General features: G+C 46.6%; 3 protein-coding genes across 6 annotated transcripts; 1 reads left to right on the forward strand and 2 right to left on the reverse strand.

Annotated features, from left to right (window-relative positions):
• Nucleotides 1-912: 912 nt before the first annotated feature.
• Nucleotides 913-14281, reverse strand: CHST14 (carbohydrate sulfotransferase 14). Of its 2 annotated transcripts, none has more exons than XM_078607454.1 (6): nt 13893-14281; nt 10225-10417; nt 9432-9541; nt 7172-7263; nt 3420-3576; nt 913-2968 (listed from the first exon to the last, which is right to left on the reverse strand). In XM_078607454.1, the coding sequence occupies exons 1-6, from the start codon at nt 14088-14090 to the stop codon at nt 2759-2761; spliced, it is 960 nt and encodes a 319-aa protein (XP_078463580.1). In that variant the 5' UTR covers nt 14091-14281; the 3' UTR covers nt 913-2758. The 2 variants fall into 2 exon arrangements, with proteins under 2 accessions (XP_078463580.1, XP_078463579.1); XM_078607453.1 differs by having other exon boundaries at nt 7172-7300; nt 13893-14279.
• Nucleotides 14282-26923: 12642 nt separating this feature from the next.
• LOC144728136 (uncharacterized) lies at nt 26924-35579 on the forward strand. Of its 2 annotated transcripts, XM_078607449.1 has the most exons (3): nt 26924-27074; nt 27781-27938; nt 29265-35579. In XM_078607449.1, the coding sequence occupies exons 2-3, from the start codon at nt 27923-27925 to the stop codon at nt 31139-31141; spliced, it is 1893 nt and encodes a 630-aa protein (XP_078463575.1). In that variant the 5' UTR covers nt 26924-27074; nt 27781-27922; the 3' UTR covers nt 31142-35579. The 2 variants fall into 2 exon arrangements, with proteins under 2 accessions (XP_078463575.1, XP_078463574.1); XM_078607448.1 differs by having other exon boundaries at nt 26924-27938.
• On the reverse strand, nt 34328-50032 carry KMT5A (lysine methyltransferase 5A). 2 transcript variants are annotated; one of them, XM_078607450.1, is made up of 7 exons: nt 49456-50032; nt 47607-47781; nt 45526-45808; nt 44758-44848; nt 43538-43597; nt 42623-42813; nt 34328-42143 (listed from the first exon to the last, which is right to left on the reverse strand). In XM_078607450.1, exons 1-7 carry the CDS (start codon nt 49759-49761, stop codon nt 41897-41899), a joined length of 1353 nt encoding a protein of 450 aa, XP_078463576.1. In that variant the 5' UTR covers nt 49762-50032; the 3' UTR covers nt 34328-41896. The 2 variants fall into 2 exon arrangements, with proteins under 2 accessions (XP_078463576.1, XP_078463578.1); XM_078607452.1 differs by having other exon boundaries at nt 44758-44845; nt 49456-50028.
• Nucleotides 50033-72089: the final 22057 nt, after the last annotated feature.

Below are 72089 nucleotides of genomic sequence, written 5' to 3' on the forward strand. Positions count from 1 at the left end.
AATATGCAATCGGGATAAGCCAACAATCACCACCGCAGAATGACGATACGATTATCGTGGATCGTATATATCGTATGCTCACACACAGGGCCTGCTCTATTTGGAAAAACTTCGTGTGATATTTAACATTCGCCGTTACCAAAGGGGGCTATCGAGACATCAACATGCTGGGCTTCAAACTCTTTACATATTAGCAAGAAAGACGATATTGGCGAATTGGAAAGATCATGAACCCCTTGCTTGTGGTATTTTGGCGCATAGCTCTGCCTTGCCTTAGCAGGGTTGGAACACCTGATCGATAAGCTGAAAGGGAAGGAATTGGGAGTACGAGGCGACATGGTACCCATTTTCTATTGAACCCGACGTGAGTGTTCGGAGCAATGGGGGCTGGGGAGAGATGTGGGAACTCGGATGCGGAAACATTAACGTGAGAGCTGAGTGATCGTTACTCCTAGGGGAGAAACAAGAATAGTAAATCTGGACATGGCGTTTATATTATTTTATTACGTTATTCCCCTTCCTCCCGATCTTCCCTTCCCCATTAATCTGCTGCTCCTGATCGTTGTCACTGCTGTGGTCGGGTGACGAACCCAAGTTGTTAACCGATCTTCATTTGGAGTTTTGTGCTGGTTTTCGTTATACGTGCGTGAACTGTGTTACGTTTGGTTTTTGAACTTCATTAAAAAAACATCCACTTTTAAAGTGGAAGGGACGTCAATGGTTGATATGCATACCCGCGGTATTATCGATGTTTAATACGCACACCTGTGGTATTATTGATGGTTCATACATACACCAGCAGTATTATCAATGGTTAAAATGTATACCCACAGTATTAATCAGGGTGGCCGCCGATTCTCGAACCGAAAAGCTCTGCAAAAATAAACTTACAACACTCACAATACACCACTCTTGGCAAAGCACTGCATTGTATTTATTTGCATCATGTAACAGCAACTCCCTGTTGTAAAGGCACAAACCTGGTCTAAAACAAAACCTCGTCATCAACATATTGATAAATCGCATCTCGGCCTACGGATTTGAGCAAATACATGCTTTTGGCTCTGTCAATCCACTGGTGTAAGGCGACGGAACAGCTGTCAGGGACATATGCATTGGCGTTTTTCAATAGAAACACAATCTCATTCTTAGCTGTGGTTCATATTGGATCACGTTTACATGAGTTGTTGTACTGCCCTGCTCACTTCCCCTATTGTCGTTTGACAGAGCCAATGTGTAAACGTTTTCAACCTTAGTCGGGAAGCTTAAAAAAGTGGATTATTCCCCCATTCATCTCATCATCGACGTGCAAAACAAAGTCACTCACCAAGGCACGTCAAGTCATGGCCCACAACACTGCTACGGTCACTGCACGGTCAACCTCAACGCTCAGGCAGGTTTTGTATGGACGTTCATCTCCGTGTCCATGTGTGTTTAAAATGTACTCACTAACAGCCCTTGCACCGACAGCCTGTCAAAAGCTGTACGGGTTACCTTGTCTTTAAAAGGTGCAGCCCTGCAAATTATGGCTCGAGACACTGCTTGAGGAAAGAGCCTCCACAGGAGGGAAATCTAGAGCCCTGATAGAGGTCACTTTGGCCTACTCTTCCGCGATGGCCAAATATCGTGCCCACACTTTACCCAACTGACACGAGGCCTACTGATGGTGGTGTACCCATTCGTACTGCTGGGTCAGTCAGAGGTTAAAGGATTCTAAGAAACTTGCCCAATGTGACAACTACCACGCTGCGAGAGTAGGAGGAGTGGAGTAGGAGAAGAGGGAGGAGAGAATGGACTATGAAATGGGGCGAGGAGGTAGTAGGAGGAAATGGGGGAGTAGGAGATGCAGGAACAGCATATATGTATGCTGAACTTCTTTCGGACTGTACATAGCCAACCATGCTAATCGGAGGTGCGGGGGAAGGACAACATACTAAACACAAAAAGCAGTGCTAAAAAAATGAGATTTCAATTTATATTTAAAAGTGCATAGCTGCAGTGGCTTCCTAATATCGGAAGCAAGAGCGTTCTAGACAGCCACAGAAGTGTATCTGAAAGCGTGTAATGCTGTGACCGTCTTTGTTCTATGGCTAGCCAAAAGCCGCTGCGAGGATGTGAACAACATTGGTCAGCAAGACCCCCTGAGGCAGACGGCCTGAAAATCCATGTTAATTTCCATAAAAAGATGGACTTATTTTGTAAATTCGTAACATATACTCTATGAACATTAATTTTTAAAAAGTTCAAAATAAAGCCTTAGCACCGAGTTGGCACAGCTCAGAACCTAGGTTCGAATCTGAATCCGGTTTTCAGCCGCCTGTGATTATCCAGGTTCTCTAGTGGAGTGAGTGGAAGGCCTCAGCGCGGTCTCCAATGAATACATTTTATAAAAACCCATTTTTTATAAAAACCCATCGTATTAAACTTGGTTCTGCACCTAATTTGGTGACATTCAAGTTCAGGGAATTTAAAATACCTGTAACGTTACTCTGTGGCGGGTTCGGTGAGAAAGTGCTGCCCCTTACTGTGTGCACCAGAGGTCACCTGAAGGGATATCTGATGTAGCTCTGTAATGTCCGCTTCTGCGGGCCGTTCTCTGACACGAGAGGGGCGTGATAGTTGATCTCTCAATTGGGATAAAATTCGGGGGGAAAAGACAAAAAAACAAGATTTGGAAGAAAAAAAACCACTCAGTTCCATCTCTCTACAACGTCCTCCTCTGTCTCCCGAGCGGCGGTGGCTAGTGCTAATCCATCAGTCATTTCGAAGCCAAAGAGTAGGTAGTCCAACTTGTAGCGGTCCATGAGCTCTCCCAGCATACCCTGCGGCAGTGTGGACAGGAAGTAGGCATGGAGTTGCGGCGTAACGGGGCGGTACCAACTCTGCCGCTGGGGGAAGGAAAAGCCACGGGGAGCGCCAACCATGGCCAGCACGGCACGGGCGTCTGCGTGCAGGCTGTTGTAGGAGCCTGTATGCACATACACACATGGGTACACGTGGACGTGTACACACAGGCAGAGAGGTGTACAAACACAGGGGTGCATCCTCACAATTGCACACGTATGTATACATAACCCACAAACACCTGCACACTCACACAAAAGACAAAGGATCCCACGTATAGCCTTATTAGACTGTTAGGGCAAGTGCTTTTAGCGAGTACGTATGAAGGCTGGCACGACGCACAAGGGGGTGGGGGACCAACACCACGCACGGCTGCCTTTATGTCCCCAGTGCCAATGTTTACACTGTCACACTGACACACATACTCGCGTACACGCTCTTTCACACTCACCAAAATGTTAAATTTTTGTTTTGCATTACGACGCTTTGCACATGTCAATTCATCATCTCTGCAACACCCCCCCCCCCGTGCCCCGACCACAACGCCACACTCCCACCCCCGCTTTCGATCGTACCAACACGGTCGTATCCCATGATGCATGGCTGGCAGAGCGAGGTGGCGGGTGCCCAGTGCTCGTCCACTCGCCAGGGGTCAGAGGTCTCCAAGGTGTCGACGATGAAGTTCGCAAACTCCGTGAATGTGACATCATCGGCCGGGCCACCCTGCCAGTTCTACACACAGGTCACCAGTTTAGCCTGATAAAACTGTTGGGTAAAGTGCTGTTAGCGAGCATCTATGAAGGCTGGCAAGGCAAACGAGGTGGGTGGTCACACCACGCTCAGCTGCCTTTGTTTCCCAAGTGCTGATGTTTACACACCACACCAGGTATTAATTTCAGGGCTGAACTAATCTAGGGGAGGGCCCAGGATCAGTTCAGTTATTCGTCACTGATGCTGGCTGTGAGTGGGAATCGAACTCGGATCACCAGGTTCATAGCACAGCCCAGCGCTAACCCACTGCTACCCACTCCCCATTACACATACAAAGATCCCCCATATAGCCTTAACAAACTGTTGGGAAGTGCTATTTGCAAGTATCTGTGAAGGCTGGGATGGTACACAGGGGGGTGGGTGGCCAGCACCATGCCCGACCGTATTTGTCTCCCCAGTGGCCATGTTTACACACTGCAACAGGTAATAATTTTAGGCATACTCGACCTAGGGGAGGGCCCAGGACCGGTTCAGATAATCGTCACTTGTGTCACCGGGTTCGTAGTGGAGTGGTGCTAACCACTACACCTTCTCACAAAAACAAAGATACCCCGTATAGGCTTAACAGACTGTTGGGGTAAGTGCTGTTAGCGAGCACCTATGAAGGCCGGCACGGCACACGAGGGGGTGGGTGGCCAACATCACACCCGGCCGCCTTTGTCTCCCTAGTGACGATGTTTACACATTGCACCAGGTACTCATTTGATGCTGAGTCAACCTAGGGGAGGCCCAGAACCGGTTCAGATAATCGTCACTGGTTTTGGCCTTGAGCGGGAATCGAACTCGATCCGCGAGGTTCGCAGCGCAGCACGCTAACCGCTACACTACCGCTCCCCACTTTACCAGGTACACTTTCGCACACACTACCACACACACACATGAACAATGACACAAAAAAATCTAGGAAGAAAAAACATACCATGGGTTCTATAGGTGTACTGTCAACATATATTTCAAGCCGCACAACAAGATGACGTCACACTGTGCCGAACATTTGATGAAATGAAATGACTTCACATGTAATATACGAGTGTCGCACTGGCAATATATTATCTCCCTCGCCTGGTATGCAGGAGGTTGTGGGTTCGATCCCGACCCTGATGCCTGCATGTTCTTCCCCATAGTCGCATAGATTTTTCTCCAGGTCCTCTGGTTTTTCCCTCCACATTTAGAAACATGCGTTTAACAGTATTTGGCTGCTATAAATTTCAAAGTAATAAGCCACTTGGTTGAGCTATAATTTGTGGCCGGTCGCTTCTGAATAATAGCTAATAGCTCAGTGGGCTTTACCTGGTAAGATAAAAAAAAGTAAAAACATATATAGGGGTTAGTCTCAAATAGCAGCACAACTTTATGCAAATGTTTTGAATCATCTTCAGAAGAGTTATCGTGCCCTCATCTTACGGACAGACAGGGCTAATGCAATAACGCCTCCAATCTTCACCATTAAACGTGAAAACATACCTTACTGGTTTTCCTAGAATGTACCTCATCTCATCAGAGCTAGGAAGCAAAGGAGGGCTGAGGCTGGATAGTGCTGGGATGGGTGATCACCAGGACCTTAATTTCAGCTGCGCATGTCGAGGATAGCCATCCAGAAAATATTTCGCCACCCCACACACCACGACAAGTAAACCTCCTCATTATAGCCATGGCTACTACTAGCCAGGTGGTGCTTACTCGAGTCTACCAGCGAACAAGAAAACATTTCAGTGAGATGTTAAGACCCCGGTGAACGGCATGTACAACGGGTTATTATAGGTTCCTGTGGGGCTGTGTGGTGGTCAGAAAGAGTGCAGTGCAGCAAAATCTCCATTGTTGTATTTCACATCTGTGCTCCTGCAGCTCCGCTACCCAGCTTGACCAACCTGCACTGACCAGCGTGGTGAGCTACGGACAGGACACCCCCTTATGGTGGGGAGGCCCTCATCCAGCAGTGGATTGATAAAAATGGAAGTACATGAGCACTGCACTGCATAGAATCACCATGATACGGCAATACTGCGATACATCGTACGATGTAAGGTCCATGATATCGTAGCTTCTTTAATACTACTTGAATGTTTATAAATTTGACGCCTAAATATATACGATATTGCTCACTCTAATTAAAAGTTCCATATAAATAGCTATTGTCCAATTAAATGATTGCTTTGCAAACTATGTTGTTTGCTTTACAAATAATTGTGGCAACATGTCAATTAATTACATGATGTAATCATGGTGATCGCATTACTTTTAAAACACTTAAACATGGATAAGTTGATTGCACTAATGCCAACCATGCGAGGGATGTGGTAATCATTGCTACCAGAGCACTCTGCACTGTTGGCATCGATATGTCCACGACTGTTGATCCCCACGTTATGGCCGATCCAACTTCTGAGATACAGGATGTCTGAGCAGGCACAGTCCCAGGGGTTGTCAGATCACAGCAACTCTAATTATAATCCGTGGTAAGCTATCTGGATATCGGATCCTTAAAACAATAAAATAAGGAATAATGTGGATTTACATAGCAGTTGAACTGTCACCGAGTCCAAAGACACAGTAAAGAAACAGCGGGAATATTTATTTCATAGTAGCAGTAATTTGTCTCTATGTGAGTGTATAGGTCTGTATATATGTTAACATTTAAAGTTCCCGGTTACTGATTGTGTTTGCATTGTTAAGTTTAAATGTTATCCCTTCCTTTATTTTTTCTTTTAACAGAATGTGCCGGAAGTAATGTTTTGTTGTTTACGTTTTCGACTAGTTCCTTAATCCTGTAACATGTAAAGCACGGACCAATACTCGGTGCTTGCAGCACGACCTGTGTAACTTAGACGTTGCACTGTACAGCATCTGTAATGTCACAGGACTCCCATGAAACAGAGCCTAGAAGCTCATTGGGCCCTTCCTGCTGAAATAAATAAAATCTACAATCTGAAAAAATCTAATTGGTTTCTGTGTCTATTATAGCTATGTTAGTCTATGAAATACAATACAATATATCTATATATATATAAAAAAGGGAAATTTGTGAATATGTGTGTCTGTTCGAAATGTTTAGCATACTTCCCGACATGCAACTTGAAATTTGGCATGTGGGTAGCTTCCAGACTGTACAAATGCAAAAAATATAAAAATTGACTTTTGTATTTTGGGGGGGGGGGGCGCAATAATGGATATATTTTGTACGGTGACGTCATATCTGTGATGTCACCCGCATGCGGCAGCGTTACGCAGTTGCCTGCTGACGTCACGCATCCCGCCCCACCCTCCACGTAGGCCGTGTATTGATCCAAGACAAGAATCCAAGTCTTGGGCGAAGCCGGGTAGTAAAGCTAGTTTCATATAAAGGCAGTAACTCATAGGTGTCTATCTGAATATATTGATCTCTATGGGATTTTACAGGTCTCTCTGTGGAGATCTAAACATTACAATAACATTTTATGTTGCGTCTAAATTCGACCACATCTCAAGATGCTGTGCGTAGTGGGATGGAGTTAGAGCCCTCATGCAAGCTTTCAAACTTAGATGGAAAGTATTAACAAGTGGAAATATTGATACTTACCGGGCGGTATTTGCGAAGAATCTGTGAGCCGATGCGGCGCTGATATTCCACCGTCTCTCCCAGTTTGTTGCGGTAGGCAGAGAGAAGCCTCTCTAGTGGGTCCCGCACGAACATGAACTTGAAATAGTGCTGTGTTTGACACAAAATAACTAAGATGAAGATCCCCCATATAGACTTGAACAGACTGTTAGGGAAAGTGTTGTTTGTGAGCACCTATGAAGGCCGGCACCTCACACGAGGGTGTGGGTGGCCAACACCACGCCCGGCCTACTCTCCCCAGTTGCGATGTTTACACATGGCACCAATTACTAATTTTAGGCTGAATCAACCTAGGAGGCTCAGCACCGGTTTAAATAATTGTCACAGGTGTTGGCTGTGAGCAGGAATCGAACTCGGGTCACTGGGTTCGTAGTGCTGTGCATTAATCGCAACACTACTGCTTCCCCATATGTAAATACAGATACATACACACAGATAGCTCCCAAAGAGTAAAGAGAGACATATAAACATTCCTAGAAGACCCTCTTGTTAAGAAAATATTGAGACTCAGTGAAGCTTTCCTGGAATATTAAATTACACTGATAACACAATTATTATTATCATCATTGCAATAACATAACTAGTCGTACATTGGCATAGCACAGAAATGAAACACTAAAATAACCTAACAGCGAGCGATGTTGCAAATTGCTCATCATGACCCAGGTCAAATGCATAAAATGGAGATCTTTAAAACAAACACATTTTGGCGATGACCCAACATTGCAGATTATGCGGTGATACTGCGTACAGAGTGGTGCACGAGCACAAATGACAAAAACCTCAACACATTTGTCAATTTAACACGTAGGCTTTCGCGACCAATATTGTTCATAATCAACGATTTTTGGGTTTAGATCGTGTTATTTATAAATGTGTCGTAACCCTCCACCACCCGACACGGCCAATCAGTAAAAAAAGTGTCACGTTGACAAAAGACAAATAGTTCACTGCTTTAGCCCACCGGTGTGTTGAAGCGTGAAACCAAAATTGTAAATGTTGTGGTTTCACGCTTCAACACACCGGTGGGCTAAAGCAGTGAACTATTTGTCTTTTGTCAACGTGACACTTTTTTTTACTGATTGGCCGTGTCGGGTGGTGGAGGGTTACGACACATTTATAAATAACGCGATCTAAACCCAAAAATCGTTGATTATGAACATTTGTCAATGACACTGTGGCCTTAAAAGAAAAAAATATGGAAGAGACGACGTTTTGGGCAATGACCCGAAATGTTGGATATTAATATATTTTATATTTAAAGCTACAGTGTCATTGACAAATGTGTTTAGGTTGTGTCTGTAATAGCAGAGTTTTGTGACTGCCGGCATACAGGGTAGCAAATGGCTGAATGATCGCATGGTGAAAACACCGCTGACCAGTGAACCTCAAACTTGTACACTATGAGATCTCTTTTACCAGTGGCAAAATATAGTAGTAGGTTTTTACCCTTTTAAACTGGTACAAAACTGACACCTTTATTCAAGGCATCATGTTTGCAATAACCACAACACAAGTAGTCAAAAAAGCAAACAAAAAGAAGCAACTCTGATAATGATAATAATATGCACTGTCCTTGAAGTTGATTGGTCCACACCCGAGACGGCTTTCTTTAGAGCCTAGTCCCCATTGGTGTTGGACCAGATGACACCAGAAGGCGTACAACTCAAACACAGTGCAATATCAGAGTATTGAAAGCTCAGGGTAAGCATGTACACTATGAGATCTCTTTTACCAGTGGCAAAATATAGTAGTAGGTGTTTACCCTTTTAAACTGGTACAAAACTGACACCTTTATTCAAGGCATCATGTTTGCAATAACCACAACACAAGTAGTCAAAAAAGCAGACAAAAAGAAGCAACTCTGATAATGATAATAATATGCACTGTCCTTGATGTTGATTGGTCCACACTCGAGACAGCTTTCTTTAGAGCCTAGTCCCCATTGGTGTTGGACCAGATGACACCAGAAGGTGTACAACTCAAACACAGTGCGTGTGGACCAATGAACTTCAAGGACAGTGCATATTATTATCATTATCAGAGTTGCTTCTTTTTGTTAGCTTTTTTGACTACTTGTGTTGTGGTTATTGCAAACATGATTCCTTGAATAAAGGTGTCAGTTTTGTACCAGTTTAAAAGGGTAAAAACCTACTACTAAACCTCAAACTTGTTACGGCCATTATGAACATCAACCCTCAGCCACCTGTGCCTCTCTCACCTTTAGTCGATAGTCAATCTCCTCAGCAGTAAAGTCTGACAGGAACAGGAGGTCGCGCTTGTGATCCATCTTGCCTGCTTGGTTCAGCGAATCCATCGCTCCACTTAGCACTACAAAGACAAAGATCCCCCGTGTAGCCTACACAGACTGCTGGGGCAAGTGCTGCCAGCGAGCACCTATGAAGACCGCCACGGCACAGGAGGGGATGGGGGTGTGGTCAACGCTGCGTCCGGCCACCTTTGTCTCCAGAACCAATGCTGTTTACACACCGCACCAGGTACTCAATGCTGACTTGACCCAAGGGAGGACAAGGACCAGTTCTGATGTCACAAATCTCTTATCACAGATATTATGAACTCTGTGAACGAAAGAGCGGGACGTCCATACCGATTTTCCATAGGCATATCTGCGCCAAGCCAGTGCCAGGTGCTCATGGTACTAGTTTTCCACCGGCTATTTTCAGAGCCGAGCCAGAACCAAACAGCTAGCCTCACAAGCATCTGTATCTGACTCGGGGCCAAGCAGAGCCAGGGGCCGGGCTAATAACATATTCATTTTGTGTGACATAATCATGGCTTGACTTTTTGCAGTTGAAAGACTGCGAGTCTTCCGAACTGTACCTAGCTGGTTCGGCACAACCCCAACTCAGCTCCGTTGGCCACTTTGAAAGCAGTAATAGGGAAAGACACCTAGACCCAGGGCACAAACCCGGGACCTCAGCAGTGGGAGCTTAAAGTGCCTCCCGACATGGCCATTACGAATCTACCCCCTCCACGTCCGGGGAAACACTCACCCTTGATGACACGCTTCCAGTTGGAGCAGGCAACCTTGGGCACGTAGCAGTAGAGGAAGCGGTACTCGTCGTTTACGAGCACGTGACGCAACAGTAGGGAGCGAGCGCCCGGCGGGAGGGAGGAGAGTGAGCGGGGCAGGGCGTCGCGCCTACAGCCCGCAGCTATAGACGCGTTACGGGCTCGCCATGCAACCTACACGACGAAACACACATAGCAGACAATAACGCCTCCTTCATACGTCCGTCTCTCCGCAAGTAATTTTAACGTATTCTTTACAACAGCCCATCGCCCCCATGGCCTTGTGGGAGTGAATCATTTCAGTAGCATTGATTCAGTGCAAGCAAACTCCACAGCCGTTTTCGACACACAGTATCTTAGCAGCAGTCAGGCTTTCCGATGCTGGTGAACTGTCAGATGTGTTAACACGATGACTACAGGACTAAGATCCCCCGTACAGCCTTAACAGACCATTGGGGCAAGTTCTGTTAGCAAGCACCTACAAAGCACAATTCAGAACACGAGTAGGTGGTGTGGTCAGAACCATACCCAGCTGCATTTGTCTCCTCAGTGCCAATGTCCACACACCCCATCAGGTATTAATTTTAAGGCTGAGTTGACCTAGTAGGAGGCCTACGAATACTTCAGATCTTCGTCACTTTTCGATTTAAACCTTTCGTGACTGCAGGGATTCATCTTCTAGGTTCTTTTGGTAAAGTCACGTAGAAGGGAAATAATAAAATAATAAAAATAAAACATAATAAAATAATTCTCACGACGTTTCGGCCACAACGCAAGCAGCCGTCCTCAGGTGAAGAACAGGTCTGTCGGAAAGACAGCATCTGAATGGGCACCACCAGGCTTGGCAGCGTATATTTAAGCTGGGTTGGAGGGGGAAGGGGCGCCATGACAAATGAATTTGCACATCAAGAGGAATTTAGCATATTTATGGGAAATGCAGATATGGGATTAGTCACTACTTGTGGAATGCGTAGGTGGGGGGGGGTTTCAAAGTCATATTGTGCCCGTGCATTATGCAGTATGCAGGATTAGCAGAATCAAAGGGAGGGAGTAGGGTTAGCAGTAATAGAGGGAAGAAATTTTAATAATAAAGGAGCTGCAGCAGCTAAACCACCACGTAAAAAAACTAAAATATAAACTACATCAGTATCATCAATATACTAAATATACTCTCCAATAAGCTGAGCTACTAACAGCAAGTCATACATTACAATTCTATGTCGCAAAAAATATAATATGCCTCCAGCTAAACTTTTTTCTCTTACATCATACGGGTCTACCCCTTACTATATACTGCCATAGACAAACCCAACATTAAATTATATACTGCATTACTATAAACCACCCTATACCTTAGACTATACATTGTAATATTACACTATGTATTATTCTAACCACCCTACTGTATACCACACTGCTGTATATTCACTATACAATTACGATACCTTATACATTATATTAAACTTTACACTTTTATACTATTTATTATTATACAATCTGCTATACACTATACCATTGACCGTCGCGTGAAAGGTACTAAGAGGAAGCAACGAACTATGTCAATGGGAGAGTGGTGGTAGGAGACTTGCAGCGGAGCAAAGAACCCATTCCCTGCGGGGAATAAAAGATATATAGTCAATGCCAGTGAGTGGACTGCGGTCTGAAAGTCACCGTAAACGTGAACACAATCAGTTAAGATCCGAAATGGTTCATTACGTCCTTCCAATGATTGCTGAGCCAGAATCCATCTTCTCGGTTGAAATTGTCTCTGTGTTTGTATATGTGGATCGCCTCATGAACGAATCTCTCATGGTAGCCAGATGGCTTGCAGAGAACCTCTGTCTTGGAGAAGTCAATGTCATGTGAGCCCACTGAATTGTAACAATGATCTGCCACGGCTGAGGTGTTTGTTCTACCGTGTTTCAGGTCTGCTTTATGTTCACGGATGCGGTCCGAGACATGTCGTTTGGTTTCTCCAATGTAACTGCTACCATAGAGGCAACTTAGTTTGTCTGTAAAATATGTGGTTCCAGACATACAGTAACATGAAAAGAAAAATATACGTTTTATTTTGACTTAACTTGAGTCCTGATACTGGCTTGCTTGTCAGAAGGGTATTCATAAGTATGACCGAACGTTCTCAAGTCAAATGACAAAAAATAATATGTTATGGTGTTTCGTTCGTAAATGTGAATGTTCGTAGGTAGGACGTGCGCATCTCGGGGACATCATGTATCGAGTTGTCATTTAAACGTGCCATTTAATAACTTGCTACCTCCATCATGATAGTTGTGTTCCAGGTCACCTGAACCCACCCTATATACAGCCCTTTTGTCAGCCCAATGCTAGATGAGGGCGTCGTGCACGTCATGGGGATTATTTGACCATACTTCACCATTCTGGGTGAATGTTGAAGGCGTGGAAACACGTATAATTACTGTGCTGGAGTGCACCCGTGGATTTTGCTTTGCAATGCTCTCCCTTGCTCAAAACGTGGCTTTGCATCAGCCTATAACAATCCTGTTGTGCAGGATGGTCGCCCATCCAAGCATTAAACTAAACACATTTTTTATTTGCCAGGTATTGCCCACTGAGCTATAAAGCTCTTTTTCAGAAGCGACCTGGCCATTAACGTGGACATTTATAGCAGCCAAATACTCTGAACCAGGGGTGGGAAACGTCCGGCCCGCGGGCCGTATAGGGCCCGCGAAATCATTTGGTCTGGCCCTGCCAAAGCAACCGCAGGTGGGACTCGAAATTCAATAAATCTAGGAGCAAACCTGGAAAAGCAGTTGCAAGTAGCAACATCATCAACACCAGCTAACATCACAGGCCTCACTAAAGAGAAGTTCCAGCCATCACATTAGGGGCGAGTTAATTAAATGTTTGACCAAATATAACAGGCTAATTGTTAATTTGATAATTTTGTATGGCCCACGAATGATCTTATAAATATTCAAATGGCCCTTGGCAGAAAAAAAGGTTCCCCGCCCCTGCTCTAAACGCATGTTTATAAACGTGGAGAGAAACCCTGAGAATAAAATCCACGCGACCACGGGGAGATCATGCAAACTCCAAATATACAGCAGGGATCAGTGTCAATCCCACGACCTCTCGCCACCAAGACGTTAACTACCTCTCCAGGCTCCACCCTGCTTAGCATCACCGGCCCAACTAAACCACATGTACTCCAGTCTTAATTAGAAATAACAATTATGATCCTAATTGTTGTGTCGTACTGCTAATTCGAATTTCATTTCAGAATTCGCTGACGTAAAAGAGAAACAACTTGCCCACATCAGTGAAGAGAATGGGACAAACACGCTGGCCCGCATAACATCACATGGAGCACAGGACCCTGCCTAACCCGCAAACGCCAAGCGGCCAGCAACTAACGGCACCAGTGAAGGTGGTATTAGATAATCGTAAGTGAGTTGCGAGTGAACTTCACAGGTAGTTAACGGTATAAGGAGGCGGTATGGGCGCCGTTGAACGAGTGACTGTGATGGCTTATGCCGCAGTTTCACAGCTACACAAATCAGAATGCAGCCGCAGAAGTGTGGCTTTGTGAACGAAACATGTCTGTATTCACCAAACAATCGAAAGCAATAAACGTAACATGAATATATATATTTTTTAATATCACCACCTCTGCCAACGCGTCCGCTTCAGGGCCTACGTCGCCTTCGGGCCCCCCTAGCTCGCCTGGCCGCTCTACCGGCGAGGGCGCGCCTTCCTTGGTCGCCCTCGACAGCCACTGGCGCTCCAACACCACGAGCAGGAGGGCAGAGGCGGCGACCAGCGCGAAGGTGAAGACGCTTGGAGCCAGGGCTCGCCTCCCGGCCATCTCTCGTCTCTGGCAGCAGGTAAACGCCGCTTAAAAATCTACCCCCTTGGCTCCCTTTAGGTCGGGGTCCACTGGGATCTTGGGCGTTTAACGGGAGAGTTAAAAGGGATAACAGCTTCGGAGAGCTGATAGAAGTTAACGGCTGTTTGTTAAAAAGTGATGGCGCAAAACGCATAAACAGTCGCTAGATGTCGCCAGATAGATATTCGGGTCTTAACCTCAGGCATCCAACAATCCTCTCAGTGTCGTGGATGTGTTCATCTTGTTAATTTAATAAGTGAATACTGTACCTCAAAATAATGTAGTTTTATTTGTACATTTTAAGTGATTTGTTTACTTCTAGATTTGAAGCTTTCGTGACTGCAAGGATTCATATTCTTAGGTTTTACCGAAAAAACCTAAGAATATGATTTGTATACATTTCCTATGCTTTGCACTCATATCGTATGTTTGTATTGTTTGTTGTAACGTTCTGACCCGCCTCGACTGAAACAGCTGTGAAAAAAGAGCTTTATAGCTCATCGGATTCCTCAAGTATAAATACATATTCACCTATCCCTGTGCGGTTCAAGGTGAACGGAGCACTGGTCTGCCAGTCGACATTACATCTGTAAACTACTCTTTGGTTCTTTCGGTAAAGTCACGTAGATAAAACATTTAAATACATTAAATCACGACGTTTCGGGCACAACACAAGCGTCCTTCTTCAGGTGGGGACAACTTAGCGAAAGCACACCGCTTAAGTGTGGACACACTTACAACTTCCACACTTAAGCAGTGTGCTTTCGCTAAGTTGTCCCCACCTGAAGAAGGGCGCTTGTGTTGCGCCCGAAACGTCGTGATTTAATTTATTTTAATTTTTTACGTACGTGACTTTACCGAAAGAACCAAAGAGTATGAATTTTTGCGGTCACGAAAACTTCAAATCTAGAATATGTAAACTAGAAAAGTTGTATGTATGTTGAACTTCTTTCGCATCGTACATTGCCAACAGTGATAATCGAAGGTGCAGGGGAAGGACAAAAAGTGAAACACAAAAAGCAGTTATAAATAAATTAGTTTTCAATCTAGATTTAAATTGCACCACACCATGCACTTCCGATTAGTACGGTTGGCTACGTACGGCGCAAAATAAATTCAACATACAACACATACACAACAATAGTAATGCAGGGAGGAAAACCACAAGTTTAAATACACAATTAAGGAACATTAGTATGTTAGTACTACTACAGTATTTTATTTTACCAGCTACAGCCTACTGAGCTATTAGCTTTTTTTCAGAAGCGGCTGAGTTTATTATATGTGACAATTTATAGCAGCAGCCAAATAACACGTTCCTTCGGAGTGGGCAGGTAGGAACTTAGTTGGACAGCGCATTCGTGCACGACAGACAGACAAATAATCCCTGGTGGGCAGTGAGGGACCTGTTGTTCCTACCTGTATGTATACAAGATAACTTGACTATCGCCCCCCACCCTCCCTTAGGCCCCTCCCCTGACCCCCCCTCCCTTAGGCCGCTCCCCTGAACCCCCTTCCCTTAGGCCCCTCCCCTGAACACCCCCCCCATATCCTTAGGCCCCTCCCCTGACCCCCCCCCCCCCCCCCTTAGGCCCCTCCGCTGACCCCCCCCCCCCTCAGGCCCCTCTCCTGACTCCCCCCTCCCTTAGGCCCCTCCCCTGACCCTTCCGTACCCGGCAGTAGGTCTCCACCAATCAAAGAGCTGTTTATGTTATATATTTATTTATGCACGACAGACAGACAGACAGTCAGTCAGACAGACAGACAATAAATCCCTGGTGGGCAGTGTGGAACATTGTTCCTACCTGTAATATAAACTCGTGTTTGTAAATGCAAAGGGCAAAAACCGGAAGAACCCGTAGAAAATCCACGCCGCCAACACCACCAGCACGGGGAGAGAGATCACGCGGAATCCAAATAAACTGCAGGCATCGTCAGAGTCCGGGATCGAATCCACGACCTCCTGTGTACCAAGTAAAGGAGATAACATCTCGCAACCTCTGCTACTCTTCCGCGCTGACCAGACATCTTGGAAGAGGTGGAAGGTCCCACACTTCACCTCACTACACGTGACCTGCCAATGGACTAACTGTGGTGTACCCATTTAAGCTGCTGAGTGGACAGGTATTACAGAAACTATCCTCATTGTTTCAACTGACGCGCCTGGAGATCAATTGAACCAGGGACCTCTGGATTGCAAGTCCATGTCGGTCATAGTGTCTGTTGACCATACTTCACCACGCTGGTCAGTACGGATCGATGAAGTCGCTTCAGATACCACTCGTCACTGATGTTAGCCATGGCCAGGAGTCGAACTTGGGTGACTAGGTTCAGAATGCAGCTTCCTAACTGTTACAGCCACTACTCCACCGAGGTACTGTGTTGGAATTATATGTGAAACCACAAGGTGGTGATACAGGATCGCGATGTGCGCGTGCTCACAATTACCCTAAACTCCAGATTATGAGATGCAATTATTTCCTTAGCATTAAATACAACAGTTGGAGGTGCGTCTTATAATCCTGTGTGTGTGAAAACAGATTCGTATAACTTTAATAATACCGGCCAGATGTTTAGGGTGTGTCTTACTTTCCGGGACATCTTATAGTCCGGAGCATAGGGTATTTGTAATATATTTGGTGAATCTTCTCGTGGTGACATTTGGTCGACTCTAGAAAGATGTGTTTAACTCCATAATTCAGATTGTTCAGAAATACTATAATTGGCATGAATAGATTTTAAAAAATCGTGCCTATGCGTGTATTCGGTAATAATTTCTGATCCTAAGTGTTTAATTATTCATTTTATTTACCAGCTATAGCCCACTCAGCTCTTAGCTCTATTTCAGAAGTGACGATAGCTCAACGAAGCGCCTTATCATGTGGAAATGTATAGTAACCAAATAATCTAACCACATGTATCAAAAAGCACTCTCGAAGCGCACCGATATCTATTGGGACAAAATGCATTTGCAATTTTTAAATACAAGTCTGTTTCTACGCTGAAAGTTTTGGGAAACTCCTTGATTGATGTAGTTGGGTTTCTCTAGAGCAAGTCCCTTATAGCAACACAACTTCATACTCAAGGTTCGTTCATATTGGATAATGTATACAATAGTTATCACGACCCCCCGTTACAGACAGACAGTGCGAATGCATTTGCCCTCTGATCATTGTCACTGGTTTCCCATAGGATCAGCCCCCACTTGGAAGACAACTTAATTCCTCAAGTTTAATTCAAATTGGATCTTCTTTTGGAGAGTTATCATGATCCCCACGTACGAACAGCTAGATGGACGGCATTAAAGCACAAACGCTGTCAAGATTAATTGAGAAGCGTTAAGCAATGAAAAGTGATGCAACACAGTGAAATTTCACGTTAAACCTCAGAATCTGTGCCCTTCCCCCATCTGGGGCTTTGGCCAAGGCAACATGTGGTGACCACGTGTTGCTGATGGAGAACATTGGATGTGGATTTTTTTTGACAGATAGACTGGAGAGCTGACCACGTAAAGCCTCAGCTATTTTTGTCATCACCAGCTGCAGCATCATCAGCTACAGCCATGATCTATCCACTGCTGAATGAAGGCCTCTTCAAGCTATCGCCGTCTCTCACGGTCCTGCGACACCACAATCCATCTAGCTCCTGCACACAAGCTGATTTGGACATCATTTTGGATGTCCCCTCTCCTTTGACTGACACTCTGCTGTTGGTCCCGAACACTGGTCAACATCACTTCTTTCAAGGACGTGTCCTACCCAAGCCCATTTAACAGTCAATACGTCTCTAACTTGGGTAATTTCTCTAAGTCTGCGAGTTCCTCTTTCTGTCTCTCAGTGCTATTCTAAGTGTAGTAACATATACTGTCTCTATACTTTAGCGCCGGGTACTAGAGGGACACGTGACCAGGGGCCGAGAGCCCTGCCCTCATACAGTACAGGGCGGGGCCGAGGGCGGGGCTAAGTCATGGCCAGGGGAATAAAGGGGAAGCCCTGACAGGGATCGGGGCTCGTTATGTGGGGATCAACTGAAAGCCTACACTCTTCACTCCTCATTCGTCGTATAGTCTGAACCAGGGATTCGTAGGTCAAGCAGCAGGTGTGCTGCTGACCCGTTCGTTAGTTAACTCACACGCACATAGCGATAGATAGCCACACTTAGCAAGCGGACTCAGAGTGTTCAGAGTGTTATTAATGATGGCAGTTATTCCAAAATCAACAGAGATCCCATCAACCTTCTAGCTACAAAAAACTAAAATTTAATCACCAATTTCAACTTCTCTTATCGATTCGAACAAGCAGCGTTCTCTAAAACCTCCGGCTGCTCGACAACCCAGATTTTATGGCCTTCCAAAGATCCACAAAGAAGTGACCCCACTCCGTCCTATCGTCTCCACCATTAACTCACCCACCTACAAACTGGCCCGATTTCTGTCTGAGACCCTGCTTCCTTTCACGGGCAAGACCACCTCAGCTGTACTTAACTCAGCTCACTTGGTTTCTCTAATTAAGGATATCTCACGGTCTCCAGATGATTTACTTGTCAGTTTCAGTGTAGTCTCCCTGTTCACCAAGGTACCTGTACGTGATACCATTGCAATCATTAAAGACTTGGTCCAACAAGGAATGAATCCAGATGTACCAACTTTGGTAAGATACTGCCGAACCAACACTTACTTCACCTGGAATGGTACATTCTACAAACAAAATGAGGGTACCCCAATGGGTTCTCCCTTATCGCCAGTGGTAGCGAACGTTTTCATGGAGAAATTTGAGACAGATGTCATCCAGAGATCCACCCTATGTCCTTCCTTGTGGAAGAGATGCGTAGATGACACATTCGTCATCTGGCCACATGGCCTGCCAGCACTGAACCAATTTCTCAACCACATCAATTCCATACACCCATCTATTAAATTCACCATGGAAGTGAAAAAGGATGGCAAGCTGCCATTCCTGGATGTTTTGATCGAGAAGAGACCTGATGGCTCGTTGGGACACTGTCTACAGGAAAGCCACCCACACGGATGCCTATGTAAAACCTGACTCCCACCACCATCCAGCCTAGAAGAATTCCCTAATCAAAACACTACACCATAGGGCCCATTGCATCGCCGACCAGCATCACCTAGCCAGTGAGCTGGAGTACGTACACCAAGCCCTCAGGATGAACGGATATTCTGACCATAGCATCCGCAAAGCTGTCTCCCCAGCCATGGGGAGACAACATTCTGAGGATCCAACCAATACCATCACTTTGCCATACATAGCAGGGGTTACCACAAATATTTCCAAAATCTTAAACAAACACAAGATCCAGGTCCGTTTCAACACAATACACAAAATCCGTGATTTTATACCATCTGTAAAGGATGTGATTCCTGATATGCAATACCCGGGTGTCTACAAACTTAGTTGTGGCTGCGGCAGCAGTTACATTGGGGAAACGAAACGACCGTGTTCGCGTACACAAGGCAGATCTGAAACACTGTAGGAAAAATACCTATGCCGTTGCTGATCATTGTTTTAACGCAGTGGGCTCACACGAAATTGACTTTTCCAAGATGAAGGTACTCTGCAAACCCACCGGCTATTATCAGAGATTTGTTCATGAAGCCATCCAGATATATAAACACAGACACAGCTTCAATGGGTACAAACTGAGCAATCATTGGAAGGACATTATTAACCAGGTAAAGTCTTAGCTGACTGTGATGTCTCCATCCTACCTGCCTATGTCAGCTGTTATTTCTGACTCTCTGTGTGTCTTTCTCTCGCTCATCCTGGAGAAAATGCTGCTCTTGACTCAGGATCTTCAGGTCGTCTTGCCAGCCACGGAGGATGATGACCTGACGTCTCTTCAAGTTGCGCGGTGCCTCAAAGCCCATCTTAACACCCCTCGGCGTGCTGGCATGGTCGCGAGCATGGGACCGCCCATGGAGGAGGGAGCACACACAGGAGAGCGGCTTCTACAGGCCGCTGTTTCCCATCCCAGGGCACAGCGGAAGGGGTCGGAGGAGCTCCACCTGCGCGTATGAGACCGGCCGAGGGGGGCCTTCCCTGACGGACGGCCCGATCGTGTGCTTCAAGTGCGGGCTGCCAGGACATGTGTCCATGGGGTGCCGCGCTCGACGGGGAGGAACCTCCACGCCGACGCCGTCTGCGGATCGTCACCCCTTCTCTCCGCTGGGTCCTCAGGCGAGTCGCGGTGCACCTCACACGCAGCCCTTTGTCTCACCTCAGGCATCTATTTTAGAGTCGCGGGTCACGGATTTGTGTCGGGATGCATCGCGGGCCGATCGGGGTTTTGCGGGCGAGGGTTGGCCGCAACACCCTGCGCTATTGACAGGCTTGGCACGCCGTATTGTCGCAACGGCGGCAGGTTCATCCGCGGTTGTCGGGACCGTCGAGGGAGTTGAGGTACGGGTCCTTGTCGACACCGGCGCGTCGGCGACTATCATTTCAGAATTGATTTTTGAGTGCTTGCCTCCAAAATCGTGCGCCATTTTGCCCGTTTTTACTCTCTGTTTTGCTGCGAACGGACAGTCATTAGGAATTATTGGGCAGATTTCGGCTACAATTTGCATCGATGACATTAGTTTGATGGGGCCGGTGCTCGTTTCAAAATCCCTCACCTAACCTGCCTGTTAGGAACAGATTTTTTAGGTAAAATGCCGCTCAAGATCCTTGTGGATCAGGGCTGCATTGAGTTACCATCGGGCCGCTGAATTGCATTCTCATCATCGCCGACTCTGTTCCACACAGCTAATGTTTCGGTCCTTGCGATGGCCAACCAAACGGTAAAAATTCCACCCGGTGCACAGATGCTAATTCCATTGCGTCTAAGGAAACATCTTGATCTCCAAACGGTTCCGCAGGGGTTATTGTTGGTCCCCTCCACCTGGGCAGTTCGCGCCCAAAATTTGGTCTACGCGCAGACATTGGTGGCAAGCAATCGACAACCTTTCATTCAGGTTCTGAACGTCGGTCTGGGTGCATTGGTGAGCCAGGAGGGCACTGTCTTGGCTCATGCGTCGGCCGCATTTGCGAGGGGAAAACCGGCGGGAATATGGGTGTTGAAGCGGCTGCGGGGCAGGGTGAGGACTGTGACGAGGCATGGTTGGATATGCTCTGTTCCGAGAGCAAAGATTGTCAATGGCACAGAGGCTCGATCTGTGTGCTCTCTTAATGGAATTCTCCGATGTCTTTAGCAGATCCAAATTCGATATTGGCTGCACGCCTCTATTGTACCATCACATTGATACGGGAGATTCCGCCCCCATTCGTCAAAACCCTTATTACCTAAGTCCCAAGGAGAAGGACCATGTGCGCCACGCGGTTGATGAGATGTTGGCTGCCGACATTATCTCTCCTTCCAACAGTCCATGGGGCGCCCATCATCCTTGTTTCCGTGACCGATGCATACCCACTCCCACGGATGGATGACTCGTTGGACGCTTTGTCGGGGGCGTGGTTCTTCTCCACGCTTGAATTACTGTCGGGATTTTGGCAGTTGCCTTTAGAGGACAGCTCTAGGCCAAACACTGCATTCCACATGCCTCAGGGCCTCTTTGAGTTCAACCGGCTTCCGATGGGACTTCACTCAGCCCCGGCCACGTTCCAACAGCTGATGGAGCTGGTGTTAGCAAGCCTACAATGGGACGCAAGCTTAATTTATCTTGATGACGTCATTGTGTTCGGACGTACGTTCGAGGAGCACCTGCAGAGGTTGCGGGCTGTTTTCCTCAAAATGCGGGCTACAAAATTGAAGTTTAAGCCGCAGAAGTGCCACCGGACCCTGACAAAACGCTGTGCGTGCGCACATGGCCAACCCCCAAGTCAGTGGCTGAAGTACTTCGTTTTGTCGGGTTTGCCTCTTATTATCGACGTTTCGTCCCCGGGTTCGCCACGATCGCTAAACTGCTCCAAGTCCTCACGGCCAAGGGTCAGAAATTTCAATGGGGGGAGGAGGAGAAGGCTGCGTTTGCCACGCTAAGGGACGGCCTGGTCAACGCGCCTCCCCTTTGGTACCCAGATTTTTCTTTGCCTTTCATCCTTGATACAGACTCTAGCAACACGAGTATTGACACCATTTTGTCCCAGGTTGAGGACGGAGTAGAGCGGTTGGCTGTGTACAGGTGCTGTCTCTGGCAGAACGCTATTGCGTTACACGTCGTGAGTTGCTGTTTATTTCGTCCAGCAGTACCGGACGTACCTCTAAGGATGCAAGTTCAAGCTGCGCTCGGATCACGTGGCCCTGCAGTATGTGCTGCGTGTTGAGCAGCCATCCGGCCTGCTTCAGGACTATGCGTTTGTAGTTTCTTATAGAGAGGGTGTCCGCCACACCAACGCTGACGAATTGTCACGTTTACCACCCGGTGACAAGTGCGCGTGCATTTCGGGCGCGGGACGGTGTAGGCCCGTATGGTTGTCGTTGCAGCCGATGTCGCACACACAGACGCAACGGACATGCGTGACGACACGCTCGGTCTCACCAACACTGAGTGGGGGTGACTACAGGCGGAGGACACCTGCTTGCTCACCATTAGGCGCCGTGTTTGTGACTCCGTGGAGGGCGAGAGCCGACAAGTGTTATCCACAATGATCCTGTGAAGGGGCCTCCTGATGCGATGGGACGCTCAATTACAAAAGGACAATGTGGTCGTTTTCACCATCCTGCGGAGCAAGTTTATTTGGGCAACGCACGAACGCATTATGCATTTGGGGGTCAAAAAGACCCTGTCCACCCTTCACCTTAACTTTTTCTGGTCTGGCATGGCTGCTGCCGTTCAGAATGTGCTGCGAATGAGCTGGCTGCGGTTGATATGCTCGGTCCCTTCCCCACCACCCCACGGGGAAACAAGTATTTGCTGGTGGGTGTGGAGTACCTTTCTCGGTGGCTGATGGCCTGGTCGGTGCCGGACCAGTCGGCTGCGACAATCATGGACGCTTTTCTCCATGGGTACATTTTGGATAAGGGAGCCCCGGAATGCCTGCTCACGGATCAGGGCAGAAATTTTTCATCTAAGCCGCGCAAGGAGGTGTGTGACTTGTTGGGCACCAAAAAGATCCACACCTCGCCCTATCACCCGCAGACCGACGGCATGGTGGAGCGCCTACATAGGACCCTGACATCCATGCTATGTCAGCAGGTCAATGAGGAACAAACCGACTGGGACCTGCATGTCCCGGGTGTTCTTGCCGCTTATAGATTGCCCCCTCATGCGTCCACCGGCTACTCACCGTTTTTTCTCATGTACGGGAGGGAGCAAGATCCGCCTATTGATGTCCAGATGAATCCGGATCTGGCTCATAAGAAAATGCCCGACCCTGTACGTTTTAGGGAGGCCTCCCAAGGTAATTCGGCTTTAAAACAGGCTGTTAACGAGCGGCGGGTGGGGACCTGGGTAACGGGGACCAAATGGGTAGTAGGGGAAAGGGCATGGCTTCACTGCCCCCAGGTCCCCGTGGGGACACCCCCTAAGCCAGGCATGTCCAAAGTCCGGCCCGCGGGCCAAACACGGCCCGCGGTCAGATTTCATACGGCCCGCAGCTTCGGTCTTATAATGTGTTATTTATGGCTCGCTAGCTCTGTCAGAATAAATAAATCATACAATTTTAAAGATGTAATTCCTCCTTTCACCACACGGTGGCAGCACCATTCTAATGCTATCTGGCTCTGCTTCCGTGCCGCGAACCCTTCTCGAATAATTTCTGCCATGGCGACTGCAAAAAAAAAGAGAAAAGTTGACAGTGAGGGCCGCCGCTTTCAGGAGCGGTGGGAATTACAATACTTCTTCACTGAAAATCGAGGCAATTGTGTTTGTCTAATTTGTAAAGAGACGGTTGCCTTGTTTAAGTATTTCAACGTAGAGACACTACGAGACTAAACATGCTACAACATACGACAAGCTAACAGGGAGTAACCGCGCTGAAAAAGTGAAGCAACTCCAAGCTGCTCTGGCATTGCAACAGCGATTCTTCACGCGGGCCTGTGAGTCAAAGGAAAACATCACCAAAGCCAGCTACGAAGTGGCCATGTTAATAGCTAAACATGGCAAACATTTTACTGAAGGTGCGTTTATCAAAGACTGTGTCATGAAAATGGTGGAGAACATTTGCCCCGAGAAGAAGCAAGAATTTATTAATGTTTGCCTGGCACGCCACACTGTGGCACGGAGAGTTGAGGACATATCGTCAGATATTCAGACAACTGGGGGACAGGGGAGTGGCTTTTGATTATTTCTCATTAGCCTGCGATGAAAGCACCGATGCATCTGACACTGCACAACTACTTATTTTTTAAAGATGAGTTGATGACAACATGAACGTGACAGAGGAGCTGCTTGACCTCAAAAGCCTTAAAGGGCAAACCAGAGGAACAGATGTATTCGTTTCTGTTTGTGAAGCTGTTGATGATATGAAACTACCATGGAGTAAAGTTTCTGGGATCATTACCGATGGTGCGCCTGCCATGGCTGGTGAGTGAAGTGGATTGTCCACACTGATCTGTAATAAAGTCAACGAAGAAGCAGGTAACGCTATTAAACTTCACTGTATCATTCACCAGCAGGCTCTCTGCGCCAAACATCTCAAATTTGACAATGTTATGAAACCAGTGGCAAAGGCAATCAATTCTATTCGCTCTAAAGCTCTATACCACCGACAGTTTCAGCAGTTCTTGCGTGACATCCAGGCTGAATACGGTGACGTAATATATCACGATGTGAGGTGGCTAAGTCGGGGGTCCGCACTGCAGCAATTTTTCTCTCTCAAAGAGGAAATTGGACATTTTTTGGGTGAGAAGGGACAACCAATGGAAGAACTGTCCGATCCTGTATGGCTGGCAAATCTGGCTTTTTTGGTTGACATAACGAAGCATCTGAATTCGCTGAATGTTAATCTTCAAGGAAAAAATGCAGTGGTGAGCCAGCTATACACTCACATCAAGGCCTTTGGAACCAAACTGCAACTTTTCCAAAGACACTTGTCCCAAACAGAGCCCTGCACCGCGCACTTCCCAGCTTTGAAAGAGGTCATTGACAGTTTCCCACAGGACAACATCGGTGTGCAAATGAAGAGTTATGCAACAGCTATCGCATCTCTTTCTGTGGAATTTAACAAACGCTTTCGGGACTTTGCAGTTATTGAAAAGGACATGTTGCTTTTCTCTTCTCCCTTCTCCGTGGACCCTGATGATGCTCCTCCACAGCTGCAGCTGGAGCTCATTGAGCTGCAGTGTGACGATGAGTGCCGCGGAAAACACCAGCAGTGTTCTCTTGTTGACTTTTACCGGCAGCTGGACAAAAGCAGGTTTCCAGAAATGCGGTCATTCGCTAAGAAAATGCTGAGCTTTTTCGGCTCCACATATTTGTGTGAGCAAACATTCTCAGTCATGAACTTAAACAAGAACCGATTGAGATCAAGGATGAGTGACTCCCACTTGCGTGACATTTTACGCATCTCAACCACTGCCCTCAAGCCAGACCTGGTCTCTTTACTGAAATCTATATCTCTGTATCACCCTTCTCATTAGTGTCAGAAAGTTATCTGTTCCTTGATCAATCTGAAATTGAGTGTTTTGAACGGTAACATATGTCACTATTAACAGTGAAAAGCCTAAAGCACACTAATACACTTGGACTTATGGCACTTGTTTTATTAAACTCTTGAATAAGATTTGGTTATAACTGTTGATGTTATGTACCTGTAAATGTGACACAAACTATTGCTTTCTGAAAGATCTTGTAAAAGGGCAAAATTCACTTGTTTTAAAGTTTAATGATAACAGACCACTTTGCATTACTTATAACTCCTGTTTAAAATGTTCATGAGGCAAAGCTATTTAACTCATGGAAATTTAAGGTATTCTATACAGTTTGTTCAATGTTATCTGACTGAATGAAAGGCAGAATTGTGTTTTTAGAGTTGTTCACGTCTGCCTAAGTGGCTTATATTTGGTTACATTGTCATTTGAAAAATAAAGGTAATTGTGACAGTGAAAATTGTTTCATAACAGTGTGTATTTTCATGTAACTTGGTTAAAAAAATGTCAGAAGGAACTATTGGCCCCCGGGCATCTTCACTTTATCAAATTTGGCCCACTTTGCAAAAAGTTTGGACACCCCTGCCCTAAGCTATATAAACCCTGGCGGGGTCCCGTGGAAATTGTTGAGGTAAAGACCCCACAAAGTGTTCGCATCCAATTTAGTCGCAGGCGCTGGTTCGTGCACTCGTCACGTCTTAAAACTTTTTGTCTTTCGGTAATGTCATGTAACGTGATTTTACCGAAAGACCCAAAGAATAAGTGTTCATAGTTGTTTATTTAACGTGTTGTCTCCAACTTATAGTGTGCGCCTCCGTGTATGTCACACTACACAAGCATGCATCTCTCAATAATAGTAATAACTCACAGCCCATTTCCAATCGACTGTTGGATGAAGGCTTCCCCATGCCATGTTGGAAATTGGGGATGGGGTGTTTGTTTGACCATACTTCACCACGCTGGTAAAGGGTGAAGGACTGGTTCAGATATAGTTCGCTCCCCAATAATGACTTAGATCGTGACCGGGAATCGAACTCATCTAGCCTGGTCCATAGGGAAGTGCGTAAACCACTGCGCCACCGCTACCCCCACTCTCTAGTTATGTTTTTAAAATATTTTTTTCATCTATTGGGTAATTTGGGAAGTTCTGCTTTTTGCGGTTTTGGAGCCATGCAGATGTGATGTGCACACGTGTTGTGTGGGCTCAGATAAAATATTTATTTACCAGCAAAAAAGTTAAATTTTGAACATGTCTTTGACTTTGTGCGCGCCATCTGGGGAACGGTGGCGCAGTGGTTAGCACACTGGACAACAAACCCCGTGACCTGAGTTCGATTCCCACTCAACGGCTGTCAGTGAAGAATGTCTTAACTTGTGCTGGCCACACCATCCCCTCGCATGCCGTGCCGGCCCTCATAGGTGCTCACTTATATGACTTGCCTCAACAGCTTGTGTAAGGCTATACGGGGGATCTGTGTATATGGTAAACGTTTCTCCTACCGTATTTGGTACCAAACAATTGCTACCTTATTCGGTACCAATTTCCACTCTGGCCCATGGACTAAGAGAATACATAAATTGCGACACGAGTAAGTCGACTGGCAGCAGGTGGTGGGGTAAAAGTGTGTGGGTATTTACTACTTCTTTAGGACCAGCGTGGAAGAGTAGGCCAAATGCCCTTCAGAGGGGTCCTCTATAATTCTCGCTAGTGGAGGCCTTTCTGCCAACAGTGGCGTGAGCCAGATATTGCAGAGTTGCCTGTTTTTTGTTTATCTGTGTCGCAAGAACAGTGATTATTTTTCTTTATTAATATTTAACCACAGTCTGGCTGCCATACATTTGTTTTATTTTATTATTATTCTGTATTGTTGAGAACATTACGACGCACACATTGCCTAACAACCGTGCAGTCCAGTTTGTTCACAATGGCTTACTCCTCTATTCCGATACTACCTTCTGTGTCCACCATCAACAAAATTATCTTCATCATCTTCATCGCATTCCACGCATCCGTTTTATCTCATCCTCCCCGCTCACTCACCTCTTCCTCCTTCTCTCCCAACTCTTCCTCTCCCTTCTCATCTTCCTCCGTTTTCCCGACGCCACGTGACTTGGCTCACTTCAGGCGATCCAAACGCCAGGTGTGGCCGTTTAAATTCGACGTTCTCGGGCTGGCGAGGACGGTCGTTGGCTACGCCATCAAGTTCGCGTACGAAGACCCGCGGGCCGACCGGTGGCAGCAGGAATGGCGCAATTTCGCGCAAGAGATGAGAGGTTCCGCAGGTACGTGTGACATCATTCATCGTGTTCACCAGATTAATAAGACGTGACAAAAAGTAAAGACGCACCCGTAAACGGATACCCGGTGGGTCAATAAAGTTCTACAAATATGGTCTCATAATATATACAGTGGGTAGGTGAGTCCTCGCTTAACGTGTGTTCACACGCGTTTTCACTACATGTGGTTCTTCCATTAGGGAACGCTTTTCACACAATGTGGAATGCGCACCGTTATAACAGTTTCTTAGTAGACAAATAACTACTTTTTTAGCTGCGCGGCTGAACGGTACGATACAATATGCGCTAATGATACAGAACGTGGCCGCATACCCTCAGTTATTTGTCTCGCCATCTCCTTGTGTGTGCGTACATCGCTTCTCGCCAGTACCCTTCTTCATAGAGATATCTGTATCAATTAGGGCTGCCGCGATATGGTGACGCTACCATATGATATACATGGTCCACGGTAAGCATACTGTTGCTCATTTTATACTTAAATGCTTATTTCCTGCACTAAATTATATTTCAAATATCACCAAAAAGTTATAAATAAAGAGATATTGAACCCACTAAACACTCATTTTCTGCACCACTTCAGGCAAGCCTATTTAGTATAGAGAGACTAATAGATGTTCCGAGGTCACAAAATTCAGCCAGAATCTCATTTAGACTGCAAAGCCAAATGATAAAACCGGGTAGAGACGTCAAACTGTGTTGTTGTTATAGCCCGATCCTCAATATGTGCTGATGCTGCCAGTGTAATGGTTGTCACGCTGGACTTGTAATCAGGAGGTCGCTGGATAGATTAGATCTCCTGGTGCGATGTTTGAGAATTAATTTTGTTGTATGTTGAACTTCTTTTGCACCGTAAATAGCCAACCGTGCTGGTTGCCTCTGTCCTCGACGGCAGGTCCTATGTGGTTAGGGTGAAGTGCTGTTACTGCCATCTATTCCAGAGGATCTTTACCTTGAGTGGAGGAGACCCTTGCAGCAGCAGTGGCATGAGCAAGGAATTGCAGGGCCGCACCTTTACCTAAATTAAAAATTCATTTCCAGATTGAAAACTAATTTCTTTAGAAGTTTTTTGTGTTTAGTTTGTTCTCCCCCCGCACCTCCTATTAGCATGGTTGGCGATGTAAAGTGCCAAATAAGTTGATCATACATACCTGTTTATCAGTAATTTGTATGATTACAACATATACGTGATGTTGAAAACAATTGCAAGCTAGTTCTTGAAAGGTGGGTTTCCTTGATGCTATATCGTCCACGTGATGGAGTACAAACCTCACACCTTTGCGTTTATAACGGACTCGCATCGATTGTCGACAGGCTTCATACGGCACTCCCTGCTGTCCCTGCCATCACTGCTGGAGCGCGTGGAGGCGCACGGGGAGTGGCTCCACGTGCGCGCCACGCTGCGCTCTCTGCTCTCCCGCCTGCGTGTGTTTCACCACCCTCTCGCGGAGCTGCAGGGTGCTGGTGGCGCCCTGCACCCCCGCTCCGCCGAGACCTGGGCAACCAACGCGATCGACCCCACGTCGGGCATCTTCGCAGCCCTTCTGGATCTCAACGCGCTCATTCTGGACAGCGATGCCGGCGGCGGCGGCGATGCCGGCGGCCGTGCGCTGTACGCGGCGTACGCGCACTCCCTCGTGGCGCATAGAAACGAAGGGATCCTGTGCCACGCGGGGACGTCGCGACTGGGTGCCGTGGCCTCCCTGCATGTGCTTGTCCAGGGTGCCCGCCTGCAGGCACTCGAGGCACTCATGGCGGCCTACAACCTCGCGGGGGCGGCTTCGGCGGCCAACTTTACGGCAGAAATGTTGAGAAAGCTCGAGCTGTTCGAGGGACACACTGCTCAGCAGGAGACGGCCCTGCGCAGCGCCGCCCGCTCGGCCGACGACCGGGTCCTTGCGTGCGGTGACGGTAGTGGTCGTGGTGTTGATAGTAGCGGTAATGGAAATAGCGATAAGACACACACGCTGTTCACAGTCTTCCAAGGCATCCAGTTGAGCGAGGCACGGCTCGGAGACGGCTCTTGCATGGGCACGTGCGAGACTTCACACAGGCAAGTGCTACCCCCTGCCCAGCCACGCGCGCGACACTGCGAAGGCATTCTGCTCGAGTGCCAGGATTCCTGGGACTACGTTGGTCTCAACCTGGCCCCCAGTGGGGACTGGCGGCGAATACTGGCCATGGGGAACATCTGGGGTCCAAAGGAGTCTGCGGCCGAGAGGTGGGGTCAGAAGACGGTGCGGCTACCTACGTGGGAAGAAGTGAGTGGCGGTGGCAGCTTTGCTGGTGACTATGCCTACACGAGGTGGTTCTGGCGATGCCGTCCCTGCTTCTGCATCTGCGAGGATCCGTGGAGGAATACGGCCGAGTTCGACCTTGGGGAGGTGCGAAGCGACACAGAACGAGGGATGGTGGTGACCGGGGTGGCCATGCAGGCCTCCACCTTGATGGATGAGCGAGGAAGCAGGACACGAGTCCGGCTGGAGGTCAGACAGGGCCGATCTCGACCTTTCGGACATGCTGAACCTTCAGAGCCACGATGGAGACGGGCAACTGGCAGTCGTGGAACTAATTTTGAAACCAGGAGTCGATCCGATGATGCGAATGAGCACATACAATGGAATGGAACCGAAGCGACCTTGGCGCAAACTTATTCCGTCTCTCGCGAGCAAAGGAGAGCGACCATCGACCTCCAGGATGTGAGAGTCGACCCGGGCTGCGTCCTTACGGGAGTGGCCTTCTTCGAGAGGGGCAAACACCTCGCCCTCAAAGTCCACCAGACCCCGATCGAGCCGGACACGGGCCGTCTACGCGCACATGAGGGCCGCTGGAAGGAGCCGCCGCCCACCGTCTGCAGCTTCCCGTCCACACAGGGACTCGAGCTACCACCTTCCTGGTCAGATGGCCACGTGGAGCGGGGCCCATGCGCCGAAGCCAACATGGAATTCGCTTGGTCATCCAAGGAGCAGGACGTGGCGCAGAGCACGCTGCCGGCAATTGACACGAGGCTCGTGGCGCCGGACGAAGACGTCTGGCGATACGGGGCAGGGTTGCACTATGCAGCACGGCAGGGGTTCGCGGGGTCCATTGGGGTCAGTTTGCTCGATCGGCCAGACTGTGGCGGGGTCAATGTGGGGTCAGAATGGACAGATAGGTTCTCGAGAGGTCGCGGAGAGGACCACATTGAGTAGAAAAGTGTAGAGGGTGCGAAGAGGTTTTAGGGTTGTTGGGGGGGGGGGTATCGGTGAGCATAAAGAAAAGGGTTGGTGGATCATGCAGAGATTGCTGTCGTTATGATGTTGGAATAAAACAATTATCGTCAGTCACTCTGTCATCATCCATTCACCATACTCCTAAAACCAATCGCTGAGACTCAACCACCACCAGTTCACCAATATAAATGCTAAACTAACCACACAGCTCACCAACACCACACTTACCATCATTAGCAATGTTTTTGGAACGTTTTCCAACGACTATTAGTAAATAGCATTTTTTTCAGTAGTTACCCCAAGGAAACAGTATATATCTAATAGGAAATGAGTCCAAACGCACGTGGGGAAGCGTGAGACTCCACGCACACGCATGTTTTTCTTGTCAATCTGTATGTTGAACTTCTTTTGCACGGTACGTAGCCAACCGTGCTAATCTAAAACAACGTAGCATTATGATGTGCATCAGTGCGCTTAGCACGCGTAGGTGTTATAGCACGCGTGTTGTCATGTGTGTGCACGTTTGCACATTTCTGTGCGTAGACTTTAATGTGTACTCAAACCCCATAACGTGAAACTCGTTCAATAGTCTGCTATAAAAACAACGGTTGTATTAACAACTTCGTTTAACTCACAGTCGAGAAGTACGTCAATGGCGCCTGAGACACGCGGCGCCTGCTTTTTAAATCCTTTATATTAAGTTCGCGTGCTTGCTTGCTTGCTTGCGTGCTTGCTTGCTTGCTTAGGACCGTGCAAATCTTTCGGTCGTTTTTTAACCCACTTCCCGTGATCCAATCGAGCTGACATTTTCCACACAAACTCGTTGTGCCAGACAATTATTGTTCGTGAAAAAAAATTCCCAAAATTTTACACTTTTTAGGCAAAATTTTTTTATTTTACATATATTCAAATAGAACGCATTCATGGCTTTGGCTGAACGTCAGAGTGTAAGAGCTCAGAGCGTAACCCCTCCACAGGCCGTGGCGGAGTAGCGCAGTTGGTAGCGCCCTCGCTTCCCATGCCAAAGGTCGCGGGATCGATCCCCGCGTCCTCCACAGGCGAATATATTTTAAAATCCTTTATATTAAGTTCGCTTGCTTGCTTAGGACCGTGCAAATCTTTCGCTCGTTTTTTAACCCACTTCCCGTGATCCAATCGAGCTGACATTTTCCACACAGACTCGTTGTGTGTGACAATTAATTTTCGTGAAAAAAAAATCCTAAATTTTACACTGTTTAGGGAAAACAAATTAAATATTTAATTACCAATTGCTTAATGGTGGCAGACAATCATCTGACCCATAAGTGGCAGCCATCTCAAGCCAGAGGACGAGAGGACTCTAGCCGCCACGCATATAAAGGATTTATAGTGAAAAACTTTGTTTTTACGGGTTTACTTGTTAAATCCTTTATATTAAGTTCACTTGCTTGCTTGCGCACTTACGACCGTGCAAATCTTTCGGTCGTGTTTTAACCCACTTCCCGTGATCCAATCGAGCTGACATTTTGCACACAGACTCGTTGTGCGTGACAATTTATTTTCGTGAAATTTTTTTTTGAAAAATTTTCCACTTTAGGAAAAAAATAATTTAAGATTTAATTTAAAATACCAATGTGATAAAAATGTAACTCTTACTCAAGAAAAACAGAAATGAATAATAAAATAAAACCGATGCCACGCATATAAAGTATTTATAGTGAAAAACTTTGTTTTTACGGGTTCATTTTTGTGCTAGTCGATTCCACAGTTTAGAGACCATGGCGTTTTTGACCTACACAAATATATATAAATAATAAGGCGTCCATACAAAATGTAAATTGCTTTCAAGTAGCGAATTAATTGATGCCGATTTTGACAAGGCATACATTGTCATCGGATCTGAGTGTGTGCAAAATGTGGAATTGATTGGACAACGGGAAGGACGAAATTTAGATTACAAGATTTGACCACGACAAAGAGGAATCAGGTGAAGTAAAACTCGTTGAAAAAGAGTTCCGTAGCTCGTCGGATTGTTTAAGGATAAATATGATTCTGCTTATACTCTTTGGTTCTTTCGGTAAAGTCACGTAGGTAGAAAAAATAAATACATTTCATATCACGACGTTTCGATCAACACAAGCACTCACTGTATTTCTTCCTGGCTCAGCAGTTCCACTGCTGGATATTTTGTTCCGCCTGAGGACGACCGCTTGTGTTGCGATCGAAACGTCGTGATATATAATTTTTATTTTATTTTTCTACCTATGTGACTTTACCGAAAGAACCAAAGAGTATGGATTCCTGCAGTCACGAAAGCTTCAAATCAAGATTATTCTTCCACGTGAACCGCTCTGGCTGGATGTAATTCGAAGGCAACGGTGCAACCCTGCAATTCCTTGCTTATGGCACTGCTTGCAAAAAGGCCTCAACGACAAAAAGCCCGATAGTTCCTCTCGACTATAGAGGGTCTTTGGCCAGGCGTTTTAGTATATGTGGGGGTACACTTTACCCCACCACACGTGACTTGCCGATCGACTGCGGTTTACCCATTGAGTTAGACTGCTGGGTGAAATGATGGGTGGACAGAGGCGAGTGGGTGGGAGGGGATTTCATAAACTTGTACCATCGTTTCAACCATCGCGCCACAAATCGAACCGGTGACCTCTGGGTTGCAAGTCCAGTGTGCTAACCGTCATACCACAGATGCTTCAAGGCTAAATATTAATAAACTAATAAAACCACCCAGAGTTATCAGTGTGTTTAACAGTTATTCAAACAGGAAAATGGTAAATTGGGATTCAACTATGAAAAGGAGGCAAATTATCCCAGATATACTGTCGATAGCTTACAGCTCGTGTCGATCCACTACTGGATGAGGGCCTTTCAGCACTACGTCAATCATAGGGGTTTGTGACAATACTTCACCACGCTCGTCAATGTGCCGATTGAAGGGGCGGATGCCCTCAAACCGGTTCAGATATCCCTCACCCACTGCATGGTGTTAGTTGTGGCTAGGACTCGAACTCGGGTAGCTCGATTCATCCACAATGCACTATCCGCTGATCCCGTAATATCGGCATTTCCCCCCCCCCCAAACTAATAACTGGTGGCACAATCTGGGAAGGAAAGGGATAAAGAAATTCTCAAACAAAACTAACGAACAAAATCTCACCAGCCACTTAAAAATATAAAACACCACATTTATTATCAAACGTGAGGAAACAACACCCAGCTTCGTATCTCGATCCCATCTGGTCTCTTAAGCACAGGCAGACGGACAGACACGCGCTGTGATCATTTAGTTACAAGTTACTCAACCTCAGCAGGCAAATGTGGGCCAGAGCACCATTGAATACATGAGCAGAGCGGCCATAATGAAGCCACGACTCCCCACGGTTGTGACGATGCCGTCAGTGCAGGGGGTTTTTTGTCCCTAAATCCATTCCGCGCGTCACCAACAGCAGCAGGACAGCGCCACCGTTTTTCAGGCGTACCAAATCTTCCCCGTTCTAATGCAAAGTTACGGACTTCACGCGCGCCTTTTGCTTGCTAAACACATACGTGGCACAGAGCGCGTCCATTTAAATTCAGTTGTCGATCTCTGAACGTCATGTGGGGCACACGCAATGTGTGCACAAGGTTTAGAAGTTGAAATCAAGAGCTGGCGGCGGTGACGTGGCGTCGAGATAGCGCGTTCTGTCGCCTGTTGCATAGGTTCACAGTTGCAATCCAGCGGACGCCCTGATGATTATTATTGCGTGTGTAATAAAAAGAAATATATGCGCCGTCCGCTTCACAGTGCGCGTTGACTCCGTGACGTCATTCGCAAGTGTCGACCAGCCATTGTGTGCCGACGTCAGTCCAAATTTGCAACGACAAAATAAGACCGCAAATTACTCAATTAGGATTATACATAAGCAATCACCCCCCCTACTGCAAAAACTTGGCAGGACCCTCCTGAACAAGAGTCGCGAGAGGCCTTCCTGGGTAAACAAGCGTGATACGAATAATAAAAGCTATGTACTGTGGGGCATGTACACACAATCTCTATTTTTTTATCGGAATTCTCTACGTCACGTGGGACACAAGATCTCACGCACGCAACCTCGATCTCCACTTTGCATCCGCGGCACTCTACGTCACTTGGGATTTGTTCACCAATGATCACGCACGTGCAGCGTGTAACGTGGTGTAATGAGCGAAACGCGAAGGTTTGTTGTGAGTTTTGAAAATCCTGACACAGTTCAAGTCTAACCCCGACCTCTGACTTATCCCTGCCCCCACCACCAGTTGCGAAAGCAATTGACCGCACACTCGGGTAGCGAGTTCAACTGCTGGTCAGTGATGAAATCAAGGCACCACCATCATCATCGTCCCTTCGAAGGTCAATAAAATGCGTGGTACTACTTTGCAAAAAGTAACTGGTGGTCTGTCCTTTTAACAAACTCACCAAAAGCATGTGGAATTCCAAAGCATAAATTATCACCTCGTGTGTATATGTAGTACGTCGCATATCCGACGACCAATTAACCGCACACACCCAGTGCAGTGTTTTATTAGATGTTAAGATACCAGACCTCTTCACATGCAGTTATGTATATATATTCTTAATCTCGCATACATTCGCGTCCTGCTAAATAACAGCGAATTAATTTTCCACGTTTAAAATAGGTTGTTTTATTTTGTCACAGTAGCCTATTCGCGCACGGTGTAACTGTCGTTTCGTATGGATGTTCACATATAAGACACTTTCACATATTGGCCGATACCTCAATGCCCACGAATCAGAAATGCGAGGCTGTACTGCATCACGTAGACGAAATAGCATTAAGGAAACCCAGCTTTCAAGAACTAGCTTGCAATTGTTTTAAATGTCGCATCTATGTTGTAATAATACAAATTATTGATAAACAAGTATGTATGGGTGGACTTCTTTCGCACCGTACGTAGCCAACCGTGCAAATCGGAGGTGCGGAAGGACACTACATTAAAAAAAGCAGTTATAAGGAAATGAGTTTTCAATTTAGAAATTAGTTTTCAATGTAGGTAAAGCCAGTCCTGCATTTGCTTGGTCACATAAATGCTGGCAAAAGGGCCTCCACGAGAAAACACCAGAGAACCTCCTCTAGAAGGTGCTACATTTGCCTACTCTTCCACACTGGCCAGACTTCTTGGAAGAAATCGGAGTACTCACACTTTATCCCACCACATGACTATCTGATTGGCATGGTTGGCTACGCACGGTGCGAAAGAAGTTCAACATACAAAGATACCGTATAGCCTTAACGGACTGTTGGGGCAAGTGCTGTTCACGAGCACCTATGAAGGCGCACACGAGGGGTGGATGGCCAGCACCACGCTCGTCCGCCTTTGTCTCCCCAGTGACGTTTACACACCGCACTAGGTACTCATTTGACGCAAAGTCGACCTAGGGGAAGCCCAGAACTGGTTCAGATAATCGTCACTAGCAGTGGCCGTGAGCAGCAATCAAACTCGGGTCGCCAGGTTGAGCGTAGCGCGCGAACCGCTACCTCTTCCGCTCCCCATGCATACGTACAAATACATACATACATCTGTGGTGTACTCCTTTATATCACATGGTGGACAGAGGCAGTGGGGGGTCATTTCAGAAACGTACCCCATTGTTTCTGCCGCCGCGCCTGAAGATCGAACCAGTGACCTCTGAATTGCAAGTTAGCACACAAGCCATTACACCATGGCAGAATCCAACAAAACAATGCATTAAGTTGTTAACCAGGTAATGTGAAATACAAATAGGATTGCTAATATCCATTTTTGTACATTGATAGCATTGATAATGCCAAAACTTGATTATCGGTTTACCAACCATCACCAACCCACTGATCATTGTGAAGTATGGTCAAACAAGCCCCAAGAGGACCGACACGAGGTGGGGGTAAGGCCTTTATCCAGCAGTGGATTGAGGGGAAGTTGTTTCACATTTATTATGTAATCGGGATGAGTTATGGATAGAACATTGTGGAAATCCGATTTGTTCCATTTTAAAATGTCGGATTCTTTAGAATTTCCACGTAATTGTTTAGCACAGAAGTGACGTAACATAGGAAACGTCATACTCTCGAAGCCGAATATTGGTTTCGGATAATACATTTCATATCACGGTTGGATGTCTTATTAATAAGACAAAAGAGAGCATACAGTCAACCAAGCGCTTGGGAACTGACAGCGGGGACCCAAAGTTCACCCGACAATCACCTCCAATGTTAACTGAAGGCTAAAGCGTATTCAATCATCCGATCATCAAACTTTTGGAATCTATAATCGATTCTGTAACATTGAATTAAAACACGTTAACAACCCTAATGAAAAAAAAGCTGTCGTGCTGAACACTTAACGCTTTAAAATACGTCTCAAAATAAAATACGCCCTTTTCCCACATCGGTCTCTCCACGTAACAAAAACAACTTTTACACAACCCATCGGCCACACGGCCTTCCGGGAGTGCATCGTATCAGCAGCATTGGTTCAATACAAGCAAACTCTGGGCCGGTTTCAACATTGCAATATCTCATCAGCAGTAAGGCTTGCTGGAACCAACGCTGGTAAACTGCCAAATGTTCAGTCGCAAACACTACCAGAGTTTGCTTGGAATGAACCAACGCTACTGATCTAATGGATGCCGTGCAACCGGTCGGGTTGTTTACGAAACACGTTTATTTGTTTACGTTAAGAGCAATATATGAGAAAGTTAGGGTAATTTTAGTAATTCATTATCTCCACGACGCTGAAAGAGTATTATATATAATCAAAGCACGTTTGGGAAGTTAAATCTTCATTTAGATAAAACAAACGAACTTCCTGGCAAGTGTCGTGGGTGCACCGATGGTCTGGACTCACACGTACGACCAAAACCACGCATCATTATCAAATATTATAACTACCAAGCAGCCCTAAAAGTACTTGCTCACAACACTGCTGGCAGGAGCCATCGCGAGAGGGAGCTCCGCCGACCCTACACATTGCCAGACGTCTTCGAAGAGATCACTGTACCCACAATTTACCCCACCACACAGGACACCTACTGGTTGACTGTGGTGTACCCACTTATACTACTTGGCGGACAGCAAAGATACGGTTGGGGGGGATTTATTTAGAATACTTTCACAATTATTTCAACTGCTGCACCGGGAGATCAAATCAAACCATCCGCCTCTGGATTGCAAGTCTGTTGTGTCAACCATTTAGACCGCGGCAGCACGATAGTGACATCGCATGCATTCATAAACTGTCAATGGGCAGAGTGGTGGTGGTGTAGCGCACCGCACCACCAACCTGGGCACCTGGGTTTAGATTCACAATCACAGCGACCATTGGCGGCGAGTTAGTTTAATTCGCGGTTCTGTCCTCACCAACCCCCTTTACTAACTGCACGGACCAGCATGGAGAGATATGACCAAATTACCACTTTGAATTATGCGGAATAGCAACGCTTTCATCCAGCAGTGGATTGACAGAGGGCTGCACTCTTATACGTTTGTCCGAAGAGAATTCCCCTTACCCTTGCAGCCACCAGAGGTATTACTTAAAAACATACAAATCATTTCAATCTTAGCAACGAGTAGAACCTATTACAATTATATATTCACCCTCCATCCCCCATCTTTGCGTTGAGATTCATTCCTGGAAATCTTATTATTTTGGCCATTGTGGAAAACCTAGTGCCTCGAGTAGCTGCAGGATTTAAAACCATTGCTGCATCATTCACACGTGATCGCAAGCTTTACAAATCGCAACAATAACGCGGTGGCTTCAAAAACGCAAAATCCCATAACTTATCACAGAGTTCAGGTAGTTGTTCCTGGAACGTTAGCAAACACAGCCACTTTCCACCAACACGTCCGAGCAGAGCCTGGATCAGGTTATTTTCCACTGGCTGTTTCCCCAAAGCCGAGCTGGAAACCAAACCGTGGATATCCGTCAAGACAACTACATCTGGCTGTAGCCAAGCAGGACCAGGGGCTCATGCCGCGTTCGTTGCGTGCAACAGACGCGTCATAAACCCGCACGCACCTCGACTCCTTCACTGCGTGTGGCGTCATCGACACAGATAATATTTTATGCAATGGGGGGGGGGGGGGAACCAGTCACACCAGCCGGGCTGGCTCGATACAAGTCCGGCGTGGCTCGGATCGTGCAGTGGAAAAATACCTTGTGTCGGCATAAATGTACGTTCAAGCAAATGAGGCGATAAGCAAAACTACCGATTCCACTCCCCTTGGGAGTTCCGAGAAAAAGCACCTTCCCACCCCCTGCAGCCCCAAACCCCCCTTTGCTTGAAGGGGTTGTGAGAGTGGGGGCAAAGGGGTATATAGTCAACTCCCTACCCCCCAGCCATATGCAAGACAATTTTTGGACCTTATACTTGGAAACCACGTTTCCTCAAGACACAAGCTGCCGCCATCCAGCTACGGAGTTTCCGTGCCCGTTCTTGTCAAATCGAGCTGGGCTGCCACTTTGGACCTGGGTACAAATCGTCAGTATCAATATCGCTTCATGGGCTGCCCCGAATTCCCAAAAGCTCAGAAACAAGGCTGTTGGGGTCCGAGCAAAAATGCATCCCCAATTCACACGATAACGCCTTCAAAACGTGTAAATTCTAGGAAATGTCCCTTTTAAGATTGCAATTTTCTCCGCAATTGTACATCCATTGTGCTAAATGGCATGTAATAAAACGAAGAATTCCATTGGGGATTACTCGCAGAGCATCCCTTCGTGTTGAGAACGACCTCCGAGATCCCTTCAAGCGACATCTGGTCCACGCAGAGTACACAAATACCTTCGTTATAGCCATACAAACTGTTGTAACGAGCGCTGCTAGCGAGCACCTATTAAGGATTGTATGGCACTTGAGGCGGTATGGCTAAAGACACACCCAGCCACCTTTGTTTCCCCAGTGGTCCACACCAGACAGCACTTTCCCCACCCACTCCGTAGACGAATGCATGATACGCCTGACAGTGAAACTGATACAATAAGAATATTTATTTAGACTGGAGGAATCTAATGAGCTATGAAGCTTTATTCACAGATGTCCAGTAATGTGTATATATTAATGAGTGCCGGACGAAATTTCACGTAGCGATTTGTTGCAAACATTGGTGACCGATCAGTGACCATCTATGCTACAATTTTTCGTAACCAACTTGCGTCGACTTGAGTTTGGCCGTCCGTGCAACCCGGGCATCATCGCGTATATTAAACAATATTGCGTCGCAATCCTCAAGTGACCCAAAGGCTTGGGAGGAGGTCATAGAATCGCACAACCGTGCCCGCCACTCACAGCTGAGCACATCTGTTAAGACACATCCGAGTATGATGGGGTCAACGTGTGCAGGTGCGGCCTAGTGGAGTGGTGGCGCAGTGATTAGCATGCCGTGATCCCAACCTGGAGACCCAAGTCCGAATCCTGCTCACAGCTAACATGTATGTTGAACATCTTTCACACCATACACGAGACCTTGCTAATCAAAGGTCAGTGACGAACATCTAAACCGGTCGTGGGACTCCCCTAGATCGACTCAGCCTTTGTACGATTGCCTTGTGCAATGTGTAAAGATCAGCACCGAGGAGACAAAGGTGGCAGAGTGGTGTTAGCAACCCACCCCCTAGTGTGCTGTTGGCCTTAATAGGTGTTCGCAAATAGCACTTGCCCCAACAGTCTGCTAAGGCAAAATGGGAGATCTTGGTCTTCATGGCATAGTGTGGACAGGTGGTAGCATCTGCCAGTCATCTCAGTCAACCCCGACATCACCTCCTGCCAGCAAGTTTTCGACACTACACGTGATAGCCTCAATGTGCACATAGCATGGCACAAGCACCGTGGAGATGTCACCGTCCTTTCGTGAAGAATGGCATCTGTTGCTGCTGTTGCGACGTACACATGTGATGTGTAGTTGACTGTGTATCTTGCCAACAATGCATATGCGACCGTGGTGTGCAGTGTGTTACGTTCAACAGCAAGTTGTAATGTTTAAAATGTAAATTCATTGTGCGTTTAATATTCACAGAAACGTACACTTACACTCAATCATCCATTCACTGGCCTCGCCCACGAACCCACCCTTCCACTCACCTGCTAGTCCATGAGACAAGGGTGAGCATGAATTGCCCTCACTTGTGGCCACTCCCATTTACCCTATTGCTCCCTTGCTCACTTCAACAGATTTACCTGCTCACTCTCACTTACCCCGCTACTTACTGACCCACTCACTCATCCACCAACTCACTAATCCATCTACCCACCGACCCATTCAGTTACCTACTCAACCACACAACCCACTCATCCGCCCCTTTCACACTGACCCATTCACTTATCCACCCACTGTTACCCAGTCACCTGTCCAATCAACTACCCACTCTCCCCCTGCCCCTGCTAGCTCTTGAGTCAAGGGTGAGCCCTGAGATTGTGGGATCAAACCCACGACCTGTATACAAGGCGCTGACTCACCACTGACTCACCCGTTCACTCTCCCTCGAATCCACCCACCAACCCACTAACTTCCCGCCGCTAGCTCTTCAACCAGGGGCGAGCGTTGCACACTCACTCGCCAGTCACTCACGCGCTCACTCTCCCCCTCCTACCCCCCCACCACTAGCTCTTTAACCACAGGTGAGCACTGAGCATTCACTCACCTGCTCACTCATCCGTCCACAAACCCTGTCACTCACTCACCCGTTCACTCTTCCCCTCCCATCCACCCCCCCCCCCCCCCGCTAGCTCTTAAGCCAGGGGTGAGCGTTGAGCGCCTCGCGGCTGCGATCGCCGTAGTCGTACATGAGCTCCTCGCCCAGGCCGATGTTCCGCGACGCCACCAGGATGAGGCGGGGCACGCCGCCGCGACCCCTCTCCGGGCTGCCCCCCTCCCCGCAGCAAACCAGGTGTAGCTTGGTCCTGCAGTTACCCATCTTGCTGTGGTTCAAGAGGCGGCCCAGGCGGCCAGACTCGGCTGTGGCGTCGACACTAACGACGACAACGACAAGTTACAAACAATAATGACGAGCTTTGCATTCCTACGGCACTTGCATAAATGCCTTACGCCACATCTCATCTCAAAACTATGATCTATTTTTATTTCACCCGGTAAGGTCCACTGAGCTATATAGCTTTTTCAGAAGCGACCTGGCCACATGTGATAGCTCAACAAAGTGGCTTATGATCGTGTGGAAATTTATAACAGCCAAATACTCTAAACGCATGTGGATTCTAAATGTGGAGGGAAAAACTGGAGGAGCTGGAGAAAACCCCTCACGACCACAGGTAAAGAAACATGCAAACTCCAAATATACAGGTATCGTCAGGGTAGGAATAGAACCCACAATCTCCTGTATACCAGGCGAGGTATTTAACATCTCGTAACATCTCGCCAGCGCGGCGAGATGTTGAACAATCAAAGGGCACGCCCCAAGCGATAACTGGCACCCCACGCACTCCGCACTCACCAGTAGGTCTTGTTGAGGTAGCAGAAGTAATACATGTAGCAGCCCTTATCGGGGTCCCGGGCATAGTTCACTTCGCGCGTCTTTGCTTCAGTCAGTCCGATGAGTTCCCCCGAGTACTCGACCACAAAGTCTCCCCGTCCAAACGAGCGGGTGGCGAACACGCCACGGCCCTTACCCAGCACCTCCCGCACCTGATCACGCACACAGAGACAAACAACCATTTTACACGGGCACCATCGCAGCAGAGCCAGCGGGGTGGGAAGGGGGGTAAAGCGGGGCCCCCCTCACAGTACGGGTGGTTTTCCATTGGCCATTTAGAGCCGGAACCAAACTGTGATTCACTGACTTCATCTGAATCTGCTTAGGGGCCATGCAGCGCCAGAGCTCGGGGCTATCTATGCATTAATTGCGAGTGACGTCAGTTAGTTTTCCACAAAGATGCAGCGATGCTTGTCATATTCAGAAGGGTCTGCAATCGTTCGCCGCGTTTTATCAATGGAAAAATAAAAACAAGATTCCCCCAAAGACAAAGATCCCCCATACAGCCTTAAGAGACTTTTGGGGCAAGTGCTGAAAGCCTGCATGACCCGCAAGGGGGTGGGTGGCCAGCACCATGCCCAGCAGCCTGTGTCCCGAGTGGCGATGTGTACACATTACACCAGGTACTCATTGGAGGTCGAGTCAACCGAGGGGAGGCCCAGGACTCGTTCAGATATTTGTTCACTGGTGTAGGCTGTGAGCGGTAATCGAACTTGGGTCGCCAGGTTCGTAGCACAGCCTCAAAAACGACACTACCGCTCCCCACCCAAACAGACACACAGATGCACGTATACACAAGCATGCACAAACAATGACAAAGATTCCCAATTTAGCCATCGGGGCTGTTGGAACAAGTACTCTTAAGTTAGCACGCACCTCCAGGCCTTCCTCTTTTCCACACAGAATCGCGTCGTCAATTTTAATTTGCTCCTCCGTCTGTGAAATGACAAACGCAATTAAATGATTGATGCAGATCAAACGAGGACAATACAAACGAGACAGAGCTTAAGGGATTGACAATGCAAACTAGATTAAAGAAATGGAAGAAAATGGTAAAAACAAAACAATTTATATGTATGAGGCAGAATAGATGTGGCAGGCGATACAAGAAAACAAATGAAACAATACAAATGAGAGAGCACAAGAGACAGCAAATACGGACAATACAAATGAGAGAGGAAACGAACACACGAGACCGATAACACAAAATATACCATCCCATCTTGTGTCAAAAGTAAAGCGGTCAACGTTCAAGAGCCATGCATTTGGTTTAAAAGTAATATATGAACCACACCTGACCCATGATCCATATCGATTTATTATGCCCATTACCCACGAAGGACTTGCCTAGTCTCCAAACTATTTTTCAGGAGGATCCTGCCAAGTTTTTTGCAGCAGGTGGCAATGGTTGATATATTATTTGGGTCTTTCGGAAAAGCCACGTAGATAGAAAAATAATAATAATAAATATCACTTGTGAAAAGAATATGAATTCCTGCAGTCACGAATCCTTTAAGTCAATGGTTGATATGTATAATCAAAATAGATTTGCAAGTTTATGAAACATTTTTTTTATAATTTTGACGATGAGGCTGGCACACAATGATCCCACTTGTGAATGACGCCAGAGGAACTTGAACGTAACACTGCGCGTAGTATATTTATGGTTAATACACCCGCAGTAGTAACTGGCCGCTAGATTCGAACCGTGAACCTCAGTAACAAGTGGCGAACGCACAACAGCTGGGACACATTACCACCCCAATGACAAATGCAGGAAAAAAAGTGTTCATGGTGAAGACATTGCACCTCCGATTAGCACAGTTGGCTATTTATGGTCTGAAAGAAGTTGAACATATATATAGACAAATACATTACTAATTTATTGAATGATACGTTACACACAAACTAAGAGACAGGCTCAAACACAGACCCAGAGTAACAGAGACCCACAGGCTCAAATTCACTGGGACTCACATACATCACCAAAGATACCTACAGACTAGGGAGGAGAACCAAACTTTTCGTGATCTACTGATTCACACATCTCCAGAGACTCACACAGAGCTATATAGGGAGGAGAGAGAGAAAGGCACCTGCAGCTGGGACTTGCACCGTCGTAGGCTTCGCCGGACGGGAAAGTAGTCTGTGACCTTGCGATTGTGAGCGAGCACAGCGTCCTGCCTGCTTGCACACACCAACACGCATGTGCATTAACGAAATGTGTAAATTGTGTGGGTGTGCATGTGGGAAGCAGTGGCGTAGTAAGCCGGTGGGTTTCTGCTGAAGTCTGTGGGGCTCTGCAGAAGTCTGTGGGAGCTTTGCAGGAGTCTGCGGGGGCTCTGCAGAAGTCTGTGGGAGCTTTGCAGGAGTCTGCGGGGGCTCTGCAGGAGTCTGTAGGGGCTCTGCAGGAGTCTGTGGGAGCTATGCAGGAGTCTGCGGGGGCTCTGCAGGAGTCTGTAGGGGCTCTGCAGAAGTCTTTGGGGGCTCTGCAGGAGTCTGCGAGGGCTCTGCAGAAGTCTGTGGGGCCTCTCTGGTGGCGTGGGGATCTCTATTTGGTGTGTACGTTTCAATCTTCTCAGACAGTAAACTGATGACACTTCCTTCTGTCCCGTCACATCTTGGAAACCCTACTAACACTGATTAAGTTATACATTCTGATTAAATCAATACCTCTTTCAAGATATCAGGCCAGCATGGAAGAGTAGACCAAATAGCCTCATTCAAGTGGTTCTCTAGAGCACCCTCTAGTGGAGGGCCATCTTTCATCAGTGGTGCGAGCAAGCAATTGCAGGGCTGAACCTTTACCTTTTACGTTGTAAATTATCACAGGTCTCAGGGCAGCACCCCGGGGGCCCCCTTACCTCTTCGCCCTGTTTCTCCGCCTCCCTCCCACGTTATTCCGCGGGAGAGAGTTCCCTGCTGCTGCGGTAGCAAGCGGCGACGTCATCGTTGGCGAGCCAATAGTAGCTGTAGCAGCAGCGGCTGGCGACCCCACCGTCGTGTAAGACCGGATAGTGAAGGGCAGGCCATTTCCCACTGGCGAAGAAGGCGACTTGACGGCGGTGGCGGAAGCGGAGGCCTGGGGTGACCGCAGTGCGGAGGAAACAAGCAGCGGCGCAGTCCGTGGCTTGCCGCTGCCCTTACCTGCACGGGTACGACACGAAGACAAAACATCCCCCGTATCATCTTTAAACAGACTGTCGGGGCAAGTGATGTTGGCGAACACCTATTAATGCCGGCATAGCACATGAAGTGTAGGCAATGACATGCCCAGCTGGATGCCTTTGTCTCCGTGATGCCGATGTGGTGAGAGAGTGACAGTGGCGAGATGTTAACTACCTCAACTGGTATACAGGAAAGTATGGGTTCGATCCTGAATATTGTATATTTGGAGTTTGCATGTTCTCCCCATGGTCATCTGGATTTTTCTCTGGGTCCTCCTGGATTTTGCCTCCAGATTTAGAATGAAAATGCTTTCAGAGTATTTGGCTGCTATACAATTCCCAATAAGCCACTTCGGTGAGCTATCATTTGTGGCCAGGTCACTTTTGAAAAATAGCTATATAGCTCAGTGGGCCTTACTTGGTATAATAAAAAGTTTCAGTTTTGGTGTACACACACTGCGCCAGTTGCTCATTTGAGGCTGCCTAAGTGCGACACAATAACTGCCATAGGTATATATGCACTGACATGTGTTTTCCAGTTGTCCCTCCGACAGAAACTCTGGTTAAAACTTGACTTAAAGCTTTCGTGACTGCAGGAATTCATATTCTTTGGGTCTTTCGGTAAAGTCACGTAGATAGGTACAAATAAAATATTAAATATAAAATAAACAAAAAACTACGGCGTTTCGATCACAACACCAAGCGATCGTCATCAGGAGGGGGAAAGCTGCTGAATGCAGACTGTTTTATAGGTTTAAAATGGGTGTAAGTCCCTAGGGTCATGATCCTAGGACTACACCCATTTGAAACCTATAAAACAGTCTGCATTCAGCAGCTTTCCCCCTTGTTCCCCCTGATGACGATCACTTGTGTTGTGATCGAAACATCGTAGTTTTTTTATTTAAGTTATTATTTTTATTAATTTGTACCTATCTACGTGACTTTACCGAAAGACCCAAAGAATAAACTTTCTGGTGTTTAGCGAACTTGATGTACGCAACTTCTGGTTTGCTCATGTGTATCTTGATCCCAAATTTGCAACCCTCTGAATTAAGTTCTCCATCATTTGCTGTTGTGCATTTCCAATGGTTCTTACAATAACCGTATCATCAGCATAAAGGTTTAAAAAAAATTAATGTCATTGTAAATGCACCAATGGAAAGCGACCTCCTGACACCATATCGATTGTGGGAGTATTTTGTCATTTTGTCTCACCATACTTAACCAAGCTGGTCAGTGTGGGTTAATGAATGGGGGGGGTGGGGGGAGTCCCAGGACAAGGGTTCTGCACTCACCAGCCCCACTTTTCTGGCCCAAGTCGGTAGAATATAGGCCGACTAAAACACTTCCTTCTATGGGGGATTTAGCCAGTTTCCTTTACATTCGTAATACATTAATATTTCCAAACACACTCACTGGTTCATATCCGTATTTTTGTCTGTCCATTCTACGGTTCTTAAGATCACAATCCACTGGAGGAAATTTGAGGACAATTATCACTGACAATGCCAAAGAATTTCTTATTGTCACTGCCAAAACATTAACCTACCCTATTGCAGCTCCCCGCAGTGGGCACCTGGGATGGCAATTTCCAATCAGATCACAGAGGTCATGTGACTCAATTCTTAAATAAAGAAATTCACAGGTGAAACACGTCTCGGAGAACATCCACCGACAAAGATGGAGCGATGAAATCAGTTAATGTACTGGGAGCTGGGTGGATTGTTACATCCAGCAATGTATACACCAAGGTTGACAATGACAATCAAGGTCCTGACCACTGTGCGGACGGGTCCCTCTCCTTGGAGCTCCTCCCATCTTAACGGGCGACACATGGGACACGGGAGAAACGACTGCCGCTCCTCCTCCAGCCACGTTCCCCTCCTCCTGAAGCGGAGAGCGCTGGTGCGAGGTGCGGGACGACGGGCACCAGCAGGGCAATCGCTCGTTTTCCTTGTACCAGTGAAGGGGAAGAGGTGGAGGGGGCAGATAGAGACTCAGAATATTTGTGTATATACTGGTGGAATCTGATGAGCTACAAAACTAATTTTCACAGATGTGCAGTAGGGGCCGGTCAGAACGTTACAACAATACAAAAGCACGATAGGAGTGCAAAGTATAGGAAATGTAAACAAATCACTTTAAAAATGCACAGATAAAGCAATGTTGTTTTTATCTTACCAGGAAAAAGGTCCCTTAAGCTATAAGCTTATTTTTAGCGACCTGGTCACAAATGATAGCTCAACAAAGTGGCTTATAATATGGAGATTTATAGCACATACTCGTGTGCAAGCGCACGAGCAATGTTCAGCTTTGGTTTCATCTCATCAATTCACTTGGGATATGATTCATCATTACAATTCGATTCAAGAACTTTATCTTTTTTTTACCAATCCAAATGTAGTGGTCTCTAATGGATGCAAAAGTGACGCGAAACCAATAACATACAACTTATACGCACCGAAAAAAACCCAGATTCTGGTGCACACGCAAAATTAGATGCACGTTTGTAATGGTACAGCCCTGCAATGTATTGCTCATGATACTGCTGGCAGACGGACCTCTGCAGACGGAGCGTAAGACCCTTCTAAAGAGTATATGGCCTACTTTTCCACGCTGGCCACAGGTTGGAAGAGGCGAGTGCTTATACTTTACCCCCTCACCCACAATCCGCTGATCGACTAAATGTGGGCATACCCATTTCAGAAACTCCCTGCACGCAAACTGATCTTATCGCTCAATCTCCACGGACGAGTCCTCTTCGGCTGTCAATCACCCGACTCGTCAAAACTCACTTTTGTATCGTCAATATGTTGATAATTAAAAAAAAACACAATTCACATACATGTCAGTCCACTACTGGATTAAGGTGTACTCAGCCGTGTCGGTCAGTTTAACCATACTTCATCTCTCTGGCCAGTGGGGTTTGGTAAAGGGGGGGGAAGAGGGTAGCAGGGCCGGTTCATATCAAGTTGACGATCGTGCGAGTGCGCCAATTGCGTTAACGATTATTACGGTACCATTTTCTCCGTAATATAAGACTCACGTTCTTCCCTGTACAGTATTATAATCCAGTACGGTAGGCATAAGTGGGCTATTAGATTTGCTTAACTTTGACATGAGCCCACACGTTTGAGAAGTGCCTTGTATGTTTTGTTAACTTTCCGAAACGCATTACAATGCAGAGAATATGGCAATTATGACTAGAGTATTGACGCGGACGGTTGCGATGGTAATTATTATGATGCTCATGACGGTGGCTATAATTCTAATGCTGCTGTGATGGCGATTACTAAAGATCGATTGTTTAGATGCCGCTGATGTCATCACAATACCGCTGCTTCCGTTGACGATGATTATGCTTCTAACTCAAGTACTGTACTCTGATGACTCCTTTACGGAAACCATACTGATGACGCTGCTGTTGACGAGGAGGATAACGCCGATGCTGCTCGTGCCGCTGGTAATGAATATGCGTTATAACGACTACCACAATGGGGATTGTTATAACCACACCACCACCGTTCCCCGAACGATTGAAGAAGCCAATTCATCCCCTCGCCAGCATCCTCAAACTCAATTCTCTCGCCTCCAATCCCCTCCAACCGCCACCATCATCATCATCACCTGAGCCCGTCCGTGTGGTCGTCCCGGTCCCGGTACGACCGCCGAACTATTATCGCCTAGCGCCCCGCCGGCCAAAGCACGCCCTGCTGGGCAGCGCTCGCAGGCTTCGACACGGTTAGGCCTCTCCGGCAGCCGGGGAGCCGCGATGGGTGAACTTGGCGGCGGCGGCGACGACGCGACGAGAGGAGGATCGACGGCGGTAGGTGTGGCCGCCGAGCCGCTGCGGTTCCCCCTGTCTCCTCTGTCTCGTCTGCTGCCGTTGTTCCTGCTGCTGCTGTTGCCATCACCTCGGCCATTGTCGCACATGTTCGAACGGCACGGCTACTGCCGCACTGCGCATGCGCGAGTATTGGCCACGCCTCATTTTATTCCACGCCCCCCTGGAAAAGTTGTCCACTGTCCTCCCCACGTGACCAGCAGCTCAGCCAATAGGCGGCCGCTATTTGTGTTTGAAACGGCAGCGTTTAACGGTTTCCCACCCTTAACGTCAACGCCCCCGTGGAACACGTGACATGCCGTTTGACCAATCGAGATCTTCTCATGAGACTATCGTTCAATAACGAATCAGATTGTTTAACAGGGTTACATCACGTAAATATATACACGTGTCGTTAAACCCGCCACCATCCGACACAGCCAATTAGAAAGGTTTATCACGTAAACAGAACATGCCAATTCGTTACAAGTACAGCACAGCAGTGTGTTGGAGAGCAAAGCCACAACATTTACAATGTGATATTATTTGGGTCTTTCGGTAAAATCACGTAGATAGGTTCAAGTCATAACTGCTGTAATGTTTCCATTTTTAACACTCCGATGCTCACCAGATTTTTTTAACCCCTCACACAACCTCCTCCACTCATTCCGCCTGCAACCGCTGGGGAGAGAGCTGAGGCGAGGAGCCCCGCTCTATCCAGTGCTGGCCTAGACTACCTCTAGTACACCATCTCTATAGGACGCTCTATCCACTGCTGGCCTACACTACCACTAGTACACCAGGGACGTGCGGTCAGGGGAGGCAGAGCCTTACCTGTAATATTCCAATGAAAATAGATTGTTATGAAAAAAAATCTAATAAAATAAATATTAAGATGTTTCCACTGATCTGTGTTATAAATGTCATTTCTGTACGATTCCAATCATTTTTATAGTCAAAATCACCAAATTAGCGGAGCTCCGCTGCAAATACAGGAAGATACGAGAGGTGAGGCAGTGACGAGCTCAGCCTCTCCTCTGATTGCGCAACCCCTCAGTAACTGGATGGAGCGCGGGCATAAGCGCGTGCCTGTTACTATCTATGTATGTCACCAATGTAATGTTTGTAGACCCCTTAATTTAATGTCATCGCCTTCCATACTCCAGGTAACTTATTTCACGTATGTGTATAAAGATATTTAGGCTCGCTGGTCTTGTCATTAAAGTGCAATGAAAAAGCACCAGGGGAGGCAGCGATCACATCTGCCTCACTGAGGGGGACGTGTCTAACACGCCCCCCTCAGTGAGGCCACGCCCCCCTCAGTGAGGCCACGCCCCCTCAGTGAGGCCACTCTCCCCTCAGTGTGTGAATCTGGCTCTGACACGAGCAAGTGCCTCCCCAGCCATTGACTTCACCGCAAGTCACTGTAGTACACCACGCCTTAAGCTTTCTCTATGCACTGCTAGCCTAGACTACCTCTAGTACACCATGCCTATTGCATGTGCTAGCCACTCCTGGCCTATACTCCATCTCTATAGCTTTTGCTCTATCATGGCCTAGACTCCATCTCTATAGGATGCTCTATCCACTGCTGACCTAGACTCTTGTGCCCCGACCACTCCGTTGCATTTAGAGGCTTACCCCCCCCCCGACCTTTCTCTCCGCCTGATGACGGCCGCTTGTGTTGCGATCGAAACGTCCTAGTTTTTTGTTTATTTTTTTTATTAATTTGAACTATTTACGTGACTTTGCAGTCACGAAAGCTTTAAGTCAAGATTTACAATGTGAGTACAACGTTTCGCCAGTAATTACAACTAGCTTCATCAGGCAACAGCCAGATTTGTGGGAAAATCCTCCTGTTTCGTTCCTTAAATAGAGGGGTAGATGTGATTGGGGGTGGGATTCTTGAATCCATATAAATGACGATGGGTATCCATTGCCTGTTGGGTTGTTTGTATGGTAATCAATTTACATGATGCATGTGCATTATGCAAGCATCACAAGACACAGCGTTTACCGAAAGAAAACGCACACTGATGCCTATCTGAATGTAGAGTCATACCATCACCCTGCACGAAAATTATCTCATCAAGACGCTCATAAGTCAGGCTAAGAAAGTGTCAGATGGTGATAGTCCTAGAAGTGAAATTAAACATGTGTAGTGTCGTGAAATACGCAGTGCGCACTGTTAGCCGAGGGCAACCGAGAGCAAACAGGTACGCGTGTGCAACGTTAGGTTTGCACCGACAAACTGTCAGTAATTAAGGGGAGCAACCGGGTGCAACCGAGGACGAGCAGGTGCATGTGCTGCGACCGGAGGTTGCTGTCAAAGAGGTTGATTGATGGGCCAACTGGTGTCAGCCTTGCGAGAGCTAAAGAGACGCACGGGAGGTCTCGGATAATTAGTAGGGTGATATAAGGGTGTGTGCGTGAGTGGAGAGAGGAGTTGTTGCCGGGAACGAAGAGTGAAGACATCTCGCCGCTTTCGCTTCAGCCGTCAACGGAACCTGAACCCTCACACGTCGCCAGGCGCGTGTTGGCTGACCCCCCCGCCCGGGACAGACGGGTGAGCGGGTCTGAGGGAGCGTAGGCGAGGGCATCGGTGGAGGTGTAGAGTTGCTGTGTGCGAAGACGCTGTGTGCGGAGTCGTGGAGTAAGAAGCTGCGTGCGGAGTAGCTGAGAGCAAAGCTGCTAAGTGCAGGCTAAGTGAGGTACAGAATAAATAGGAACGGGGAGAAGTTGAGTATACGTGACCGGACAGATAGTTATAGGTGTGCCTACAACTGGTGCAAGGATATGTGAATAAAGTGTAAGCAGGTAACCTGTTTCAAAGTGTCGGTGTGAATTATTTTTGAAGACACTACACATGTAAAGAAGTGCTGCAATTGAACGGTTACAATGATGCACAAATCAACAGGGCATTGAATGCCAAAACCAAATAAAATAACTGATAAACTATCCATATGCTTGGGAAAACAAAACAGATTTGGCACGGTACATAAAATACAGAAATCAATACCGAAGCCATCAACAGAATGTGTGTCCCGGATTAATTGCACGTGTGGCAAATGATCAGCACGAGAGTAAAAGACCAAATAAATATTAAATACCCCCAAATACAACTGTCGGCAGTGGCAGAACATGCGTGCCTACAAGGACACTCAATTAATTTTGATAAGTTCTGTGCAAAACTAGTTACTACTGGCCAAGACTAGAGAAATAAAAAAAAATGTAACCATCCGGATAGCTACAGACTTTGTGCTGATTGGAAGCGAATCATCAGGTAATACATTGTTTAAATGCATGCCTATACAGGTCACCATACTTCAATAGGGTTTACCGTTGAACTATTTTTATTTTAGTGCACACAATCGACAGGAGGTACAAGAACATTAAGCTTGCATAAAGCGCCTGCATAATGTACGTTGATTACCATACAAACAACCCAACCGGCAATGGATACCCATAGTCATTTATATGCATACATATTAACCCCCCCTCCCCTACTTCGCGCAAGAAGTTGCTCACAAGTGTTGTCATCACAGTACCCCTCTATTTACGGAACGAAACAGGAGGATTTCTCTACATATCTGGTTGTCGCCTGATGAAGCCAGTTGTAATTACTGGCGAAACATCATACTCAGATTATAAATGTTGTGGCTTTGCTCTCCAACACACCGGTGTGCTGTACTGGTAACGAATTAGCATGCTATATTCACGTGACAAACCTTGCTAATTGGCTGTGTAGGGTGGTGGCAGGTTCAACGACACATTTATATATTTACGCGATCTAACCTAAAAAAACCTGTCTTATGGCAAAATTTGAATATGTATTTATACTGGAGGTATCCGATGAGCTATGATGCAATTTTTTAACAGATGTCCATTCGGGTTACGTAAAAGAATGTTACAACAACAAAACATACAAAAACACCGTGGCCTTAAAAGAATAATGTAGGCAGAACCTGCTGAGCGCGACCCCATATATAGCGCTATTTACGCTATTTGTCCTGGAGACATTTATACTGAACACAATGGAATCAAAATATCTGAACAGCGCTTACGAGTGAGAACGTACAGCAGCGCTGACCGAGCAAACATACTCGCCCCCATCATTTGCTAAGCCAATGAGAGCTAGGTATGCTCTGAGCCAATCAGACCCTACCCTCCGCGATTCGATTATGACGATTTGTAGTCATCTACACATTAACAGAAATACTTTTAAAATGGATTGTTAGCATACCTGTCAACCCATACGGTTTACCCGTATTCTAGTACAGGGAAATTCGCTTTTTCAGGTCCATACAGCGTACAGCCATTTCAATACGGGCAACAATATATATTTGTGTTTCTCTCTTATGATGGGACTGTGTAGGATGAACGTGAAGATTTATAAGGGCACGGGGTGACCAATACGGTCTGAATTGGTCTGTAATAAGATCGGCACTGATAAGGGGTTGACAGGTATGTGTTAGCCAGGTGAGCATTTAATGAGACCAGGATAAAGTCTCAGGCTCCATTTAAAATAAACATCACCAAAGAAATGTAGACTGAGGGCATCACTAACAATGACCCGGATTGGGAGCGCAGCAGCTTATACAACCTCCTCTCCAACGGCTGGAAATATAAGCAAAGAACCTCCATGACGACGACAAGACCACCGAAGCACGATGGAAGGAAGCCTGGAAAAACACCAACCTGCTGAAGAAATCTGTCATCAGCGACCCCACAATCCTGCAAATCTGGATCTGATCTACCGAGGAATATTTGGTCCTCCATGCCAAAGCCATCACTCCAACCATGAAGAAGGACCATCTTGAGGAGCCATTCAAAACCATCACCTTACCCTACATTGCGGGGATCACAAAAAAGATCTCCAAAATCTTGAATAAACACAAGATCCAAGTCCGATTCAACACATTACATAAAATCCGTGATCTGGTTCCGTCTGTTAAAGATGTGATTCCGGACATACAGTATCCTGGCGTTTACAAACTGAGTTGCCTCTGTGGTAGAATTTACATTGGAGAAACCAGACGACATGTCTCTGACCGCATCCGTGAGCACAAAGCAGACCTAAAATACGGTAGGACCAACACCTCGGCCGTGGCAGATCACTGTTATAAATCAGTGGGCTCACATGCCATTGATTTCTCCAAGACAGAGGTTCTCTGCAAGCCATCTGGCTACCATGAGAGGTTCGTTCATGAGGCTATTCACATATACAAACACAGAGACAATTTCAACCGAGAAGATGGATTCTGGCTTAGCAATCATTGGAAGGATTTGATAAACCATTTCGGGTCTTAATTGATTGTGTTCACGCTTACGGTGACTTTCAGACCGCATTCCATTTTCTGCTCCCCCCTCCTCTTTTCCGAACATAGATGGACTCGTCCATCTGGCCAACTGCCAAATCGCTGTCTGTGGTGCTAACGTTAGGAAAAACCGCCACTTTTTTCAAATTTTCTTGCTGTGGATTTCACACCTGATGATGATTGCTTGTGTTGCAGTCGAAACGTGAAATTTTTTATTGTTTTATATTTGTATTATTTTATTATTTCCCTTCTACGTGACTTTACCGAAAGAACCAAGAATACTTATTAACTTAATTATAATTTAGATAAAAAATATCTATTAAATGTTTACTATCTGTATGATGGCGAAATGTTATCTGCCTCGCCTGGTATACAGGAGGTAGTAGGTTCGATTCCGACCCTGATACCTATATATTTTGAGTTTTCATGTTTTCCCCGTGGTCACATGGATTTTTCTCCGGGGCCTCCAGTTTTTCCTACCGCATTTAGAAACATGCGTTTAAGAGTATTTGGCTGATATACATTTCGACATCATGAGCCGCTTCGTTGAGCTATCATTTGTGGCCAGGTCGTTTCTGAAAAATAGCTATATAGCTCAGTGGGCCTTACCTGGCAAAATAAACATAGGTAAGTTTAAAATTCATCTTCTTGGTACTTTCGGTAAAGTCACGTAGAATGGAAATAATAAAATAATAAAAATAAAACATAATAAAATAATTCTCACGACGTTTCGGCCACAACGCAAGCAGCCGTTCTCAGGTACAGCTACATACTATTAACATTCCTTCCCTTTATTAATGTTACCCCTATCCCCTCCCTTTGATGCTGCTAATCCTGCATAATGCACGGGCATAATGACTTTAGACCCCTCGCCAAACCTTCTACGCATTTCACAAGTAGTACTAATCGCATATCTGCATTTCCCATAAATATGCTAAATTCCTCTTGATATGCAAATTATTTTGTCAAGGCGCTCTTCGCCCCTCCATCCCAGCTTAAATAGTCGCTCCAAGCCTGGGGCGTGTGATTCAGACTCTGTCTTCTCGACAGACCTGTTCTCCACCTGAGGACGGCTGCTTGCGTTGTGGCCGAAACGTCGTGAGAATTATATTATTATGTTTAATTTATATTATTTTATTATTTCCATTCTACGTGACTTTACCGAAAGAACCAAGAAGATGAATCCCTGCAGTCACGAAAGCTTTAAATCGAAATTTAAGTTTAAAATTGTATTATTGCAATTATAAATACCCCAACGAAGCCCTGGTATTGGTAATTTTAAAAGAAATCACGCTATCAGGAACACATATCCCCATATTGTTGTAACGTTCTTATCTGCTCCTATGGGACATATGTTAAAAAGAGTATGATAGCTCATCAGATTCCTCCAGCATAAATACATATTCTGATATCTACAATGATACACAGTAGTTACGTCACCATGCACATCTGCATGGTGACGTACAGCAGTGGATAGGAAAAAGGGCTTAATGTGAACACACATTCACTAATACTGTACTACTATTACCTCCAACAACGACCGCTATCAACACTCTGGTTTGTTAAGTCTTAAAAAATATTTGTCACAGTGAAGTGAATTCTTAGGCATAGTGCACGTGCATCATCACTGATGAGCACGGTCATCAGTGATGATGCTGTGTCTGTGAAACGTTATTCAGCTGGTTGGTGTGCACATACAGCTTCTGCATATTCACCAGGCGGTCAAACACATTCTCGGGTAGAGCTGCCAGCTGGTTGCCACCAAGACTCAAATAAGTCAGTGGCGTCAGACTGTCAAACACTCCAGCGGGGTGGGCTGTGAGTTTATCACTGACCACGAATCGCAGATCAGCACTGTCTTTGCCTCTTGTTGTAGAGCAGCCTCTACAAGAGAGAGCGTTGCTCTGCACATGGCAGTGGAGTTCAACACGGGTCCCTGGGTCGCGTTAGTGGCGTCGTGTTCACCTCACATCTCGGCACCTCGCTCCATGCCGTGCGCACTGTCTGTGAGGTGCAGGACAGCGACCCGCACGGTGTGCAGAGCTCGCTTCGCATTCCCTCTGGAACGTTTTTACTCGATCAGTGGAAATAATTCCTACATTCACCTGCCCATGGGAGTCTCACTGAGTCCAGAGTCTCTGTCTTCAGGCTGATGCTGCTACAATGTGATGTGGCCAATTCCTTGGTGAGGAGAGTGCTGAGTGGTTGGTTCTGTTTGTGTAGTTGTTTTGTGTGGTTGCTCTTGTTGTGCTGTGGTGTGGTTGTTCTGTAGCTTTGTTATGTCTTCGGTATTTTATTGTGTTGCGTTGTGTAATGATTGTTGTGTTGTCGTTGTTGCACTAGCGCTAGACCGCACAGCACACGTAAGTTTCTGTAACCGCTCAATATCAGCTATCATTATTCACACGATTCACTCATTTAATATTCACTGTTGCACGAAGGCAGACGCTCACCTCACTGCTCAGTGACACTGCAGACTAACTTGCAGCACAACAGGACACCATGACGATGGTGACGATGACTGTGGATGCCAATAACGCGGTAGCTTAATGAACTGAACGCTACTCGTGCCGAGTGTCATCTCTATCCCGGTGCCCAGCGACAAACCAGAGACCGTTACTGGCAGTGCTGGCCCCTCGGAACGCTCTTCAGTTGATTCTGGTCCAGACCCAACCGCTTCAGCCGGGTGAGTTTGTCAAACGCGCCACTTGGTAGCTCTGTGAGCTTGTTGCAGCACAAGTACAGAATCTCCAGATTCCCCAGGTGGTCAAACGCTTCCTTGGGAATGGCCGACAGCTGGTTGTGAGATACTGTGTAGCAGATGCAGTTAATATATGAATGTTCTAAATCCATATTGCGTCAGGTTAAAACGTGCTATATCAAACTTTCAACAAGATTTCAAGTCGTGCTAGTTATTAACGATGTTAGACGACAACCCGTATTCAGGTCACCGTTTTCAGAATCGGTCACCGGTCCCAAACGGTCTAAAAACTGCATGGCTGCCCAAGTCACCGCATGGTACAATTTGCCCTCGTGTCTCGGGGAAGAGGTAAGGGTGCAGCCCCGCAATTGCTTCCTTGTTCACGCCACTACTGGCGGTGGATCGTTTGGCTTCATGTGGGATGGAAGCGCAGATATTCCACGGCACGTATGTGCGAGGGGTGTAAATCAATTTCCGTGTAATTGTGCGGGCAGAGCAAAATACAACATAAGGTAACGCAAATATCCAGGCAGTACATAACTCTTTTTGGTAGGAGTAGTGCAGAAGTGAAATCCACAAATACACGGGGGAACAGGCAGAATGCACAGACAAATCACACTCAAGTCATGCAAACCTCATTCACACCAACATCTGCGAATCAGTCTGCAAGTCAGTATGTGAGCCAGTCTACGGGTCTGTCTGCGAGTCAGTAAGCCTCACGTGATACAGGGTGCATTAGCTTGCACGATTAGCAATGCACCTAAAATCAACAGTAGCAAACCCACCATTCAACAACAATGTGCGTGAGCGTTAGGGATGCGCGTAGCCCGACTTGGAGAATGGGCCAACAGGTTTACTGGATGTGACTGCTCGCTATAGGGACACGGATTCACGATGGCTGCATAACAATGTTAACACAAATTTAAATATACAGTAGATGCATTGAGGGATATATGTCACCATCATCACGCTGCGAGATGTGTATTGAGAGATGCGTGAGGCTCCGTGCCCTCTCTCAGGCACAGACAAGAAGCAGTACAGATGCGACTCCTGATCACAGAGTACATAATGGACTGCACATTAATTCCATTAACGATTGTATTGCATGTATCATGAGTGTAACAATTAATTTAACCCGTAAATCGATGCATCGGCACATGCTTTTATTCATTTTATATCCACATATCTCTGTCTTCATTGTTGCGGGGAGTGTCAGGGATGCTGCTGACTGAGCCTGGAATCAGTTCCGCAAGTCCCTCGCTGTGTTCGTGTGGCATATTCGGTTGGTCTGATGGACTCCAAACAACGGACTGTGACAGCAAAGAACTGAGTTCAGTTCCCTCTGGGATCCCTGACAACACCCAGTATCTGGATTTGCAAAGAAATCAGATAGAGAAACTCCCCGAGGGGGTGTTTAACCCAGTGGGGTTTCATTCCCTCGCTTCATTGAGAACTCGATGCCTGTGTCGCATGGTGTGGTTAAATAAAGGACACTTTACTGGAATAGGTATTCCTTGATGTTCCTGATAGCCTTGTGATATTGTTACTAAATAAACTCTACTGATGTTGCATATAAACAATTAACAAATATATTTAATTTGTTAGCCTGAAAACAATCAAATTATTAATTTTATATAAGCCCTCGTTCATGCCAAATGCATGTCACAATCGCTGAGTAGGAACCACACATCAAGCTGGAAGGCTTCCAGGCAGTGAGCCGGCACCAGCAATTGCTCTGCATTCATCCAATTAATGAGTGTGTATTATACATGTGAGAGAGGAAACCGCAGCAGCCGAAGAAAACCCATCATGCGAGGAGGCAGCACTCTATCCCCCGCTACCACCACAGTGCTGCCTCCACAGTGCTGCATTAGGGGCCACGCACAACATAACTACTACATCGCGGAAAGTCATTCTGTGAGACAGTCAGCCTGCGAGTCATTCTGTGTGTTGCACACTCGAAATGATCGAAATGAAGGACTTGGGCAGGTGCTACAAATCGAGGGCAAACACATTTATTGTGGTAATCTGTAAAATGCAACAGCACGTGTGTTACACACAGAAATTTTCAACCGAGTCGCCATTAACCACCTGACTAGAGTACAGGTCAGGTTACTAAATAAAAGTTTCCCTTAAATCCCTTACACTACTGAAAAACCATCTTTGTCTTTAATCATAACCTTTACACTTTACGATTCGAATATTACTTTAATCCTAAGCTGCATGTCTATCTATACCATCCACTTATCTTGGTATCTTACACTCATTTTCTGTACTGTATATGTACTGAGTTGTGGTTGTGGCAGCAGTTACATTGGGGAAACGAAACGACATGTCTCGGACCGCGTTCGTGAATACAAGGCGGATCTGAAACACGGTAGGACCAATACCTCTGCCGTTGCTGATCATTGTTTTAACGCTGTGGGCTCACACGAAATTGATTTTTTCGGCTACCTTCAGAGATTTGTTCATGAAGCCATCCAGATACAGTGAGGGAAAAAGTATTTGATCCCCTGCTGGTTTTGTACGTTTGCCCACTGACAAATAAATGATCAGTCTATAATTTTAATGGTAGGTTTATTTGAACAGTGAGAAACAGAATAACAACAACAAAATCCAGAAAAACGCATGTCAAAAATGTTATAAATTGATTTGCATTTTAATGAGGGAAATAAGTATTTGACCCCCTCTCAATGAGAAAGATTTCTGGCTCTCAGGTGTCTTTTATACAGGTAACGAGCTGAGATTAGGAGCACACTGAAAGGGAGTGCTCCTAATCTCAGCTTGTTACCTGTTCACAGAAGAAATCAATCAATCAGATTCCAAACTCTCCACCATTGCCAAGACCAAAGAGCTCTCCAAGGATGTCAGGGACAAGATTGTAGACCTACACAAGGCTGGAATGGGCTACAAGACCATCACCAAGCAGCTTGGTGAGAAGGTGACAATAGTTGGTGCGATTATTCGCAAATGGAAGAAACACAAGATAACTGTCAATCTCCCTCGGCCTGGGGCTCCATGCAAGATCTCACCTCGTGGAGTTGCAATGATCACGAGAACGGTGAGGAATCAGCCCAGAACTACACGGGAGGATCTTGTCAATGATCTCAAGGCAACTGGGACCATAGTCACTAAGAAAACAGTTGGTAACACACTATGCCGTGAAGGACTGAAATCCTGCAGTGCCCGCAAGGTCCCCCTGCTCAAGAAAGCACATATACATGCCCGTCTGAAGTTTGCCAATGAACATCCGAATGAATCAGAGGACAACTGGGTGAAAGTGGTGTGGTCAGATGAGACCAAAATGGAGCTCTTTGGCATCAACTCAACTCGCCGTGTTTGGAGGAGGAGGAATGCTGCCTATGACCCCAAGAACACCATCCCCACCGTCAAACATGGAGGTGGAAACATTATGCTTTGAGGGTGTTGTTCTGCTAAGACAGGACAACTTCACCGCATCAAAGGGACGATGGACGGGGCCATGTACCGTCAAATCTTTGGAGAGAACCTCCTTCCCTCAGCCAGGGCATTGAAAATGGGTCGTGGATGGGTATTCCAGCATGACAATGACCCAAAACACACGGCCAAGGCAACAAAGGAGTGGCTCAAGAAGAAGCACATTAAGGTCCTGGAGTGGCCTAGCCAGTCTCCAGACCTTAATCCCATAGAAAATCTGTGGAGGGAGATGAAGGTTCGAGTTGCCAAACGTCAGCCTCGAAACCTTAATGACTTGGAGAAGATCTGCAAAGAGGAGTGGGACAAAATCCCTCCTGAGATGTGTGCAAACCTGGTGGCCAACTACAAAAAACATCTGACCTCTGTGATTGCCAACAAGGGTTTTGCCGCCAACTACTAAGTCATGTTTTGCAGAGGGGTCAAATACTTATTTCCCTCATTAAAATGCAAATCAATTTATAACATTTTTGATATGCGTTTTTCTGAATTTTGTTGTTGTTATTCTGTCTCTCACTGTTCAAATAAACCTACCTTTAAATTATAGACTGATAATTTCTTTGTCAGTGGGCAAACGTACAAAATCAGCAGGGGATCAAATACTTTGTTCCCTCACTGTATGTGTCAATGCCATGACCAGTTGTATTGCGATGCATGCAACATTTACAATGACCTTTTAAATGGCAAAGTGTCTCGAGCCATCCACACCTCTACACTCTGTGCACGAGCGGCGTAGGCGCTGCGAGATCCAGGCAGCGCCTGCATGGGAAGAGGTCGACTGCTTTTGTACTGAGACACGGAGCTGCCCCTGCGTGGCCCTACTAGGCCCCGTGTTCGTTGATTCCTGGGAATCATCACTCACGCTACCACTCGAAATGCGGAACGATCGTGACACAAATACGCATCGCATCATGCTTCTTACGTAATCAATGTTTTACCTTCATGTAAAATTGCACTGCTGTTATCAGGTGGTGTAAATTAGTTAAACATGAATTGTGTTAGTAGTAAATGCTTTAGTAATATTACTACTGTGCGACATGTAATTTATGATTCAGTATCGGTGGAGGCGAGGTCTCTGCTGGAGTTTCGCTCAGAGCTGGAGGCACGCAGTGTCCGTGTTTCGTGGCTTTTGTACTCCAAAGCGCACACTGTCACAGCAAGGACTAAGCTCAGTTCCCTCTGGGATCCCTGACAATACCCAGCACCTGAACTTAGACCACACTCACATCGAAATATTCCCCATAGAGAGATGTATCCCCTCGCTTCATTGACATCTCGATCCCTGTGTCACATGGTGCGGTTAAATAAGGGACGATTAATGACAAATGGGAATTACTAGTTGCTACTGATAGCTTCATGATATACTTAAAAAAATAAACTCTATGGTATATACCCAGAGGTTGCTAACAGACATTGATACTGATGCAGGCGTTGGTTTATTATAAGATACAAACGTAAAGATGCGTTTATATTACAAGGCAATAGATGGGTACCGATGCATCGATTCAACGATTGGATCTTGTTTTTAACTATACACGTGTCGTGGGTAATAAACTGGAAGAAGCTTGCTCTGAGGCTACACATTTATTATAACATCAACAGGCTGCAACATAAACGGGGTAACGGCCCCTTCCACCCGATACTCTCTGGAGACAGTCCCTCCGGGCTAGCTCGTATATCACTAGCTATTACTATGACTACACTGCTGGAGCTTGAGTCTTCCCTTGAATCTTTACTGGTTATAAGCTGGAGCTTTCACTAGTACAAGCTTGAGCCTACCCTAGCCAGGGGTTCGGCTCTGCCCATTGGGCTCTTCTCTTCAGGGCTCCAGGATGCTCTTCAATCATCGGCCAATCACTGCCGGGACCGTTCAAAGGTTCGGGTTTTGTACAGGTCCGTGGCTCGCTCCGCCCCGGCCACACCTTCCTTCCAGAACCTTCCACCAGGTCCTGGGAGGGTGACGTCATCCCCCAGCTCTCGCCTGGGGTCTGGGTCCCTGGATCCGCTATCCCATAGGGGTTACCGTTGGTCGCTTGGGCCAGCCATCGTCCTTGGACTCTGGGCTCAGTCACTCTTCCGCCCCCTATTGACACTAGCTAGTACTGCTGGCTATGAATAGTGGCGATCATGTCCAACCTTGCCCCTACACACGTATAGAATCATGAATGTAAATATTCTGCACTGTCTATCTCGTGTATACTGTTTGTAGTGTCTGTCCGTGTGTACTGTTTGTAAAATGTGTCTCGTGTGTACTTTTTGTTTTGTCTGTGTCGTGTGTATTATTTGTACTGTGGCTCGTGTACGGTTTGTACACTTTCAGGGTTATTGCACGTGACGCCTTGTGTGTGACGTCTGTACTGTCTCGTGTGTCCTGTTTGAACTGTCTGTTTCAGAGAAATGAATCGTCTTCTTTTGTCATCATCATTTTAACTATCACTTGATATTAACTACTAATCATTTCAACTTGTAAGACTAATCATCATTGTCATCGATTGTCGTCACTCCAAGTGTAATGCAAGCGTAAATGGGGTTGTTGCTGGGCTCTGGCCCAATCACACGGCTCGGGGTATTGGGGGGCGGAGCCTGGTCTGCGGGGCGTGTGGGAGGGGCCACCGTTCACCTCGGCTCCAATGGGAGGTGAGGTGAATGGGGGTGGAGCCAGCAGGGCAGTATGGGAAGGCCGGATCTGACGATCCGGAAGAGGAGGAGTCAGGGTCACGTGGGGGGAGAGGATATAAGTGGGAGCCCAGAAGAGATTGGGGTCAGTTGGTGAGACGAGATCCGCGCCATTGGCCACGTGGCCAAAGGACCTCAGCACGCCGTCGGCCAGCGGTGTGCGGGAGTTGAGGAGCTAACGGAGGAGCGTGCACGGCACGCGAGAGGAGACGCTGGTCCCTTATCAGGACCAGCGGGGTGTCAGGAAGAGTGGACGAGCTGACTAGGGAGCGCGTGCGGGGCACGCGCGAGGCGACGCTGGTCTGCGGAGGAGACCAGCGGGGTGCGGAGAAAGAACCTAAATAAAAGACAAACGGAGACCAGCAGTGCCTGACGGAGTCTTTTATTACACAAGCATTGCTATAATATAATCAGCAGCAGCAGGCAGTGTCTGTGCCAGGGACGCTCTTAAGATGATTCTGGTCTAGAGCCAACAGTTTCAGCTAAGTGAGTTTGTAAATTCCACTGCGTAGCTCTGTGAGATTGTTGCAGCACAAACCGAGAACCTCCAGATTCCTCAGGCGGTCAAATGCTCCCTCGCGTAGAGCCGTCAGCTGGTTTTCGTACAACAGATGATTCGTCAGTTTGTCAAAGACCCCATCAGGTAGAGCTGTCAGTTTGTTGTTGAACAGCCCGAGCACCTGCAAATTCACCTGGCGGTCAAACACCCCGTAGGGAAGAGTCGTCAGCTGGTTGTAGTGAAGGTAGAGTTCAGTAAGTTGCGTCAGACTGTCAAACACCCCAGCGGGGAGGGCTGTCAGTTCATCATTGAGCACGAATCGCAAATCAGCACCCTCCGTCTCTTGCTGTAGGGCAGCCTGTACAAGAGAGCGTCGCTCTTCACACGGCAGTGGAGTTCAACACGGGTCCCTGGGTCACATTAGTGGTGTCGTGTTCACCTCACATCTCGGCACCTCGCTCCATGCCATGTTGCGTTTTTGTTGTTATTGTAGTCGGGTAGTTGTGGTTAAAGGGCTGTGGTTGTTGATAATGTTGTATTTGTATTGCTTGTTGTTTGTGTTGTAGTATTGCTATGTTGTGTGATCGATGGTTGTTATTTTATGTCGTTGCTATTGAGTTGTGGTTGATGTTTCGCTATTGTGGTGTTTGTTGTGTCGTTGGTGTCATTGGGGTTGCTGCGGTTGTGTTCCGGTTGTTGAGTTCTTTTGGTGTTTGCGTTATTTTGTCTTTGTTTTGTGTGGCTGCTCTTGTTGTGTAGTCGTTGTCTTGCGTGGCTCTTTTTTCTGTGGTTATGTTATTGTTTGTTGTGTCATTATTGTTGTTTTATGTTGTTGATATTGTTGTGTTATAGATGATGTTGAGTGTTTTTTTCATGGTTGTCTTGTAGTTGTATTGTTACTAAATAAAAGTTTTGTCATTATTTTGGTGTGTGTGATCGTTGTTATAGCTTTGTTGTGGTTGTTTTGTTAATGCTGTTGTGTTGTTGCGTTGTTGTGTTATTTTGCAGTATTTTATTTTTGTGTTATTGTTTATTTATATGTGTTGAAGTACGTAATGTTGAGTTTGTTGTTTAATTGTTTTGCTGTTTTGTTATTATTGTCTTGTTATTGTGCCATTGTGTGGTTGTTTCATTGCGTTATTAATGTTGTATTGTTGCTTTAATGTTGTTGTGTTGTTGCTGTACTTGTGTGGCACATTAGGAATGGATCACTCTTTTAAGTATGTCCTTGTGCAGCAAGGGAGTAAAGTGTGGTTCTGTGAAAGTCCTGATGTGCTGTGCAATGCATCAATGCATGTGTGTACAGCAGCATGTGATGACTGAGTCGGGCCTGTAGGTGGCTGGCAGGATTATTGATTGACCATGCGGATATACCAGTCACATTGTTAATGGCGGCTCGGGAGCAAGGCTGGTTGTAACACACGTGTTGCTGCATTTTACAGAGTGACGGTGCTGTTCTTCCCAAGATTAATATTAACCACAATACATAAATGTGCTTGCCCTCGATTTGGAGCACCTGCCCACGTCCTTCATTTCGAGTGTGCAACATATTTTGGCGAGCCTGGCAGGAGAGTTTCCCAGAGTTCACTGACGGGGATCAACTCTTCCAATGAGACGGACCAAGCAATTGTAAAGGCAGAATATATAAAGACATTCGTGCAAAGATCTGAACGGTCTTCACATCATGGCACTGGAACAGCTGCAGGACAAGGCCAGTACTGCTTTGAATCAGCTGCAGAAAGCCCAGCTCATGGAAACATGCAGATATTTGAAGTGTTTCAATGATGATGAGACTGGTGAAGATAAAAGCAGACGGGCTTTGATTCGTATGGCAGAAAAAGTACTTGATGAAGTTGAAGACCAATAAGAAGATGAGGAGGCCTGTGCATATATTCAAAACCTGCTGTCTTTCATTGAAACAATACAGCAGAAAGACAAAGACAGCAATGGAACAAGTCAAACACTGCCACCATCAAAACTTTCTGAAGATATGGATGGTGAAATACAAGAGTCACAAGAAGAATCCAAAAAAACCCTTGAAGAAAAGAAAATCTCAAGTGAAGGTGGAACAAAAACTACAGCAGCATTGAATCCCATACGAATGGCCAGACTAGGAAATATGCCGGAAGTCACAATACGGAGAGAATTCAGGATCTGCGGGCAGATTGGTGAAAGAGGGCAGAAAGACAAGTTATCTTACACCAATCTAATGCACCAGATCGACACAGGAATCCGTAAGGGACATGCCGAGTCTGACATCATTGAGGCAGTAGTCAGAGCAATCAGTCCTGGTCTAAATTTGAGGGACATGCTAGAAATAAAAAATGATTTGACTATTTACAAGTTAAAAAACATTTTGAAAGGACACTATAGAGAAGAAAGCACATCTGATCTCTATCAGAAGTTGATGAACATCTCTCAGGAGCCAAGAGAAACTGCACAAAACTTTCTGTTCCGAGCTATCGAATTAAAGGACAGACTATTATTTGCATCTAAAGAAAGAGGAGCTGATGACCAGTACAATCCAGATATGGTACGCAGGAAGTCCCTGAGATCGATTGGCACAGGATTGCTCAGTGACTCTATAAAATTCCAAATAAAGCCCCATCTGGATGACATCACTGTCACTGATGAGATGCTGATTGAAAAAATCAATGAAGCAGCCAGCTTGGAACTTGAGAGACAAAACAAGCTAAAACAGAATTTGGCTCCCAAAATAACTCGGATTAATGAACTGCAAGCTGAGTTGAAAGGGAGGAGGGAAGGCTGTCAGCAGGACTCACAGGGACCATTTAAAGTGGTTACATCACCAATACCACCATCCAACATAGGAAATGTCAGGACCAAAAAAGAGGGCAACAAAACATCAGCAACTGAAAGGCCATCTCGAGATGGAATTGAAAAGATGGTAAGCGAGTTAAGGGCTGAAGTTGCAGAGATCAGGAAGAGGTAGCAGGATGATGTCACCCCAGACACCAAGCGAGGACACTGGAAACAACCAGCCCAAGACAGAGCAATACGACCAAGAGGATGTAGGATGTGCCAAGAGGCTGGAGCAGGTGGTGCATGTAACCATTGTTTCAAATGTGGCCAGCCGGGACACCTGGCCCGTGGACGTCGAGCCTCTCGACAGCAGCAGGGAAACTGGCTAGGGTTGCTGCAGGGGGGCCAGCAGTAACCTACAAATCAGGGTCCCAAGGGTGTCATTACTGTTTCCGTGAAGAGAATGATGTTGTAAGACTGCAGAAGTGCCAGGGTTGTCACGCAGTACAGTACTGCTCGAATACCTGCCAAAAACGACACTGGCAAGAACACAAGGTACTCTGCAGAGCAATCAACACATTACAAAAGAAAACAGAATGTCAAAAGACACCAGAGTGGAGGAACCCAAATATGGGCAAGGTTAGCTTTCTCAGGCCTAAATGCAACAACAGACTGTTAAAGTTAATTGGGAAAAGATGCATGGTGAAGTGTTTACTGGATCACGTATCAACCTCTGCCCTCTGGGACACAGGAGCTCAGGCCATTGTTATAAATGAAGCATGGCGAAATAAGCATCTACCTGAGTCAAGAGTGAGACCAGTTGAAGAGCTCTTGGGGACGGGTACAATTACTGGAATGGCAGTTAACAAAACAGAAATACCATTCACAGGTTGGATAGAGGTGGTATTCAGATTGAACAGTAATATGGGGACCAGTCAGTGCTTTCTCATTCCAATGCTGGTATCCAGTGACCCCAAGGTTGCAGATGATCCCATTATTGGTTTTAATGTCATCGAGGAGGTCATCAATGGGCTGGTGGAAGGAGGAGAGACAATTGCGGACCCCATTAAAGTGGGGGTTGTGGGTGAGGCTTTCTCCATTACTCCAGGAGACACAAACGTCCTCATCCACCTGTGGTCTTCTGGCAACCGGGACAGTGATGGTGGGGCAGTCAAGACAGGCAAACAGAGAGTGGTGCTACCACCAGGGCAAGTCACAATGGTTCGAAGTCGTGCTCATTCGGGACAGCTGGGGGGAAATGAAGTGATGCTGTTTGTCCCTGAAGAGAAGCCCCAATGGCCAGAGGGTTTACACATCAACGAGGTCCTGGTGACACTGAGTAGAGGCAACTCATCCTGTATACCAATCGCAGTGATCAACACAACCAAACACAGCATCACACTTGATCAGCGGGTCACCCTAGGACAATTACAGCTGGTGAAATCTGTGTATCCAGCAGCAGTAAGACCTGTGGCATACCACCAAGGCACCCCTAGTCAGGATCAGAGATGCCAACAAACACAGGATGGCCACACAACTGGTGGAGCAAAAGCTAAGGGGCTGCAGCTGAGGCCAACAATGAAAGAGCAATGCGAAAAATGGGACCCACTGGTGAACCTGGACCACCTAACAAAGGAGCAGCAAATGGCAGCCAAGATAATGCTCAGAGAGGAATGCCATTCTTATTCAAGGGATGACAATGATGTTGGGAGCATACCTTCATTGAAAATGCATATCACCCTCAAGGATATGACTCCAGTGCAAAAGACGTACATTTCCGTACCAAAACCATTGCATAATGAAGTGAAGCAGTTTCTGTAAGACTTGATCAATCGAGGCTGGGTGACAAAATCGAGATCATCATATTCTTCACCCATAGTCTGCGTAAGGAAGAAAGACGGAAACCTGAGACTATGTTGTGATTACCGAGAGCTGAACCGAATGTCGGTCCCTGACAGGCATTCCATCCCAAGGATCCAAGACATGCTTGACAGTTTGAGTGGGAGTTCTTGGTTTTCGGTTTTAGACCAAGGGAAAGCCTACCATCAGGGATTCCTTGATGAAGAAAGTCGCCCCCTCACAGCTTTTATCACACCATGGGGATTATATGAGTTGGTGCGTATTCCCCTTGGGTTGAGTTCAGCATCAGCAGAATTCCAGAGGAGCATGGAGGACTGCCTGTCTGGCCTTCGGGATGAAATATGTCAGCCTTACCTGGATGACAACCTTGTTCATAGCAAGTCCTTTGAAGATCATGTGCGGCATGTACAAATGGTATTGCGTCGGTATCAACAACATGGTGTCAAACTGACAGCAAAGAGATGTGAGTTGTTCCAGAGCAAGGTGCGATACTTAGGCAAAATCGTATCGAAAGATGGCTATACTATGGACCCAGCAGAGATTGCCCCAGTTCAAGCACTTAAAGCAAGGAAACCTAAAACAGTGGGAGAGCTCAGGAAGATGCTGGGATTCATCTCTTACTACAGGTCGTATATACAGAACTTTTCAAGTATCGCCAGGCCACTGTATGACTTGCTTTTAACAACACCTAGGCAATTTCAAAAGAACAAAATAGTACAGGGAACAAAATCAGGCCAACTGCTGAGCAGAACACCAATAACATGGACAGATTCCCACCAAAGAGTTTTGATTCAATTGGTTGATCACCTATCCAGTCCACCGATATTGGCAAACCCAAACTTTGATCAACAATTTGTCTTACATTGCGATGCCTCACAAGAAGGCCTGGGAGCTATCCTTTACCAGAGGCAAGATGGAATAATGAGAGTCATAGCCTATGGGTCCAGAACTCTCACTCCACAAGAGAAAAATTACCACCTTCACTCAGGCAAACTGGAATTTCTGGCACTGAAATGGGCAATTTGTGAACGTTTCCGGGATTATCTGTATCTTGCCCCTTCGTTTGTGGTATACACAGACAATAATCCCCTCACATATGTCCTCACCAGGGCCAAACTCAATGCAACTGGACAAAGATGGGTTGCCGAAGTGGCCGACTTTGATTTCACAATCAAGGACCGCCTGGGTAGGACCAATGCACATGTGGATGGACTGTCAAGGATGCCCCTGGACATTGATGCATTCATAGCTCAGTGCACTGAAAAAGTCAGCCCAGAGGTGATTAGTGCAACAATGCAGGGAGTCACCATTCAGCATGAGGAATCAACAGCCTGGTCCAGATTGATACCACTCCATGCCATTGAAATGCAGGAGGATTGTGACTCACTAGCTTGCTCGATTCAGCCGATCCCAAGGGGTGAACTCAGACAAGCCCAGAAAAGAGACCCAGCCATTGGCAAAGTATTGGAGTACAAAGGCAAAAATCGAAGGCCCATGGTAAAAGCCAGCCAGACAGAAAACCGTGATGTGAAGGCATTATTAAGAGAATGGGCAAAGCTTCACATCAGTAAGGAGGGAATTCTGTACCGGAAAACCAATACCAGGTCCCAGCTGGTATTGCCTAAACTGTATCACCCATTGGTCTATAAAGAAATGCATCAGGAAATGGGCCATCTTGGCGTAGAAAGGACATTGAACTTGATCAGAGATCGATTTTATTGGCCCGGGATGCAGAACGTCGAGCATTTTGTCACAAATGTGTGTGACTGCCTAAAGAAAAGAAAGCCAAACATACCAACACGGGCACCTTTGGCTAACATCAAAACCACATACCCTTTTGAGATGGTTTCCATTGATTTCCTGCACCTTGAAACATGTAAGCAGGGATATGAATATATCCTGGTTGTAATGGATCATTTTACACGGTTTGCTCAAGCTTATGCTACAACCAACAAAACAGAAAAAACAGTGGCTGACAAGCTATTCAATGACTATGCCCTTAAATTTGGTTTCCCCACAAAAATACACCATGATCAAGGAAGAGAATTTGAGAATCAGCTGATGGCCCAATTAAAGAAAAATTGTGGAATAAGAGGCTCCCACACTACCCCATACCACCCACAGGGTAACGGACAGGTAGAGCGATTCAACAGGACCCTGCTGTCAATGCTAAGGACTCTGACTGAAGAGCAGAAGACAGATTGGAAGAGCTCCCTGGCCAAGGTAGTGCATGCCTACAACTGTACTCGTAGTGAAGCTACAGGATTCTCGCCTTTTTATCTCCTGTTTGGGAGGTCTCCAAAACTACCAGTGGATCTGATTTTTGATTTTGAACACCAGGGAGAGGAAGGATCCTATACGCAATATGTGGAGAAGTGGAGACAGCGAATAGTGGAAGCCTTTAGAATAGCATCCGACTGTGCAACAAAAGAAGCCACTAAAGGGAAGGACCAGTATGACAAGAAAATTCATGGGGCAGAGCTACAACAAGGCAATCGTGTCCTGGTGAGAAATATGAATGAGAAAGGAGGACCAGGCAAAATTCGCTCGTACTGGGAGGACAAGGTGTATGTTGTCATTGGAAGAAAAAGTAATGACAGCCCAGTTTACGAGGTGAAACCTGAGAGCGGTGAAGGGAGAACCAAAGTGATTCATCGGAATTTGCTGCTACCTTGTGACTTCCTCCCAACTGAGCAGCCATCACAAAACCAACGGAGTAAGAAAGCAACTGTGAGGGTCGCTAGCCCCCGCGATCCCTCCCTCGGTACCCCTAACGGCCGGGTTAACCTCATTACTCGCCCCCTCGCTGCTAGGCGAACCGCTGCTGCGTTCTTCACCCATGGGGTGAGAGCCGTCGCTCCAGGATTCCCCTCCCCCGCGGGTCCGCGTAGTAGGCATGTTTAATTACGCACGCGCACACCCACACACAGCTCTGCGCGGCACTCACTCAACCCTCGCCGCTCACGTTATGATCGCGCACCTGGGGTACGCTGATTACGCACGCCGCGAGCTTACGCATACACAGTACCACACGCGTTCACACTTATAACACGAGATCACACGAGGCCACGATCAGCTATTAATGATTTATTGTCTGCTACGTGGGACTGGTTGTTGAGTCAGTATGAATCGACGAGGCTGCCTACTCTACTAACCCGGAACCTATTC

This window comes from Lampetra planeri, chromosome 27 (assembly GCF_965212315.1).
Source record: "Lampetra planeri chromosome 27, kcLamPlan1.2.h2, whole genome shotgun sequence".
NCBI lineage: Eukaryota > Metazoa > Chordata > Hyperoartia > Petromyzontiformes > Petromyzontidae > Lampetra > Lampetra planeri.

Excerpts from the sequence above, each read along its gene's own strand:
- CHST14 (XM_078607453.1), bottom strand. The coding sequence starts at position 14,090 with ATGGCCGGGAGGCGAGCCCTGGCTCCAAGCGTCTTCACCTTCGCGCTG. Across the intron at positions 9,542-10,224 it reads CTGGAAGCGTGTCATCAAGG|TGCTAAGTGGAGCGATGGAT; the intron begins GTGAGTGTTTCC and ends TTGTCTTTGTAG. Across the intron at positions 7,301-9,431 it reads AGATTGACTATCGACTAAAG|CACTATTTCAAGTTCATGTT; the intron begins GTGAGAGAGGCA and ends TGTCAAACACAG.
- LOC144728136 (XM_078607448.1), top strand. The coding sequence starts at position 27,581 with ATGGCTTACTCCTCTATTCCGATACTACCTTCTGTGTCCACCATCAAC. Across the intron at positions 27,939-29,264 it reads AGAGATGAGAGGTTCCGCAG|GCTTCATACGGCACTCCCTG; the intron begins GTACGTGTGACA and ends GATTGTCGACAG.
- KMT5A (XM_078607450.1), bottom strand. The coding sequence starts at position 49,761 with ATGTGCGACAATGGCCGAGGTGATGGCAACAGCAGCAGCAGGAACAAC. Across the intron at positions 45,809-47,606 it reads AGGGACCCGTCCGCACAGTG|GTAAGGGCAGCGGCAAGCCA; the intron begins GTCAGGACCTTG and ends GTACCCGTGCAG. Across the intron at positions 44,849-45,525 it reads CGGAGAAACAGGGCGAAGAG|CAGGCAGGACGCTGTGCTCG; the intron begins GTAAGGGGGCCC and ends GGTGTGTGCAAG.